The sequence below is a fragment of the Pipistrellus kuhlii genome, unplaced genomic scaffold, assembly GCF_014108245.1.
Source record: "Pipistrellus kuhlii isolate mPipKuh1 unplaced genomic scaffold, mPipKuh1.p scaffold_m20_p_12, whole genome shotgun sequence".
Classification (NCBI taxonomy): domain Eukaryota; kingdom Metazoa; phylum Chordata; class Mammalia; order Chiroptera; family Vespertilionidae; genus Pipistrellus; species Pipistrellus kuhlii.
Window position 1 is genome coordinate 9,236,261 of NW_023425427.1, and position 72,089 is coordinate 9,308,349.

The following is a 72,089-nucleotide window of genomic DNA, read 5'->3' on the forward strand; positions in this document are numbered from 1 at the left end:
CCCTCCCCCACCCCCACCCCGGTATTACATATGTTCCCTTTCTTCCCTTTCCTTATTGCCCAGAGGAAGCCCACTTGCTCCCTTCCTTTTGATTGCACAGCATTTTGGCTGCACCTTGTTTATTGCTCTAAATGTGCTGCCTTGTAATGATCTCTTTTCTTATCTCCTCTAGTTTCTTGAGGGCAAGGACAAAAATTGTGTTCTTCTCCGTATCTGTACAGAATCTAGCACAAAGCCAAGTCTGGACAAAGACTGATAGAAAAACAATCTCATATGGAGGGCCAAATCCCATTCACCACCTCTTTACAAAACCCTGCTCATTGGTTTAGTATTATCTGTGGCTGCTTTCCTGCTATAAACCCAAAATCCAGCAGGTACAACAGAGAACATATGACCCTCAAGACCTAAACTACTCACTATCTGGCCCTTTACAGAAAAAGTTTGGCAACCCTTCACTATGGCACCTATTTTCTCGGTAATTTTATTATTGAAAGTATTACAATGTCCCCCTTTTTTCCCATCAACCTCCTCTAGCTCACCCTGTCCACCCACCCCAGACTTTCACCACAATATTGTCTGTGTCCATGGGTTATGGAAATACACATTCAAGTTCTTTGGCTCATTGAAATATGTTTGATAGTAAATGACACCAAATGGGGAAAAAAAAAAAAAAAAGGAAAATATACAAATTTACATATAGTCTGATTCCAGTCAATGTTTTCAAAACTCAATGTTCAGAGACAAACAGGAAAAACACACTACATTATCAGGCTTGGTTGCTTCCAGAGAGCTAAGCTTGAATGGTTTTAGCTCTTTTCTTTGTACTATGGTGTATTTACAATAGTAACGAGCCTATCCTATGTGCCAAGTATCTCTGATTTAAGCAGTTGTGAATTCAGTGCTTCTGTTATGACACAGACACTGTCTCTAACAGGCTCTCCCACATTGCTGCACATTAGACTCACTCATAAATTCTACCTATGATTCATCCGCATCGTATTTGTGAAACTGCTTTAGTTGAAAAGTCACTGCGTGTGTGGAAAATATTGCTAGCTTTTTTGTTTTTTATCATCTTGTAAAAAAAAAATACTAAATCAGGTTGTCCCCAATGTCTAATTGGTGATGTTCATTCTACTTATCGGGTCTATTCAAGAAGACAGATTACACTTTTTCATTTGCTTTCTTTGATGAAGTCCAGTGTCGTCCAGACTTTGACCTTTTGCCAGAGGCTAAAAGAGCAAGCCGTGTATAGAGTTTTGGTGAAGTGAAGAGACATTGAGGAGTGGCACCTTCAAAGGTGGGCTCCAGCTCCAGCTTGGCCATCTCCTGTGGCCTTGGGAAAGTCCCTTCAGCTCTCAGAGCCTCAGTTTCTTCATCTGCCAAATGAAATTCCTATTAATTCACTGTGCTATAGGGAGGATTAAAGAGAGCAATTTTCACATGAGCACCTATGTCAGTCTAGTAACCCAATTGGTACTTGATAGTGTTTTGTGAGGGGAAAAAAAAAGGAATGGTTTTAAAACCAGTGAAAGTGCTTGTTAGGAAAGGAAATGCAAGGTGCTTCCAGTGGGAGAGCCCCAGGAGGAAATGGTCCTTCCTGTCACTGACTCAGCCAAAAGCAGGAAGAATCCTCATTCACATGCTCTGCTAATTACATTCTGTAAACTATTTGAAAGATGAGTCAGAGGACCCAGGCCCGGTTCTGGCCTCTAAGTTGCTGTGCAGTCTTAAATGTTTGCTCATCTATACCCTGAAGGCTTTAGACCAGTATCCCTCTAAGTTTTTAATTTATAATACAGAGATACTATAGATGGAAATTTGTAAAAGCATGTCATGTTGACCAAATAAGCCAAGTTTTTTTTTCTTTTTTTTTTTAAATATTACCTCTGAAGAGAACATGTAACACTTTGCAGCTTACCATGATCCATGGAACGGTGGTGGGAGCTGGGAGACAGAAGTCTTATAATCCACGCAACTGAGAAGGAAAACAGAACCATGGTCACATAGCTAGCAAGGGAATGGACTGAGATATGAACCCAATCTGCCCCATACCCACCTTCTGCAAACTTTCTGCTCTACGAGGTTTACTCTGGTTGTTGACCCTAAAGATCTTGTTTCCAGTGAATTCATAATTAAGTGATCCACATATGTTTCATTGGATTATAGGTCTTTCTCTTTCTGCTCCAAAAATTGCCAGCATGGGAAATTCATTTGCATAGGGTCATCTTTACAATGTCCACAGTCTAGATCTTATTAAGGAGAGTATCCAATGGAGAGATACTCCTGTAGAGTATAGCCATTAACATCAAGAAGTGAGAGAGCAAGCTGGGCAAACACTTTGTATTCCATGGCCTCAGAGAGGGGCTAGAGGAGAGTTTCCCCAACACAACTCCTACTGGGTTCATTCAGGAGGGCAACTGTTCCAGTAGAAAGTAGCCTGCTCTGGAAGTTAAGTGCTAGGCTACCTGGGGCAATCAATTCACTCCTCGGAGTCTCAGTGTCCATATGGGCCCATCTATAAAGTAAAATACCCAACAAACTTCTCCTTGACTTGAACCAACTCAAGGCTTGGATAGCTTCCCCTCTAAGAAATTTTTCCCAGTTCATCCAACAATAATCACAGATCTCCTGTGCTATTCTGCATCTTGGCCTTTGTCTAACGCATTATCTACTTTTCACATGTATTATTATTATTGTTTTTATTATTATCATCTATAATAATAAAAGCATAATATACTAATTAGAACAGACATCCTTCCAGAAGAAGCTGTAGTGGCAGGGGCTGAGGCAGTGGTGTCAGGGATGAAATTTGTAATTAGGTCTCTAGTTATTATATATTTATTTACCTATCTGTACCACTACTAGACTCTGAGCTTCTTGAAGGTAGGGGATATGTGATTACACACACACACACACACACACACACACACACACACACTAGAGGCCCATTGCACGAAGAGATTCGTGTAATAGGCCTTCCTCCCACACCTGGGACCCAGGCCTTTGCTCTGACCAAAGTCTGCCATCTTTGTCTTTGCTGCAGACACCAGACTTTGCAGTCTTGTCTTCACTGTGGCACTCTGCTCCTGTAGATCCCTTCACCGCCCCCACACCCTCCCTCTCATAGTAGCTGTCCTGCCCCACCTGGCCACTCCACACCTGGAGCAGCTGGACGGCCGCCATCTTTGGCCTTCTAATTTGCATACAAATTCTGATTGCTGAGGGCATAGCATAAGTAAGGTCAATTTACATGTTTGTCTATTATTAGAAAAGATAATTTTTTTTTTGTCTGGGATATTCAAGTACCTTAGGTATTCACACTTCATGTTGCCATATCTCCACAATGGCCTCAAAGACCTTACAGGACTTCCCCGAACCCTTATCTCCCTAAATTTCCTCCTTCCTCTCCATATCATTCATTACATTGCAGCCTCCATGGATCCCTTTTTGTTTTGTTTTGTTTTGTTTTTGTTTCTTTGCTAACACACAGGAGGCACACTCCTGGCTTGGCCCTTTAGGGAACAATTCTTTCTTTCTGGAATGATCCTCCCCCAGAATCCTGAAGGCTAACTTTATCACTTCCTTCATGTCTTTGCTCCAATTTGATCATCTCAATGACGCCAACACTTAAACCTCCTATTTAATTCCACAACCTACTTCCCAACACTCCCAAGGCCCTTCCCATGCTCAACATTTCTTCTCTTCTATAACAGTTATCAGTTTTGAGTATACCATTTGTTACTGTGACTTTTGTTTCCTGTCTGTCTCTTCCTCTCCAATGTAACTCCTGGAGAGAAGGGCTCTTGGCTCTGTTCTTTGGTATATCCCATGGCCTAATTTCAGGCACATAGTAAATGCTCACTTACAGTTGTTGAATTGATTGACATCGATCTTCCCTCTGCCCCCCCGCTCCCCCATGTAAGGTTTTTAAGTCTACCAAATAAGTCAGGCTAAGCTCTTCCAATATTTTGCACCTAAGTATTCCAGCTGATTACTTTGATTCTGCCCTCGTCTTGATGTAGGCATGACCCTAATCATGGCATAGCTTTGGACACAGGAAGTGATGAGTCCTTTACTGATACACATCCCATCTAGCTACTATACAGAATTGCTTTAGCCTTTAAAAAAAATTTTTTGTTGTTGTTTATTCTTATGTAATAGTCCCACAGCTGAAATTTCAGAATGGCTGGAGGCATTCTAGGCCCTTCTGTCAGCCAGATGAGCTCCCCTTTATGTGGAGAGTCTGGGGCTAGAGCAGAAACCCCTTTCTGTGGGCTCATCTTTTTTCCCCTTTCATTGACTTTCCACCTCTACCAGTCAATAACTGTGCTAATCACAGCTGAAACAAAGCTAATCATTGCTTCTTGGAACATTGTGCAACCATGGAATGTTGCCATGGGCCTCTGAGAATTAGCCCCTAACTCAGCTCAGAGTGACTTCTTGGAGGTTTTTACTTGCCAGACTTTAAGCTGGATGTTTATCATTTTCTGTTTTATTGTTTCTGGCTCCCCCCACGTCTTTGAAGTTTCTGAAATCTTTAATCACTTGGCTGGTCCCTATACACCACAGGCTCTTCTCCCTCAAAGAGGGCACCTGGCCAAGAGAAAGGAATCGGAGCTCCCCTCTTGGCTAGGCCGATAAATCAATCAGATTGCTCCACAGCCTGCCATTGGAAACGTGAGCTGTGCTAAAAGTAAAGTTAATGCAGTGTGTTCCGAGGAGATTAGACTACCCAGTGGGATTTGAGTGCGTGGAAAGGGAGAGCAGCAGGTCCTCTCCACATGCAATGTAGCCCGCTCTTCTCTAGGCGGGTCATCTCTAAGGGAAGGTCAATGCCATGGACCCACTCCCTTTCCTTCTCATAACCACCCTGATTTGTGAAAAGTTACAAAAGGCCATTTTTCTTTTTTTTAATAAAATATATTTTATTGATTTTTTACAGAGAGGAAGAGAGAGAGATAGAGAGCTAGAAATGTCGATGAGAGAGAAACATCGACCAGCTGCCTCTTGCACACCCCTCACCGGGGTTGTGCCCGCAACCAAGGTACATGCCCTTGACCAGAATCGAACCCGGGACCTTTCAGTCCACAGACCGACGCTCTACCACTGAGCCAAACCTGTTTTGGCCAAAAGGCCATTTTTCATGTAACTGTCAGCTTGTTCTCTTCCATATCACTGGGTAACTTCCATCACTAGGCATCCTTTTCTTGGTCTAGGCCAGTGGTCGGCAAACTCATTAATCAACAGAGCCAAATATTAACAGTACAATGATTAAAATTTCTTTTGAGAGCCAAAATTTTAAAACTTAAACTTCTTCTAACACCACTTCTTCAAAATAGTTTCGCCCAGGCAGTGGTATTTTGTGGAAGAGCCACACTCAAGGGGCCAAAGAGCCGCATGTGGCTCTCGAGCCACAGTTTGCTGACCACAGGTCTAGGCAATCCCAGGTTGCAAGCTCTTAAGGCAAAACCAGTCCACAGGAGTTAGATTCTCATGTCTTCAAACAGAATATATCCTGTTTTCTCTGACCCTGCATGGTGGTAGAGTCCCTGGTACTCCCTCCTTCCCCTATGCTCTTTACCAGCCTCTGTATCTTGTTTTGAGAACTGGTTTCATTCTTTCATTGTCCACTATTCCTATGGAGACAAAGAAATTAATGAAACCATATATCTAAGCACTTCCTATGTACCTGGTGGCTTCCATCCATCATCTTATTTTTATCCTCACAGATACCACCTCCTCACCCCATGAAATTTATTTCCTCATTTCACATACAAGAAAATGAAGGTATAGAGCATCTCAGTGACTCCTCTCAGAACATGCAACTGGGAAGGGAGCAGAACTTGACATTGAGCTCAGGCTCAGCTGTGTTTAAGTCTAATAATTTCTGCCGTACCCCAGTTCCTGGTCCCTAGAATATACTTTGGGTCTTCAACATCCAGGTGAACACCACAGTGTATTAAATATTTCTGAGAAAACCTCCCCACCCCACCCACAACTGGTGGTCCTACTGTGGAAACACTGATTTTTGGCACATAAAATCTATAAAAAGAGATGTGACATCTTCCTTCCTTCAGAGATGTCTGTAATATACTAGCATCTACATCCATTCTGAGCAAGACTGGAAGAATTCTTTTTATGATTTCCACAGAATGATTTTGTAACACAAGTTGTTTTTTTTTTTAATCATGTAATATGTTGTTCCATCAAATGATAATCCCTATGGCTTGCAACTCAAGCTGTCATGGTGGTGAGATATTCATTAGTCACCTGCAAGAAATCAGCGGAATGCGCTGGGACACTGAGTCTGTAAAAGTAAATAGAGTCTTGTTAAGCTGTCAGGTCACATAACATACAGCCTCACACTGTGACACTGTCATCGGTGAAAAAAGGCTTAGGCTGTGTGTTTCACAAACCGAGAAACTGGTTTTTGGAAGCCTGACTTTTCATTGAACACTCTTTAAAGCCAAGCTAATGTGTTTCCTACTGTTATAACAACAACATGTGAGTCACATATGTGGTTTTGAGATTCCTACTCTGGATCTGTACAGCTGTTGATGTAATCAGAAATCACCTCTGGGTCTTGGAGAATAGAGGATTTAGGAGGAAAACTGCCCAGCTGATGCAATTGATGATTTTCATCAGTGCTATCACCGGCATTCCGGCATGCCCTGCATTCGAATCTCCTTGGGAAATTATTCATCAATACTGTTTTCATTTGGAAAATATTTTTACAAGCAAGGCAGAATATTTTTGGGATTCAGTCCACAACCTTATCTTGATTCGCCACGTGGAGATAGATTGTTATAGGGAGAAAAGAACCTGAGGTTGAGAGGGAGGCAGATTCATATTTGAACTCCAGCTCTGCCTCTTTGCAGTTGTATGTTTTCAGATAGGTTACTTAACCTCTCTGAACCTTGAGTCTTTAATCTGGAAAACTGGGCAATTATTTCCACCTCACAGCATCATGAAGTTAGACATAGAAAAACATCTGGTAAAATAACAGGGCACCATGCAGGCAAGAAGGTGTTAGGACCTGAGGGAGCCTGGCTTGACTAATCTTCAGGAACCTGCTCTGGGCCCTCCAGCCCCTGCTCCCCTCCCAGTGCCCTAACCATTGGATTCATCCAGACTTTCCCCAGGGTTTCACAGGAAGCAAGAGGAAAGGGAGATAAAGGTAGAGAAGGGAGATGGCAGTGCTGAGCCAACTCTTCTTGCATGAACAGTCTTTCCTACAGGAATGCCATTTATTAGTCTTGGAGAATGCAAACAGGAGTATGTGATGGAGAATTCTGACCTTCAGAATTTCTGTGAGCAGCTCTTTGCATTAAAAGGGGGGGAAAAAAGGGGATAGCAGCTGCATGAGGAAGATCATGGAAATGCTGCAGTTTCATGTGGATAGAGGTCAGGACAGTGCTGGGAGCTGTTGACGATTCATTGAGCAGGAAAGAGGGGGATCCTGATAGAGACCCCACCCCCAGAAGAAGGGGGCAGGAAGGAATTGCTCTGAGGATCACATCATAGAACTTGTACCCTCAGTCTTCTTCAGCTCAAGGCTTTCCCTTATGAGCCATGTATTTTGAGCTTCACCCCAACACTATGAGTCAGGAAACCCCTTTTGAGAGATCAGAAACTTGAAGCCCAGAAACCCTGTAGGACCTGTCTCCTCAGAGTGATAGGTATCCCTTGGTTCACTTTGTTTTCTATTTTTTTAATTCATCTTTGTTGTTGAAAACATTACAAATGTCCCTTTTTCCCACTGATCCCACTTTTTTTCTTAATTGTGTTATGAACTTGGATTTATCCTGAAGATCTGGGGACATGCGGAAGATGTTATACGGTTTATAAAGTCCTTTCATGTTTTAGTGGTTTTCTTTCAAAAGAAATGAGAGGGGAAATGCAAATAATAATAATAATAATAATCTGCATAAAAACTCTGTAGGGAAACTCACTGATATGGGGTAGCTATGTTCTTAAAAGTTTATTTAAAAAAAAATTCTGTAAGCAAAAATAAGCATCTTTATCTTATCAAAAACTGATATGCAAATGAGCAATTGTTTCCTCTTTCTAATAACAATAATAAGTGCTGATTAGCTTCCAGACCGCATTGTTAGGTGCTTTACTTTCATTATCCCCGTGAGATGGAACAGACCTGACTATGCTAGTTTTTTCCCAGATGAAGAAAGGGTTTAGAGTGAAGGAATTAGCCCAAGGACACTCAGCTGGTATGTGGTAGAACTAGGATCTGAACGCATTCAGGTGTCAGACATGCACTCTTACTCTTAACTGCCACCTCCCAGAAACTGGCAGATTGCATGCATTTTTTTTCACTGAATTATGAAAAAAAACAACCAAAGCAAAACAAACAAATAAAAAAACAGCTGCATGAGGTAGGAATTACTACTCTAAATTCTCAGATAAGGAAATTAAAGTTCAGAATCCCTTATGTGACTTCTCCGTGGCCACACAATTAGTCCGAAGACAAATCAAGATTCAGACCCAGAATTTTTGACTCGGTGCCTAGGGCTGTTTCTCCCTTCGTATCTGGCACCGTAATTCTTCATGAGAAGAAACTGGGTTAGTGCAGGATTTATTCCTCCACAAGAAGAACTTGTTAAATTGTGCAAAGACTTACAGCAAGCGGACTGCCACAGTCACTGCCAAAATACTCATTCACTCAGTTGTCAACCAATATTTATAGAGTATCTAATGCGCAGCAGGCATGGCCACGTGCCTTGGCAGATGGAATGAGCACAGAATAAAAGATGGGTCTCTACCCTCACGGTGCTTTTTGGGTCCCAAATGCCTCCTTTCCCAGACACACTTTCCCAATATCGATGGGGAAAGAAATCCAGCTCTGAATCTTGGTTGTTTCCTACTGAATTTCCCCTGAAACCCCCACTGCCTTTCAGATAATCTGGCTGTTTTCAGGGGGAGAGGGGGAGGTTTACAGAGCTGTCACCCAAATGAGGATGACTATAGTAAATCTCTGACAAATTCCTTAGACCTCACCATTACTGGGCTGGATTAGCAGTGTGTCCTAAACAACTCTGGCTGCAGCCAACACCAAACAGCAACCTCAGAGCACAGACACGTGCCTTGATGACATTCTGAGTGCAAACACCTGCACAGCAAGTCTCTCTGGACCTTCCTTGGAAGGGCTTGATCTCCACCGGGAGAGCACTTGTGGGCCCTGTGGATGAACTGCTCCACGGATCTCCAGCGTTGCTGCTGCAGGAACAGCTGCCAAAAGGAGATTCCTTGGAGTGGTGATGAGAGTGTATCTTGTTTGTCTTCCCCGAACGCAGGGAAGGACTGGAAAGAAGCAATCAGATGGGATGACTGGCTGTTAGCAGTTTCCAGCTGACTTTGCCAGGCCCAGAGAACTATGACCTAACCTCTGCTTCGGGGAGACTACAAACAAATGTAAACAATCAGTTTCCAAGGCCAGCGTCCAACTCCTGATGTCTTGGTCCCCTCTGCATTGTAATGTATGTCTCAGTATCCGGGCAACTGCTGAGGAGGCTCCCAGGCGAGAGGACCAGTACTGATTGCAATCTCAGTAGAAGGCAAGGTCCACACGTGCACATCTTTTCACAGTTAACAAGATGCTGTTGTTTCCAGCACCTCACTCAATACCCACAATTATGTGGAACAGCAAGTTTTGCTATTCTCATGCCACAAAAAAATAACAAAAAAACTAAGATTTAGTGGAAGAACTAGGGCTAAACACTAGGTTTACCAGCTATTGGAATAAATTTCCATCTGTTTTTTCATAAGATGAGATGAGTATTATAATAAAGAATACTTTGAAAGTTTTTTTTAATAAGTGCAAATATTTATATACCTATCTCTGCATGTATAGACACATATGCATACATGTATATGGCATTTAGCCTTTCACCTGGCATAAAGTAGTCCCTCCATAAGAAATACTTTGTTGTTTTGTTTGTTTGCTTGAAGTAAGGCAGCATAGTATAATGGTTGAGGCATGGTTTCTGAATTCAGGTCAATTTAGGGTGATATCATAACCTTGGACAAGTTACCTCACCTCTTTTGTTTATCTGAAAAGGGGGATAATGATTTGGAAAAACAACATGAAGGTTTGAATGAGAGTTATATAGATAGAAGATAGGAATTTGCTCCCCAACACTGAAATGCAAAAGGCAAACCACTATTTTGATTAGGTAGAGCTGGAGTCTCCTTTCTAAGCTCTATGCAAAGATTCAAAAGTCTCCCATGATGCCTGAGTGGAAGAAAGAATCTATAGCTGTTCACTGAGATGCTGAAATGAAAATGTTTCCATTCACAACAGATAACTCTTTGCCCTCAGGCTAAGCATGAGCATTGGACTATTTTGCAAAGGTCCCCAAACTGATTCTCGGTGGCCAATTCTGTGGTGTCCATGTACCACTCCATCAGAAATCCTGACAGCATCTCAGGATGCTGCTAAGTTTCTGTCACTCGTGGGATCTGCCCCAGCATGCTCTCCAACCTGAGGCTTTAGGATGATAACCTATGCCTACCTTGTAGAGCCAGTTCTGCCTCCATCGCCACACTAGATACCAACTTCCCTCAGTAAGTTCCTCAAACAAAAGTCTGAGGACGGGAATAGATATGAGTGTGTCTTTTAGATGCTTTATCTTTGCAGATCACAACACAAAAGCCTTTAATAAGTTTGTCAAGGGGATGGGACATGTGTTTTGGACACATTTTTTTTTACCCTCTTATAAGGAAAACAAATTAATATCAAAAAAATTTTTTGCCAACAACAATAATTTATGATAATAAATAATAATAATAATAATAATAATAAGAATAAGAATAAGAAGAAGAAGAAGAAGAAGAAGAAGGAAAAGAAAAAGAGCCCCAGTAGACAAGTCACAATACACCAAGGTTGTGGGTTCAATCCCTGGTAAGGGCTCATAACAAGAATCAACCAGTGAATGCATAAACAAATCAATGTTTCTTTATCTCTCTAAAAAATATTTTAAAAGAAGGAGAAGAAATAACATGTAGTTATTTTAAGTATTGTATAGCATATTGAAAACACTTAATAATTGGTAATATAATTACTGTGCTATTGCAATTTTATGCTATTGGTATTGCCTCCTGATGCTTCAATACTTCCTTATTAGGCTTTGCTAAAATAGGGACAGAATCTTGAAGTGAGAAACTGTGATATAGAACAAGAACTTTGTCAGATAATTAATGATCAGGTTCTACAAAAGGAATAGCAATGAGATCTTGAAATCTCATCTGGGATTTTATTTGCTAACCTCCCCTACTCCTTAATGTAGTTTGGCTTGACTTAAGAAAGGGAATTTGGCAAATATTAAGGTGGAGAAATGTCATTTGTGCTAGTACATAAATATGACATGAAGAGATCCAAACCAGCCATATCTTAAAATAATAATGAACTCTGATCAAGCAGGGTTCATTCCAGAAGTGCAAGGATGGTTCAATGCTGAAAATGTTGATAACTGCTTTACATCAATACATCAGATGGTAATGAAGAAAAAACATGATCATCTTGATGAAATATATCATACTGTCCTGATTAGACTAGAAATTGTATAGAAGGACTTGAAGGATAGTTCTCACATGGTAAAGAATAATGAGAAGTCAATTTTGAAAAGTAATCACTAAGTGCATTATTTAACATTGTTCTAGAAATTTAAGTCGGTGAAATAAAGTATAAAGAGATAAATGTATTAAAAAGGAGGTTTAAAAGTTAATTATTATTTAGTTTCTTAACCCTAAAAGAGACAAAAATGAAAAACTTACTTGTTTAGAAAGGTTACTGGCCACAACTAAATATATAATAATCAATAACTTTTTTACATAACTACAGTAGGTAAATGAAATATTAGTAGGAAATTGGTAAATTTAATTTAAAAATTCATCTATAATAAATTTAATAACACCATATCCAAAAAATTCCTCAAAATTTGTATAGACACAAATGTAAGAGCAATAACTATATAATTTTTAGAAGAAAATATAGGAATAAATTTTCATTATGGTGGGTTAGGCAAAGTCTTCATATATGTGATACTGAAAGCACAAACAACAGAAGGAAATAAACTGGAGTTGATAAACATTTAAAACTTCTGTGCTTCAAAGAACACTTTTAAGAAGGTGAAAAGATAGCCCACACATAAAGAGAAAATATTACCAATTCATTTGTAAATATTGACTAGGGATTTAATATATGAAGAAATACTACAATTCAATAATCAAATGACAACCCAGTTAAAAAATGGGCAAAGGATCTGAATAGACACTTCTCTAAAGAAGCTGTACAAATAGCTAATATGCACATGAAAAGATGCTCAAAGTCATTACATGCATTTCAAAATCACTTCAAGAAATAGCACCTGGATCCTGGTGGTGTATGAGAACTGGTTAATTACCATCTCAAAATCATGTCAACAAATGCTACTGGGCTCAATAGATGCCTACAATTGATTTATCAAGAAGCAGCATACAAATTTAGAAATATAAATACAAGTTAAAGTAGTTGAAATGTCTGATATGGAGTTAAACTGGTAAATAGGGACAGAGAGAGAAAGAATTACTATGCTTTAACATAAAACCTTTAGTAGTATTTGATTTTTATTAAAGTATATTCATGCATAACATAGTTGAAATAATGAAAGTGGAGATAAAAATCTGCCCTCTGTAGGACTGAAATGTGGGTGAGAGATAATATGTGGAAAGAGCCTGGCTCAGACTGCCTGGTCAGTGGATGCAGAGCCACACCCCATGCCTTAGTGATACCTCCCAGCCTGCAGACCCTGACAGGCCTCTGTATGAGTCCTCATGCTCTCTGCAGCCAAAATCTATTGCTTTGTGCACTTTTTTTCCTTTAGGGAAGATTTAAAAAAATTACCATGGCTTTTTCTCATAAATCCATAACCTTTGTCTCTGCCTCTTTCCTGACAACCTGCCTTATTTAATCATGTCTTTAGCGAATCTAAACCCATGGCTTCTCTAACTTAAATAATACTTGCAGAAGCTCAGAGGCGTTGATAAAAGAAGAATCCTTTGCTTCCAGTTGGTGCCAGCCAGCTGGCACTGCTGGATCCTACCCTCTGAAGGTGCCCATGCTCTCCCCAAGAAGCGGCTTAATGATGGGCTCCCATGCCCAGTGCCCAGGACGTCCCTTTCCGGACCATCTGTTTATCACTTCCTGTCTCTGATGGACATGGACTGGCAGTAGATGGCAACAAGTGGCTTCCTCTCAGATGCCATTCCCTATGAATGTTTCTCTTGGTTTGAGAAAGAACCTGGCTGAGCACAGAATGGTTTTTGGCAGACAACAGGGGGATGAGTCAAGGCGAAAAGCAGAACTGAGCCATGGTGAACTTTAGTCACCAGAATGGCATTTGCCATTCAACAAACATTTATTGGGCTGTGCTGTGGGCTGCTGTTTTCTCACGTGTCACCTCACCCAGGGCTCAGTTATCCCGTGAATAGGCATTTCTCCTCACTTAGCATATGGAAAGCAGACACAGAGATGTTAGGTGACCCTCTGTTAGGCCCCCACTTAGGACCTGCTGAAGGCAGGATTTGGACTGTTTCCAAATTAGTGGTTTTTTTCCATGTCACAGCTACCTCTTCTCCATCCCAGGCAATGGATAAGGATGTTTACTAACCCAGGCAGGCTCCGGTCAACCGTGCAGATGGGAAGGACGAAGACACTAGCCCAGGGCTCTCCTCTGCAGGCCTTCCCGGTAAATCTCAGCATAGGAGCAGCCCAAGCTAAAGCCACACATGTGGACAGGTGTCCCTTTCAGGCTGAAAATAACAAAAACTTGGGTGGCCTCAGATGCAGAGATTTTGTGGAAAGATAGTCAGGAAAGCAGGGAAGTTCCAGACACTGGCCGTGGCTCTGCCAAGACTGGGGGAGAACAGCACAGTGATGCCTTGTGGCCGAGAAACAACAGCAGCCTGAGCTGTTGACCCTCCTTAGAGGCCACCACGGAGTTCCCTCTTCTGATGCTCTTTATCCCCTTTTTGTCTCCTTAGCCCCCTCTACTCACAGGTTTCTCCACTGTTTCTACTCTTTCTCACTGAATTTGCTCTAGGTGTTATAACTTTTCTAGAGAGATCCTGATGGTGTCCTTTATCAGCATGTAATATGGAATGCTGCTATAGGGCAGATGCTCAAGGCTGCTGCCCATGACCTGAGGTCTGGATTCTAGCCAGAGAGTGAATCTTTGGTCTAATCAGCTGTCCCTGGGGTGAGGGAGTCCCAGCGCACAGAGCATGACAAGTTATCCCCAAAGCACTACAGCCCGGTAGGCATTCAAAATCTTGGCATTCATGCTCATAGTACCTCACCAAGAATTGGTTTCATCTCCTCTCCCTGTCAGTTACCCAGTAAAGAGATCCAGAAGAATCCCAAAGTATCAGTGAGATCCCGCCATGCCTTGCAGTCCAGCCCAGTTAGATGACCACACTATAATTCATATAAATGAGTTCCCTGTTTGTTGTGGGATGGACCTAATGCTCAGAAAAAGAAGGGACCATCTGGCTTTTTTCAATTACTGCCCTTCTTTAGGGTTCATCAGGATCCCACTTTCCTGATGTGTTTTTCTTTTCTTTTTCACCATATTTTTCATCCATCTCATAAAGAAACAAACCTGATTTCTCATGAACTCATTTCAAGTCCTGGCTTCAACCCTTTACCCGAGTAACTCACTCCACGTGTTCACCCCTCCTGCTGGATCGAGTTCTCCTGGAGGCTCTGACATTTGTTCTTTAACTAACATTGCTTATCCTGACCTCCAGGCCAGCTGCTGAACTGAGAATTGGGGGCAATCGGTCACCAGCCTGGTCGATATCATTCCCACCAGCACCACTGCCAGTAACACTTACCAGGGACAGACATGAGGGCAGCCGCCCCCCAGCCATGGGCTGTCTCATGACAATGGAGTCTTGGAGAATCTGGGAGAATGTGGGAAGTTAAGATCAATGTGAGGACTTTGGAGTTTACAGGTGACCCACCCAGTGGGAAGGGCGGACTTCCCCATAGCTGGAATCTGAATATAATCTGATTGCTTTTCCTAGGCCTGCCTCCACAGAAACAACAGGGTTCCTTTCATAATGATCAGTGAGGTTACTCGGCAGGGTTCTCATCCACTCCTGTCACCCAAGCAGCTGCATATGCAGAACCAACACAGGCCCTTGACCACACACACTAGCTCTTCAGGGTTTGTTGTATAAACCCATCATTTGTACCTTTACCAAAATAACTCTGCAAATTTATTAAAAGTGGGTATCATTATCTGCATTGCTTTGCCCATTTATGTACTCATTTATAGTTGCATTCCTCTGATCAGTATTTACTGAGGACCTAACCTTGAGCCTGTTCTGGGATGATCAACAGAGGAACGTGGTGCCAATGAAACTTGTATAACTCTCAAGAAGGGCAATCTCGTGGTGGGTACAGTTTCCCACACAGGCTGCGACTGCCAGGTACCGAGTGTGCTGCTGGGACTCCCTCACCCCAGGGACAACTGATTAGACCAGGGCAGGCAGGATGGTTTCAGAGAGAAGGCAGGATCAGAGGGGTGGGTACACATGGGCTACCTGGCTGTCAGAGACAGGCATCCGGCTGCATGTTGAGGGCCGTGAGACATAAGCTCGAGGCAATTGGAGAAGTTTCCTGAGCTGCAGGGAGGCTCTGTGCCAGTCTTGTCCTTTCCTAAAGGGGCAAAGCCTCCCAGGAATGTCTCCAGAACACACTGGCTGGGGAATTATGGGAGCCCCCGCAGGTCTTGGTGGAAGACAACAGATGCGCAGAAGAAAATAGCATTGGCTGAGTACGTGCTACATGCTGCACACATGGACATGATTTTAATCTTGTGTTTGCAATGAGGAAGGACCCAGGAAGCCTGGTTTCAGGCCTGAGTCTCACCTGTGGTCACGAGGCCTTGGGCAAATTGCTTTACTGCTCTGTGGGCTACTCTCATCTTGGATGAAGGATGGGATTCAGGGTTTAAGAGAAGGAATAATGGCACTGTATATTGTAAAGGCAGCACACAGGCAAGGCTTTTAGTTTGCTTGGATAGAGGATGCTGACAGAGCACCCCCCAGGCCCATTCTAAGGTGAGTAAGTGGGTGGTACACAAAGCTGAGGTTTGTGGAAATAACAGAGGAGGGAGCAGAGGAATGAGAAACAGGCCTGGGTTACAGTTGGGTTCTGATCCCTAATCAGAATGTCACTTAGCTATGTCTCTTTATTGTGGCCACTTTCCATCTGAAAAGAAAAGAGAGTCTTTCCAACATCATATGTCTAAGAGTCTATAAGACAGGGAAGCCTGGCTAGTGGGTGAGTGTCAACCTATGAACCAGGAGTCACAGTTCAATTCCTGGTCAGGGCACATGCCCGGGTTGTGTGCCCGATCCCAGGTGTGGGGCATCCAGGAGATAGCCAATCAATGATTCTCTCTCATCATTGATGTTTCATCTCTCTCTCCTTCTCCCCTCTCCCTTCCTCTCTGAAATCAATAATATATATATATATATATATATATATATATATATATATATATATAAAGAAGAAGCAGAGGAAATTTACAGGGTGGAAGGAGGTTCATAGCTCCTTCTCTTTCCGTGTGAGTGGCTCATGACAATTCCTCCACATCCTATCGAATACAAGTTCAGAAGCTTGTGATGCTAGAGAGTGCTTGTAGGATTTGCACAATCGTGTAACTATTCATGTGTCTTTTCTCACTTCAGACTAAAGAGCAGAGGAGGGGGGGTGGGGGGGCAGAAGGGGCAGGGGGAGGGGGCAAGGGAGACAGAGTCTCGTACATCTCTGAGACCTTCTTTAGCAGAGCTCAGCATGAATGTTAGCACATCCCACCCCAGGACTAGACTCTGAGCCTCCTTGCTGCTTCCAAAGTCCCTATGTTCCCTTTTAGGTAAAAATAATTGTTAACTTTTCTTGAGGACTTGTTCTACCTAATGTAATCCTCAAGTAAGCCTGTGAGTTTTTGTTGGCACCATAGGTTGATCATTTTGCTTTATATAATAGCCCCCACCTTTTGCAAGAGTCCTTGGGGTCTCAAGAGGAGGGTCCTTGCTAGCTCTGCCTCTGTTTCCACAGCTGCCCGCCCAAGGTTGGGCACAGAGAAGTGCTGTAACAGTGCAGGCAGGGCCTCTGGGACAGGCCTGTTAGGTGTGGTGGCTGGTGTTTTCCCCAGCTGGGCCTGGGCCTGTGACCCTGGGGCTGGTTTCAGAGCTGACCTTCATGTCTCAGACCTGCCTTTGGATCTGGCTTCTCCTAGGAGCCTAGATTTATAAACAAAAAGCAAATGGAGCAAATAAAAACATTATCTCACTGGTGCTTGAGTCAGCTGCTCCAGATGTCTTGGGGGAGATGGGGATGGGGTACTGCAGAGCCTGCAGAGCTCAGCACCACCTGAAGGGGGGCACAGCAGAGTGCACATAGAACAAAGATGACTCCTTGGGTTTGAGTCTTGGCAGTCAATGGCTGCCATCACTACCATCCCTGCCTGCAGTCTTCCCTTACCCACTGGCCATGATGAATGCCTACCACCATCTGGGCATTCAGCTGGCACCTCTGAGTCCCCAGAGGAGGCCCAGGAGAGCTGCTCAGTATGCTAAACAGAGCTATTGAATGAAGTACTTTACCTCCATTATCTCATTTATTCTCCACAGATTGCCAGCAAAGTCAGGTTTATCAGCCCCACTTGACAGATGCGAGGCTGAGGCCCAACAAGTTAAATGATGTGCCCACAGCCAGGAGCAAACAAGTGAATCTGGACTCTTCCCAAGGTCATTTATCCTGAGCTTCTGAGCTTGTTCCAATTGCCCTGCCAAGAAGATGTGATGCCTCAGGGCTGATATAAAACTTCACAGTTCTAACCCACTCTGCTGAGGACATTTAAGGATGCTAGGGGAAACTTTAAGAGGGATAAAGTCAACTCGTATTTCCAGAACCCATGTTCCTGTTTGTATTACAGCAGAAAGAGCACTCACTAGGGAGTCACGGATCCCAGTGTGAAGCCTGGACTCACTTGCCATTCATGTTCTCTGTGCACTCTGGGCTGCTGTTCCTCTGATTATGACTTGAGTGTTTTTGGTATTCTTTTTTTTAAGATGAGCCCTGACCTCAGGCAACCCATATGGCTGTAACTTCCTGTCCCATATTAGGTTTCCCACATTTTAGAAAAATCTTTGACACTTTCACCTCATCTGAGCCATCCATGGACATGAAAAGATAGTCAACAACATGGGTTCATGCAGCCCCCACAGAGCAAAAGGCAGAGAACATGGAGGTTTAACACAACAGCCTCCTGGCTCCGTCCATCCACATGGAGTTTTCTCTCCTTCCAACCATGCTGCTAAGACACAGAAACTCCAAGGAGAACTGTGCCCTATTCTCCTATTTTTCTCATGTGTTTCAGGATTTGGCTCTCTCCAACATTTCATTCTCCAGACGTGATTCAGAGTAGAAGTTCCAATACATCTTGACATTTTCCACCCAGTCTGAAGGTTCTGCATGTGGGCCTATCCTGAGGCTGTCTTGCTATTTATTCAGTAACTAATTAGTACTGGTAGAGAAACAAGTGTAGCCTCAAGGTTGTTGCCAAGACCAACAGCATCCAATTCTACTGGAGGTAACAAGGGTGGGACTGAGTCCAAAGTCTGGCAGAGGCCAACACAGCCAGGCTACATTGGGGCAAAAAGGGGAGAGAAGGTGCTTGGATATACATTGGAGGGGCCAAAGATTAGAAGGGAGGTACCTTACAGAGGAAACTTATATTGGATTTAGGAGAGAATGTAGACTTAAAATCATGAGTGATAATTTCTCCTTCTCTTCCTTCTGTTTGCTGGCATATGTTCTGGATTTACCCCAAATTGTACCATATCTGAGATTTTTGTGTATGTGCATGTTTGGTGCAGTGGAGAGAGGGATGGTTTCATTGTAGATGAGGCCAGGTAAATGGAAGACCGCCATTGCCACAAAAATTCAAGTCAGTAATTTAATTTGTACTCACTGAGTGAACCCCTTCTCTGGCACATTGAAGTGCCCACAGCGTTGATGTGGAGACAAATGACTCACGGTCCCTGGTATTAAAAATCTGACCAGCCAAAGGAGAGGCACATGGGGAAACAGACAGGAGGCTCTGAGTAAGAAGGAGGGTGACAGTTATGTAAGCTCTTCCCCAAAGAGGGAAAGGGGCCTGGCTCTGTCTGGCTAGGGGTGTTGAGAAAGGCTTTCTGGTGGAGGAGGCCTTTGAGATGGGGCTGTAAGGCTGAGTGGGGACTGATGGAGAAGGAAAAGCTTGGAAGGACTTTCCAGACTCGGCATTGCATGACACTGAGAGTGAGCCCTCCTTGAGTTGGGTACCTACCTCTTTTGTCTTGCTCTAGTCCTCATGTTGTACAAAAACAGGAAAGCACAAAGTAACTCACCTAGATCAAGGTGCTGCAAGCAGCTGCAGGTGTAGGACGCATGATTAGAATATTCTAGACTGAATGAGAAGGCAGTGCCCAGCTCAAGAAGAGCCTCATTGTCTCTCTAAGGACTGTGGATTTCATACTCTAAACCTGAATTGTCCAGTGAGGGAGTTACCCACCACATGAAGCTATTGAAATTGAATAAAATTAAGAATTCAGTTTCTCAGTGGCACAGGTAATATTTCAAGCACTCAATAGCTATATATGTTTAGCGACTACTGATTGGGAATTGTATATATAGACCATTTCCATCACAGAAAGTTCTATTGGACAGTATTGCTTTAGACACTGGGAACCACTCATAGTTTATAACCTGAGTAGTAAGAGGATCAGACCTGTGACACATAAGGGTCTGGCTTTAGAAGAAAGAGAATGCAGACAAGCCATTTGAGCTTCTTTTACTGTTAGACCAGCTGAACTTGCTGAGGATTGCCAATAGAAGGGGCCAGAGATGAGGGTAATCCTTATGTCTTCAGGTGAGCTTTGGTGAGGATATAGAAGAGACAGGGAAAGTGCAGGCGGTTGGCCCTACCTTTCTATGGAGAAGGAAAGAAATGCATGTAAGTGCTATCTTTGACCCAGGAACCAAGTCCTCTCCAGGGCTGCTACCTTCTAGAGCTAATGGACCATTAAGGCCTAGTGTCCTCTCCGTGTCTATTCTCCCTGACACTACAGAATCCTGAGGCTCAGCCATATCTGCAGGGACTCAGATCCAGACTGTCTGGGTTGAAATCTCACTATGGCACTTGCTAACTGTATGTATGATCTTGTGAAAGTTTTAAAATTTCTCTCTGCCTTTGTTTTCCCACATGGGGATGATAATGGTACCTACATTGTAGACTCAATGAGGGTCAAAGGAGATAATATTTGTTATGTACTTAAAACATAATATGGCTATTATAGTAAGCCACAAAAATAAGTATAAGTTGGTGTCATGACCAAGAAGCAATGTGGTCTTTGGGTATAGAGCATGGACTCCAAATTGTTTCTTGTGTACTTGAAACTCAGCTCAGTCACTTTCTAGCTGGTGGCTTTGGGAAATATATTTCCAATTCTCTGTGCTTTCATTTCCTGATCTCAGAAGCTAGCACCTGCCTCATGTGGCTATTGTGAGAGTCCAATGAAGTTGTACACTGGGTGGCCAGATTATTATGATCTCTGAGCACATAATAATCTGGCCATTCAGTACATATGCATGAATTCATGCATGGGTGGAGTCTGGCCAGCCTGGCCAGGGGAAGGGGACATGGGCTATTGGCCATCCTCATGCTGGTTGAACTCCTGGTCGAGGGGACAATATGCATAGTAGCCTTCTATTCTATAGGATATATGCTGAGTGGCCAGATTATTATGCATTCAAGGATCATAATAATCTGGCCACTCAGTGTACATGTAATAGACTTAGAATAGCACCTGGCACATTGAAGGGCCCAAAAGTGTGTGCTCTCTTAGTTACTGTTAATGTTACATCAGTGCTGCTGTGACTATACTCAGAAAAGCCAGCACATTTTTTAATTCTCTGATAGTTGAACATTCTATCCTCCCCTTCAATGTTGACCTCTTAAAAAGGTGGAGGTAGTAGGAACTTGACTAGGTGATCTTCTCCATGAACCCCCTCAATGCAAACATTCCTTTGTCCTCTTCCTATTTCCAGGATCCTATCCCACCTCATATTCCAAGTTGCTCAGAGAAACAAACTAGAAATAATTCTTGATTGCGGATTTCAAAATCATTTTTGTTCTCAACAAAATCTATTTTCTAAGACTTGACTCACTCTAACTAAGGGGAAGATGTCAGAAGATGGACACAATGCAGTTCTTCTCTTTGCATTATTGCTGGGGGGGAAAATTCTTTCCTAGGGAAATGGATGCCTCCACCTAAGTGGGGGAAGAAGATTCTGTGCAAATAAATGGGAAAAAGAAAGTACCCTGATCTATTTCAGAAGCACACTGGCCCATGATCTGTGTAACCAATTAGTTCAGGGCCCAGCATTTCAGGTTCAAAAGCTGGACCCAGGATGAGTCAACACAGGCTTGTGAGGGGCATCCCTTTACAAAGGGCTTATTGATGACCTCTCTGAATTTCCCTGGGCCTTTCCCAAAGGACAGCCTCAGATGGACATCAACTGCATATCAGAACCCCCTGGCAGATAGCCCACATGGCCAGGGAACTGCTGAGTGAGGGAAGTGACAAACGTGTTTTTTTAAAGCCCTTTCATTCCTATCACTAATCCCCCAACATTCTTCTGCGTATGGTCATGCATATAAATCAGATATGATTATGCCATTTACCACTATGCTTCCGTCAGTCACCCTGATGTTGATTCAGGATGCCTGCTTGCTCTTTACACCAAGGAGGGCTCAGTGAGGACCGTGGGGCTAACTTGAGGTTACTAACCTCAGAGTATTTGTGACAGGAGTGGGCGTGGCCAGGCATGAGGCCAGACCCTCCAGCACTTTGTATGGACCCCTTCACTACTCCAGGCCACAGTTCAGTGAGATGGCATTATAGTCCTTGATTTATAGGAAAGGATATTAAAGCTGATGGCTATGTAGCTTGGCAGAGATGGAGCTCAAGTTTGAGTCTCTATCTCCATCCCCCCAAAGTCTATCATTCTTTGTTGAATGTCCCATGGTGTCTTCTCCACAGTGTGGAGGAGATAGGGAGTGATATGAAGCCAGAAAAGTCTTATTCCATAAGTATTTCTAAATACCTATGGTGTGCCAGCAATGTGCAAGGAACTGAGGAAGGGTGAGAGAGACAGGCATGGCTCCTATCCTCAAGAGGTAGGAATAAGGACAAAATACAACGTCCCAAATGATGGACTATGTAGAAATTGATCGTTGACATGAAAGGATCCAATGTGGAATTAATAGTGAATAGGTGTCCATGCATTTGTGGGGAAGGTATGGGTTGCTAATTGGATTAGATGGCTGTCATATTTCCTAGGGCTGCTTAACAGATTACCAGACAGTTGGCTCAGAAACAATAGGCATGTATTCTCTCACTGTTTCAGAGGCCAGGTGTCTGAGACACAGGTGTCAGCAGGGCTGGGCTCCCTCTGAAGGCTCCAGAGCAGCCTTGCCCAGCCTCTGGTGGCTGTCAGCGTTCCTTAGCTCAGCTGGGCCTATATAACTCCAATTTCTTGCTCCATCTTCACATCACCTTCCTCTCACTGTGCGTCTCTACATTCTCCCCTCTTCTTCTAAGGCCCACCCTAATCTAGGACAGTCTCAGCTCAAGGTCCTGAACTTAATTACATCTATAAAGAGTATTTTCCCAAATACAGTTACCTTCACAGTTTCCAGATGTTAGGACATGAGCATGCCTTTGGAGTGGGGGGGGGTGTAGGGTGGGGGAAGAGGGGGAACACCATTTTAGTGGCCAAGCAGGACTTTCTGAGATGGGGACAGTGATGTAGAAAAATGCAACTTGGGAAGAATAGATAAGAGGGCAACAGACCCTGAGATGCTGAAATAGGGAAGAGCTGTGTGTGTCTGAAGAGCAAGACAGACACAAGTGGGATGGAGACTTGGTTGGCAATGGGAAGAGGAGCCTGAGAAGACCTGGGAGGGCCAGTAGGAGGGTCCCAAGTCACAGGTGGTCAAACAGGAAGGGGTCTCAGAATGACTGGCTCCTGCCTCCATCTCATTCTCGGTCAGAGCTCCCCTCCCACCTGCTGTGGCTCTGTAAGGCTTCCTCTAGGTGCACTGCCACACGACCTGGGCCTTGCTAAGGTGCAGTCTGTACTGCAGGAAGAGGCCCTTTGTTTGTGCCACTGAAATGTGTCATCGACCGGAGTGGCAGCAGTTTCATAGTGCCATAGAGCCTGGGTCTCAATGCCAACTTCCAGTTTCGATGCGACATGCCCCATCAGGCCCCGCTCGGAGCTGCTGGCTGGTGTCTTTGCACAGCCCTGCCCAGCTAGTTTCAGGCCACTCACACAGCTGTGGTGCTGGGCGTGACTCTGGCCTGAAGTCCACAGAGCTGAGGTTGAGTTCCACCTCAGGCTCTTACTAGTCACATGGCCTGGAGTTAGCCCCTCTAAGCTTCAGCTTCCTTGCCTGTAAAATGAAAATGACAAACCCAGTCTCACAGCAAGGTTGTGAGACTCAGAGAAGAGGGTGTGTTTGAAAACGTTGTGTGCGTTACCCAAGGAGATGTTACCCGTTGCACTAAATGCCTGGGGGTCTCTGACGATCTCCCTGGAGGCAGGGGTGCTCAGGGTTTTGCCACATCCCATCAGGAGCTCGTATGCTCTGCACTGAAGGCTGTGTGCTCCTGTTTGTTGTTCCCCAAGGGGTTAACACTCATCATATCTCATCAAGATATCATCATGGAGCAAGGACCCCAAATGGAAGGAAACACACCTCCAATTTGTCTCCCTTAAAAAGCAGCCCGCCTTTGAAACTTGACCCCGCGGAAAACCTACTGAACTGAACATGGAGGACAAGGAGAAGAAGAAAAAAAATGCCATGTGAGTAATTAATCAGCATTTTGTCCAACCTAATTTGGTGTTAAAGGACATTCATCAGGACCAACATTACCTGTCCAGGCCAATTCCAGGAGCCCCAGGAGTGGCCGCGTGGACTTGACCTCCCGGCTGTCTGCAGTCCACTCATTTGCAAACTGGTTTCAATGAAGGTAACAGTTTGTGGTAATGAGAACCATATGGGCTGGTGGCTGCTGTCAGTAAAAATAGCCGACATGGCCTGTGTGGCCAGACGCAACGTCAAGCTAAGAGCAGGAAGACGAACGCTGTGTGAAGGAAGGAAAGAGTTGTTTCAGAAGCTAGAGACAGGAGCCCTCCTGACAGGAGGAGGTGTCAGGGGCTGGGACATGAAGCCTGGGGACTCCTCAAGGCCAGAGACATTTGCATGAAATACTGGCCCTCTCCAGCCTGGTTTTCCACACTCTCACACACAGTTGAGAGGGGCCAGGGAACAGAGCTGAGGCTCAGCACATATACAGACGGTGTGTACTGGGCAAGAATCCTCTCCTACCCAAACATCCCCATAGATGCCGGAGCCTGAAGGAAGTATGCATGGAGATAAGGCCAGAAATCTAAAACAACATTTTTTAAAGCATAAATGTTAGGATTCTTTTCAAAGGTGTCCTGTTTTGTAGCATAATAGAGAGAGCATGGTTTTGAAAATTGTGAGACTGATTTAATCATAAACACACCCATTGTATAAACATAAGCAAATTGTTTAATCATTCAGAGTTTGATTTATTAGTCCATAAAAAACCAATGGTTGTTTTCATGCGCCGATGCTCCTTGTAGTAGAATGCCCTGTTCATTCATTCATTCAACAAACATGTATTAATTACCTAGTAGGGGCCAGGCGTGGTTACAGAGGAATAAATCAGTGAATTAAAAAACATACTCCTGCCGAAACCGGTTTGGCTCAGTGGATAGAGTGTTGACCTGCGGACTAAAGGGTCCCAGGTTCAATTCCAGTCAAGGGCATGTACCTTGGTTTCAGGCACATCCCCAGTAGGGGGTGTGCAGGAGGCAGCTGATCGATGTTTCTCTCTCACTGATGATTCTAACTCTCTATCCCTCTCTCTTCCTCTCTGTAAAAAAATCAATAAAATATATTTAAACACACACACACACACCTGATTTCACAGAATTTACTCTCTAGTGGTAAATAAAATGAAGAATGTGGAAGGTGAAAATGCTCTGGGTACAGATAAGTAGGGAAGGGGATCGGGAAGCCAGGGAGGGTGCAGTTTAAAAAGGGTGATCAGAGAGCGCCTTGCTGAGAAGGTGATATTTGAACAAAGATTGAAAGAGGTGAGGAAGTGAGACATGAGCTGTTTGGAAGGCCTGTATTGAAAGCAAAGGAAACCACTGGAGCCAAAGTCCTGAGTGGGAGAGAGCCTGAAGTTCTCCAGGGTAGCAAAGAGACTAATGTGGCCAGAGACTAATGTGGCCAGCTAGCAGTTAGAGGCATGGGGCATGGCCATGCAGGCCTGGGGGGATAGCATCTGAACTTCTCATTTCCATAGGGTTTGAGATAGATGGATCAAGAATTTGAGCCTCACCAACTGCTATTCACATAGATGGGGGTAATTATAGGTTAAACAGGTTGGAGAGGGGATTGGGAGTTCAGCATTGCACATATTGAGTTTGAGATGCTTATTAGCCATTCCAATGGAGTTGTAGCATATCCAGGTAGATGAGAATCATAAATGTGTATAAGATTATAAAACATTAGATCACGCGGGAATGAGTGAAGATAGAGAAGGGAAGGTAAAGAGTTTTTTTCATGGGGCATCAACATTGACAGAGCTTAACTAGCCTTCTACACAACATCCTCTTCCAAAAGCATGAGCTACAAGAGCAAATATTCTGAGTATCTATGCAGACATGAAACCATCAAAGATAAATGGTGCTATTATTACTTTATATACAAGGAAAATAAGAACCAGAGAAGTGAATTAATTTGCTCAATGTCAAATAGCTAATGAAAAACAGAACAGGAATTCAAACCCAGGTGTCCTGACCCCAATTCTAATGCTCTTTCCTCTGCAGCCATCTGCCCAGTGACTTCTAAGGTAGACAGGCATCTTTCATCCTCAACCTATTTGTCATGCTTCTCCAAGTTTGAAATCAAAACCAGGTCATTCTAGCAGTTAAGTACTCTTATTTGCCAGCCTTTAGAAAGTAAAAAGGTATTATGAAAAACTATCTTTGGCCAAAACCTAAAAAGAAAAAGAAAAAGGGGGGTTGGGGGGGAATGAAAGGGAAAGAGAGAATAACAAAACAAAACAAAAAATCTTGCCTTCCATTTTCCCCATAGGTCCTCACTGTCTCCTGGACTCTAAATAATCTCTTCTGTCTTTGGAGGAGGTAGATAGAAGGCAGATACAATCTTCCCTGTCTTCTAAGTCAAGCACATGGGAGGGACAGAAAAAGTAATGATCTATTGGGCGGGGGGGAAGGTGTCACTGAGCAATTTGTGAATGTAACTTGGAAGAGGTCTTAGTGATTCTCCACCTTTCCATTTTCCTACAGCCTACCTAACACTGCTTTATACCAAGGGTGTAGAAACTAAACTAATAAATATTTGAAAATAAATTAATATTTGCTAATTTGTAAAGCACTTTGTATCCACTATCGATGCAAAACACTTTTTGAGATAGCTACTATCTATGTTAATATCCATTTTAAAGATAAATAAGCATGGCTTGGAGAGATTAAATGATTTGATTAAGGTTACTCTAAAACAAAAAGATGCAATTTTTAAAAAGTGTGATTAAACTTGCTAGAACATGAGTATACATTTATTTATTTATTTATTTTAATATATTTTATTGATTTTGTACAGAGAGGAAGGGAGAGAGAGAGAGAGAGTTAGAAACATCGATGAGAGAGAGTCATCGATCAGCTGCCTTTTGCACACCTCCCTACCGGGGATATGCCCGCAACCAAGGTACATGCCCTTGACCAGAATCGAACCCGGACCCTTCAGTCCCCAAGCCGGCGCTCTATCCATTGAGCCAAGCCAGTTTCGGCTACATTTATTTTTTAAATGTACTTTGCTTGGTCTCTACCGGACCGACAACATTTAAGCCCAGCTCAGATCTGACATCACTGTTTTCTGGAGGGTGGTCCGCCATCTCACCTGCATCTTCCTTCTCCATTTCCTGTTTGGTTACCAGCACTTCTTCTTGAGAACCACCTAATGTTGTTCCTCTCAAAGGAATGGCCTATGTCTTCTCCACCTGGTATCGCCAATGCATTTCTGGTTTCCTGTCATAGTACAGGGTGTGACAAATGCTGGCTAGGCTGCACTGAGCTGAAATTGATGAACTGAAGAGGGGGAGGAATTAGGTTGTAACTGCAGGTTGGAGTAAGACCACAGAGAGCCTTGAATGCCGAGCTAAACTCTGTGTAAAGCCATCTATAATTAGCAGGTGGCCAGGGCCATTGCTTGGTCTAGCCCCTGGGTTCTGCGTCTCCATGCTCAGTTTTGTTATAAAAAGAAGGAGTTTACTGAGTAAATAAAATGGGGGTGAATATATCTTCCTCACACACCTCAGAAAAACTCATGCTTACATTTCTTACTGTTTTGAAAACTTTATTTTTTTTTTTCTTCCCACTCACACCTCAGATCTTGTCATGGTTTCAGCCAAGGAAAACCAATTCAGACAGCGCCATCTCAGGCTTGTCCCGGGTCCAGAGCAGGAAGACAGCAGGAGATGACATTTGATGTTTTGAGGTTTCCTGCTCAAGTTTAAGACAGCAATTCTGGAGAGTTGTTTGAGTCAAATGACCTAGGGAGAAGTGTTCCGTTCCATTCGTCTCGTCCCATATGTATTAGCGGTGCTAGGACCAGGGGGAGAGGGAAAGCTATTGCCTCCTGCTCTCGTGCAGCTTCTGTCTGTCTACCGGGAAGAGAAGAGAGAGAAATGCATAGATAAGCACACTTTAAGGCAGAATGTGATGCTAAGAAGTGATGACACATGCCATGTGGACTCACAGTTACTATGCCGTTGGGGGAGGCAGAGCAGAGAAGTTTCCCATGGCAGTGAGTGTGAGATTGGCCTCCAAGAACAAGTGAAATGTTTACAGATAAAGATTCTGTGGTAGGAGGCAGAAGGTCCCAAGCAAGTAGATTCAGAGAGCAATGGCTGTTTATTTATAACTGACATGAACTATGAAGGGACCTCTGGTGACATTTTCTGAACCCCATATTGAAGTTTGGTTGATTCTAAATGCACAGGGTTTAGGAGTCAGGCAATGATTAATTAATTGATCAATTGGTTGATTATAAGGAATTGGCTCACATAATGATGATGGAGGCTGACAGGTCCCGGGATTTGCAGGTGAGTTGGCAAACTGGAGACCCAGGGAGAGCCACTGGTGTAGTCCCAGTCTAAATACCAAGGCCTGAAACCAGGAGAGCTAAAGGTGTAGTTTCACTCTGAAGGCCAGCAGGCCTGAGACCCAGGGGAGCTGATGTTTCAGCTCAAGTCCAAAATCAAGGAAAAAAGACAAATATCTAAGTTTGAAGACAGGCAGGCAGGAAGAATTCTCTCTTACTTGGGGAATAGTCAGCTTTTTTGTTCTGTACAGCCAGGCCATCAACTGATTGGTAAACTCATCTATAGTAGGGATGGCAACTTTCTTTACTTAGATATTGATTTAAATGTCAATCTCATTCAAAGGTACCCAGTATGCTGTTTGACCAAATATCTGGGCACCCCATGGCCCAAGCAAGTTAACACATAAAATTACCCAACATGGTTATCTATTTTATTTAATGGTTTTAAATTTCTATCCATATTTTTTTTGTGTGCATATAATACATAAATTCTTCCTAAATTTGTTTTCAACCTTTTTTTTATTTCATATACCAAGGAAAAAATTTTAAAGAGGGAAATAACAATAAGGTTGTTGGCCTGTTATTCTTTCAAGTAATATAATGTAAAATAATAAAAGTAAGCACATCTTCCATCAGTTATCATATTATTTCATAAAAAGATGTGAATTTTAACACTCCTACTCTCAAAAGGCAATGTTTACATAATCTCAGAAGGAAAGACATCTTTTCTAAGGAAAGACAGTTGGCAATCCAGCACTGTCATTTTTAAAGGATATACTTATAATTTTCAAATAAAATACTATGTAAAATTGTATTTATTATTTGTGTTGTATATATTTTTGTGATAACAATTATCAATTGAGATAGTATAGATGTGCAATATTACAATACAAAGCCATCAAACATAACATTTTGAAGAGCTTAATTGATGAGAATGGAAAGTATACACTCTCTCTACTCAGCGTGGACTATCCTGGCCACACTCAGAAGTGGGCAAACCACCCAACTTCACCGTGTCCGGTGCTTCTCCCCTTTCTTTCCCAGAGCTGCAAGGAGAGCTCATTATAGTAGCTGGGAGTCTGGATGGTGAGGACGTCAGGGGAGGATCTGCCCGAGCTTTTCCCTTCATGGCACCCACAGCAAGCAGCCCAACAGGAGCCATGAGGACTTTATCTGAGTGGGAGGTCATGGGCTTGACTTCAGGCCAGCACCTTCCAAGTATGTATATTTGAGAACCACCAATTTGGCTTAACCTCTCACTTCCATTATGAGGATACAGAGACCCAGAGGCTCAGAAATCAATCCTACCTGAAACAAAGTGTATTTAGGACACCCCTGCCCAGAAATCATGGAAATCAGCCCATGTCTCTCTGGCTGTGAATAAAGCTTTTTGGCTTTTTTTTTTTTTTTTTAACCTTTTGATATTTGACCCTAATTCAGATGACTGACTCTCTTATCTGTTTAATACCCCAGTGATTTGGGGTCTAGGTCCTTCCTTTATCTTGAAATTTGTCACATCCTTACAGATACACACACACAAACACACACACACACACACACACACACACACACACACACACACGGCATAATTACAGAAAGAAACCCCATCCTTTCCTGAAACCCACCTGAACTGATGCCCTCACCTTTAACCAAGTCTGAGGGACCTGGACCCAGCTGCCTGTGTATAGACAGATGTCTCTGGGTTCACCTGGATACTACCAGTAAGGATCACTTTTTAAAACTAAGGCCAAATTTTGTGCCCAACATTCTACATACCTCATCTCACCCATTACTCTCAGGAGCCTGAAAGACAGAAATGGGGGTGCCCGTTTTCTAAGGACACCAAAGCCTGGCGAACCTCAGTGACTTCCCAGTGTCACACAGCTGATGCATGGTCGAACCTGACTCAAGTCCTCTGCGAGGCCCAGTGTGTCCTCAGCCAGTGTCCCGTGTGGGTCAGGACCTGGTGTGTGGTGCCCAGATGAAGAAATGAATAAGTTACTTCCTTCTTCATTGGACGATGCCCACCAGGCTACCATCAAAGTGATTCAGAGGATGCCCCGTTACATGTGAGCCACAACTACAATTAGAATCTCTGCACAGCAAAGGGTATGCTGGTTTGTTACCCTTTAAATACTTGGTGTGAGTTAGGCTTGAGGCCCGGTAAAGTCTCCACATCTCTCCCTTCTGGCCCGGGGCCAGGCCGGGCTCTCATCTCCTGTTCTCACACAATTTGAAGGGAAATGCTGGCCCTCGCATGGACCCCTGCTGCACGTCATCTAACTGGATTTGGCTCATCGTTCCAGCCAACTGAGATCATTTAGAAGTTTGATTTTGTCATCAATCATGTTTTTTCTATCCTTCCCAGCTGTGTGTCAGCCTCAGATGTGATAAGCGGACTTTATACGTCTCTGTCAAAGTCACTGGTACCAAATATTAAACAGGGCTCAGGGCAGTTCTCTGGGGTATACCTCTGTCGTGACCCCAGGGCATTTTCATGGGCCTTTATCCCAGCATCTGTCCCATGACATTATCCATTTTTTGGAATTCATTCTCCTTTTAATCCTCATTGGGCACAATACTAGCCATGGAAGAAAAACTCAGTGTTTGCCGACTAGTGCAACAGAGGCTTTGGTTTGGTATCAGAAGACTCAGGTTCAGGTCACAGAGAATGTCCTTCCTATGCCTGCATATAGGCTGTTTAACCTCCCAGGGCCTCAGTTGGTCTATAAAATAGGGGGAAGGGTCCCTGCAGACAACCTCATTCAATTGCTTGATGAAGTAATAGATACAAACCCTCACTTTTATGTGCACTTTTCTTAAGTCTAAAATTCATTTTCACTCCTTTTCCCATCAACACCACCTTCACCTTGCTCCCCTCCTTTTGCCTCTCTGGGATTCCTTTTCTGGCCCCCTGGTTCAGCCACTGTCACCTCCTCAGAGCTCTCCCTTAGCCTTCTGCAGGTCTGCACAGGGCCACTTATCTCATGTGTCTGCTTACTGGTCCACCTCCCCCCCCCCCCCCCAGACTTTGGGCTCACTACACCTTAACTATCTGTCCTTGGCACCAGCACAGAGACCTGGGACACGAGGCACTCCGCAACAGGGACAAATAGGAGTGACCGCAAGCTACAGAGTCAATTTTGTTCTTGTCTTAGTGATGGCTGCAGGGAACGCTGTGGCCCCTGGAAAGTGAGCACTACCCATTGGGCTGGATGGTCACGGTTTATCCTTGGGGAACAACAAAGGTGCGTCTAATAACAAAGCTAGCCCTCAAGCTTTGTGAGAGCAGGTATCCTGTCTGTTTTGCTTACCATTGTCACCGGCAGACTCTCCAGCAGCAGACTCTGAGATGGAGATTTGCACGAGAAGTTTCCTGGGGAGTCTTTGGGGCCCAGCCCTATGGGAGACAGGGATGAGAAGCAGGAATGAGCAGGTGGAGAAGTCAAGCTGCAATGCAGTGTCCACAAAGGAGTCATTCCAAGTTGAGACATGGGGGTCAAGCCTCTGTGGACACTTTCCTATTGAGCTGTCTCTGATGTAGACTGACTCCAGGAGCAGGGTCAAACTTGGTCTAGGCAGTTCTCTTCAGCTGAGGACATTCCCAAAGAGGGATACAGCTGTAAGCCGCCAACATTTGCAGCTGCTGGAAACACCAGATCCTCACTGCTGGAACAGTGTCTATTAGCGTCGCTGTGCCCAGGAGCATCTGTCTGGCTCGCTGGAGCCCTCCCATGAACACTTGTTGCATGAATGGAGGAATCTGGGCCAGTCTCAAATGGAATCCTGTAGGCCCTCTGTGGGTCTTCCAACACATTCGGTCTGTGTTACCTTTACAATGTGCAACCTGTCAACCACTGCTGTGCAGGTGCTTGGCTCAGGAATGAGCAGGTAGACATATAAAGAGCCAATCCTACCCTCAGGGGAGGACTTTAGGTAGAGTAAGCTCTGTGGTAGCACAAAAAAAGGCAGACAGCTTCTTAAAGAAGGTGACTTTGAAACTGAGGCCAGAGGACAAGAAACAGGAAGATTCTAAGAAAACTTCAAGTGTGAGCAAGTGATGCTGGCTGGAAAGACCATGCGTGGACCCTATGGTGGAGATACACTGCAACAGACTCTCAGGACCTTGCATGCCAGACTCTAACACCTGGACCTAATCCGAAAAGCAATGAGGGAACAAGAAAGCATTTTCAGCAGAGGGTTAAAAGCCCAGCCTTTTTTTTCTCAAAAGAACACAGGTTCAGTTTCTCATGTCATTTTCCATCCAAGAGTTCCATGGGAACCAGCCATATAAGCACATACCATACCTGGGCCTCCACCCAGAGCACAGTATGAACTGTCCCCATGGCTGGGAACTCTGACAGCTTTAGGGAGCCCCTGCCCGTCTGGAGGAAGGGCATGCTCTTGCCTTGACATGCAAACCAGGAGCTCCCGAGGGTATCACCCTAATAAAAGGAAACCTACCCTGTTTCCCCGAAAATAAGACAGTGTCTTATATTAATTTTTTCTCCCAAAGTTGCACTAGGTCTTATTTTCAGGGGATGTCTTATCTTTTCATGCACTAGGTCTTATTTTCGGAGGATGTCTTATTTTTGGGGAAACACAGTAGTCAACCCAGAAAAGTCAGGGTGACTTTTTCCTCACCAAAGGGACAGTGTCATACAGTCTGAAGAACATTGCTGGAAGGGTCTGTGGGGCTGGCTTACAGTCCACTCTTGCCGCTTACTGGGCCCATGGTACAAGCAAATCACTAACCCTCAATTTCCTTATCCATCAAATGAGAAAAAGAACTCAACCACTGTAGTGATAAGGATATACAAATAACCCAATAATAAGAGATCATTTATACATATCAGATTGACAGATTTATTAAAAGATAGTGATCAGTGCTGATGAAGGTGGATGATATAGGTTGGCAATTTCACTGTGGGTAGGTGTGGTGAATTGGAATAAACAATTCCAGGGAGCAATTTGGCAATGATCATCAAATCTCTGAAATTAGTGCATGTTCTTTGACCCACTTCTAGGAATTTATTCTAAGGAAATAATTAGAAGTGAAAGAGGTATTAAGCAAAACATTGACAAGAGCAAAAATTCTATGTATGGACCTCGCCAGTATGTCTCATTGCTTAGTATGCCTGCCCATTCACTGAAGGGTCAAGGGTTCAATTCCTTAGCAAGGTCACATACCAGGGTTGCAGGTCAATCCCAGGCCCTGATCAGGACATGTGATTGCTCTCTCTCTCTCTCTCTCTCTCTCTCTCTCTCTCTCTCTCTCTCTCTCTCTCTCTCTCTCTCTCTCCTCTCTCTCTCCTCATCCTCTTCCCCTCCCTTCCACTCTCTCTAAAAATAAATGGAAAAAAATATCCTTAGGTGAGGATTAACAACAACAAAATTCTTATATATGGAAATAACCTCAATATGCATTAATACCTACAGGCCAATAATTGTTTTAATAAATATTAGAATATTTTGCAACAATGAAAAGTTAGGCTTATGAATTTAAGGTCCTGTATCCCAGAAAGATCTATTGTCGGCAACTAATGATTTCTCTGCATGATAACACCACAGCAATCTTTGAACTATGCCTCTAAGATATCCCGCTAATCCTTCCTGTCTCTTCAGTCCCACTGTCCTATCCTGGTTCACACTGTCATTGCCTCCTGTCTATACCACCATACCAGCCTCCTTCATCTACCATGCTTCAGCCAAGGTGATAGGTCCACTGCACAGCTCTGACCATATCAACCCCATGCCATTGCCACAAGCTTCTTGAAGTGGTATGAGACTATGTGTAATATAACCTTCTTCTAATTATCCAGGGATATCTCCTACTTCTCCACCATGTCCAAAAACACAACCATGGCCACAGCCAAGCTGTGTTATGTTAATTCTCCAACATTCCTTTTTTTAATGCCTCCATCTTTCCAGAATGTTCTTTTCCCTTCTCCCCATCCTGCAAATGCCTTTTCAGGCATTCTCTGTGAAGTTGCCTTCTCTCCACTCTCCATCCCATGCCCAAGATGTCTGTTGTGACACCTGAGGTTCTTCTAATGTAGGTCATTCTGTACATGTTTGTTCAGTCCATTGGACCACAAAGTCCTCAAGGGGTTATATTATTCACCTTTGAAACATTGCCACCTACCATGTGCCCAGAACAGTACAGAGATCTGTTAACATTTTCTTGAATGAATTTTGTCAGAATTGTACCCCCACGGCATAAAGCAAATCATATCTACATTTGCCCTGGCTGCTCTGTAATGCTGACTTCATTAAGTCCCCAGCCACCCAAGTGATCTCTCATGATTGTCATCTGGGGGGCAGGGGAGCTTTAGGGGGAAAGCGGAGCCCTTCAATTACCAATTCTGACAATCCTCATTTTAGCTCAGGTCCCCTCATGCAGACAGTTGACATGTGATTGGAGAAGAAATAGAAGTATGTTTCTATTAAAACCATGTTCCTTAGGTTGTCACTCTGAATTTATATCCCTCTGGCCCTTGCCAAGTTGGCTCTTGGCTATACTCTGTCCTAAAATGAGAGCATTCTTCTTATAGCCCCAGGAGATGCCTACAATGCCTGAAGATTGAAAACAGACCTTCCAGCATGGATTTGGGAATTTGCAGAGTCCAAATCACCATCATCCTATAAAATCTGCCTTAGATTCACTTCACACCTCTGATTTGAATTTTGTTGGGTAGAATAGTTTAATGCTTGATGGTATTCCTGCTACCTGAGATGATGGGCAAGAAATCTAGTTGTAGTAAAGAGAGTCAATCAACTCAGGGTACAGGAAAATGCCATTCATGACCAGTGGTTGTTGATCATTGGCAGAACCAGCCATGGGGTTGTTGATCATGGGCAGAACCAGCCATGGGGTACATGCCCTAGTATGTACATTGGTATGTTAAATAAATAAAGGCAAGAAGTCATTGGATACCTACTATTTATAAGGTCCTTTCCTGGATTTGGTTTGGGCCTGGTACCCCAGAAGGGCTGCCCTTCAACCGCTCATTTTTACTGAAGAGAAAGGTTTGCCTCTCAATAGCCATGGCTTACAGAATGGGATACATGTTACGAGCCATAGAACATGCTTCTATGTGCTGGTGGGTAATATGGAATGGTGGAAAGAGCAAGTTAACAGAAGCAGGCTCCGATGCGAGTTTACTCAATCTCTTTCAGCCAAGTGCTGCACTTCTCAGAGCTTCTATTTCCTCAACTGTAAGATGGGCTTCAAGATCAGTTCTCACAGGAGTCAGATGGGAAGTTGATGAAATGGAGCACGTGGCTCTTGAGCTACAATAGCCTTCACTTCTCTCCCTTTCACTGTTAATCAGAGCTAAGACTCCATGATCCCGCCAATAACCTGGGGCAAACACTCACAGAGCCCAAGAGAGAGTGTCAGGAAGGAAGACCAGAGATGACAAAGGTGATAGCCTTTGTCCCATTCTTTCAATTTTCAGAAGAATGTTTTCCTGTTCAGTAACCTTGTGCTTACATATCTTTGGATTAGCAGTGCTCTGTCTGACAGGTTAAATGCTTTCAGTTCATTTGGATTACAATTTCTGTCAGCCTAAGAAATTGAGCTGGGCTCATGCAGACCAGGAACCTGTGAAGATTGCTGGCATGGTGGCTTTGCTGTTGAGGTACCCAGCTCCTTGCCAGACCGCAGAGTTCACAAGGAAAGGAGCACAAACAGCAAGCCAGAGAGGACGTGGCCTTCCCCACGTAGGAGCTGCTGCCCTGGCCTGAGGTCATGAGCGATGCAATCAGCCTGGGGAATCTCAGCTTGGCTTACTATGTCTGATTGCTGGAATGCTCAGACTTCTAAAAGGAGCGCTTGAGCCATGGGGGTATGTCTCTGGGCCTTGTTTCATTTTGATACAAAGAGAAGAACATTTCCAAATCTTTCTATAAATAGGGAAGATGCCCACTTTTCCACTTGTGGTTCTTTTTACCCCAAATTACAACTAAACAGAAATAGTTTTCCTCATTACAGTCAGGCTTGGGGAGTTTAAATGCAGCATAATAGGTAAAAGCACTGGACCATTTAAAAAAAAAGACTAGAGGTCAATCTTGCTTTCACTACATCTGGGTTAGGGGGCTTTGAAACAACCATTTAAATCTCTCATGACTCAGTGTCTTCCTCTTTGAAATGGGCACAGTAATATCTACTGGGTTGGTTTTTATATTAAATTTGTTGGCATATCAACAAATGTTAGTTTGTCTCACAACTCCTACCCCATGAGATATTGGGTAAACCCTTTAATGAGTTAGAATTTCTCTTCGGAAAATTTAAGCTCATCTACCTCAACTTTTTTTTTTACCTCTGAGAGATGATGGAGTAAATGTGCACTAAAGCAAAATAAAGTATGTCAGGATGGCTCTTTTAAGCACCTAGAGATGGCTCAGGAGGGGACAGTAGGCCCTTTTTGGAGGCCCACTCCTTCAAACACCTCTCAGAATAAGGGCCATTCTAGAATAGACTAGACTGATTGATCAATTAGCATCAAAGAGCTGGAGAAAAGGTTCAGACTCCAGTTGCTATGGAAGTCAAATCACGTTGGCTCTAGGGCCAGTGCCCAACCCTTTGAATGCCATTAAGCCTCAAAGAAATAAAGGCTGGCAAAGCTTGACGCCAGCTACATGATTAACTGGACAAAACCTAAACACTCTAAGCCATGAGATCAAAGAGAGTGCTCTTTCCAACAAGTGAACCCTCTTAGAGAATTGGAACATGATTCATCCTAGCAAGCCACTTAGAGTCAGGCGAGCAGACCGTCCCCTCTCTGAGGAATTAGACGGAGGCCTGTCCCAAAGAGAAAGGAGAATGATGGAGTCATCCCCATGGTCTTCATGTCTAAAAGCAAGAGTTTCATGACCTGAGGTGGACATCTGAGAAAGTGGCCCCTGAATCTGCACAATAGATCCTGAGGGCAGGAGTGCATCTGATTCAATTGACATCCCACTTCTAGTTCAGGACTTCATATAACTTGGATCTCAGGAACAAAATGTTCAATGATTGTGTCAAAAAATATTCACTATTAACTCAAACCAAGAGTTAACTTAGTCCTAATTTGCCAATTAAAGCTCCTTTTCCAGCACCTCTTCCTATGGTCAGAAGGATAGGTGAATGAATGTGAATAAATGTACTTGTAAATCATCAAAGAAGCTCAAATCAACAGGGAGATAGCTGTGATACAGGGTGCTATTATTTCTCTCTTCTTGGTGGGGAGGTGTTAGGGATTGACTGTATCCCCCAAAATTCATAAGTTGAAGCCCAAAGCCCAGTGTGATAGCTTTTGGAGAGGTGGCCATTTGGGAGGTTATAGGGTTAGATGAGATCATGAGGGTGGAGTCCTTGTTTGATGGGATTAGTGTCCCTATTAGAAAACACACCAGAAAACTGATTCTGTCTCTCCCTGAGAGCACACAATGAGAAAATGACTGCCTATAAACCAGGAAGAGAGCTCTTACCAAAAATCAACCATGCTACTACCTTGACCTTGGACTTCCAGCCTCCAGAACTGTGAGAAAATTAATTTCAGTTGCTTAAGCCACCCAGGCTATGGTAGTTTGGCAGCCTGAACTGACTGAGGGAAAGAGAATCCTTCTCGAATAGTTGGCACCATGATCTACCCACTTATCCCACCAAAAACTTGGGACATTTTCTTACTCCCATCTTTTTAACCTAATCAATCACAATGTCTTAGCAAAAATTCTCTAACCTGCTGTATTCTGTACCAGAACTCACCAGGTCCTCTCCATGCCCCAGACAGCTTACTCATGATGGATTTAGGATTCCAAACCCGGATTCTCTGACTCTGAAATGCATGCTCTCCATTCTCTACACCCAGCTTTCCGACACACATTCAGAACTTTGCCAGGCATCTTCCTGGCACAAAGTTGTTGGAAACTTCCTCTTTCCTGTGGCTGGGTCTCTCAGAAAGGGCGCAGCTGATCTTCTAGAGCTGCACTTTCAAAGCAGCCTGGAATCCTAATCCTGGGTCCCGAGCACAAATGAGGAGAGAAGTGTGTGGTTGGATGAAACTGACACCCTGAGCAGACTGTGGTCTTAAGATAGTGTGGCTGCAGATCGGGAGCTTGAGAAGGCACCACTGACTCAGAAAGATTCCCAAGGCCAGACAGAACTCAGAGTGGAGAATTCCCTCTAGAGGCAACTGAACTGACTGTGTTTGGGGCCGGCAGTGGCGGGTGACAGTGGTTGTTGAGCTCAGGCTTTAGAACCCCAGAGGTCAGGAGCTTTCTCCAAGGGGAGCCAGCTAAGAGGACAAGAATGCACATGCTGCCTCCCCTCCGACTGCTGGATGCTCATGGGGACTCAGCCAGATGGGAGTGAGGCTGCAGGCACCAAAGGGGTTCCCCCTCGGAAGCCAGAATAACAGAGCCTTGCAAAGTTAAAAATAAGAGCCCAGATGCGGAAGGCGCAACACAACCTCCAAGTGAGTGATTCATAGCATGGAGGTGGGGTTGGCTCTGTCCTTTTATTTTCAACTTCCTTCAAGCAGTTTCTAAGGAGATACCTCTTTTCTGAATTGAGAGCAGGAGAAAAGTATTTAAATTATTTTTCTCCTGTTGTCTGGGTGGTGCCTCCTCCAACCCCAACTGAAAGAAGTATATTATATAAATGGCAACGCCTTTTGCTAGCAGAATGGGCTGCTGGCTTTTAAATCATGGCACTGTGTTCACTGGGAAGCACACCCATGTCATGGACACAGCACCAACTTCAGAGTTAATGTTGTTTGAATTCACCCCTGACTCCATGTGTCATGTTGTGTAACATTGGGCAAGTGCCTTTACCTCTCTGAGCCTTAGTGTTTTCACCTGTAAAATGGAGGTGGTAAAAACAGAAGTTAAAACATTAGAAGGGCTTTAAACTTAGCCATCACCATGCTTTATACAACATGATACCAGCTCTGTGAGGCAATTGTCCATAATTTTGACAACTTACGTGCCAATTTTATATCAGGGTTCTTATTTGATTTTCATATTGGTCCCATGAGGTAGACCCAGTAGAGATGATGGTCTGCATTTTAAAATGAAGAAATGATTCTCAGAGACTTTGAGGCTTTTCAGAAGTGGAAAAGGTGGGTTTGAACCCAGGTGGGAGCCATATTGCTATGTGCCAGGCTTGTGCCTTCCTAGGGTCTCTAATATGTGGAGTCGTGGTTCTTATCCAGGGACATGTGACAGTGAAGTAATCTAAGAACATGAACAAGACTTTTTATGGCAGAAGATACAGACCACAGTGGCCCCACTTCCTTCTGTCTGACAGCACCCTGACCTGCTCTGTGGTCATCAAACACACAACTGACCATCATTCTGGGTGGATCCCTCACTAAGAAGGAAGAAAAAGATAAAATGTCTTTCCCCAAGTCCCACTAGTTCCCTTTCCAGAGGTCCTATAGAGCAGTAAGGCAGTAAGGCTGTACTGTTTGCTCTCAGATTGGCATGACCAAGAAATGGTAAGGAGAGTTTCTGCAAGAAATAAGTCTGATAGAAACTGTGTTAAGGGAATACCAAATAGATGTCAGGAAATTACACATGTGACCCAATCTGTTCACTATCGTGGGAAGGAATAGGGATTCTAGGCATCAGATAAAGCTGGGTGTACTCAGGTGGTGTCCTGGATTGACATTGCATCTTCTAGGAAAATTAAGCATGACCCTGGTGTCATGGAGGGTGGAGTGTGTCTCACAGTGAGCCAACAGGTGTAGAAACAAGACCAAGAGCATAGCATGCCAAAATCCATAGGTGGTAAGAAGTAACTTCTCTAAATGTCATTAACAACCTAGCTCGGAGTGCTATGTAAAGTGTGTCTGCAAAGGAGTTCCTTTTCTTCATTCATGGGTAGTGATCAAGTCAATAATGGAAAGAAACATTATCACTTGAAATAGTTTCAATAACAATAGACAGACAACAAGAAGAAATGTGATTTAAATATATTCCTTGGTGATCTAGAAAAGAAGCAATCTAGATAGCATCTGGAATAAAGGAGAAGACAAAATAAATAAATAAAATATTAGTATCAAGAAACTAAATGAAAAACTGGTGCATTAGTCAGAATTTCCAAAGAAATAGAACCAATAGAGTGTAGATAGATAGATAGATAGATAGATAGATAGATAGATAGATGATAGATAGTTGCAGTTCAAGTTCAAAGGCCATCTGCTGGCAGAATTCATTCTTGCTCAGAGGAGGTCAGACTTTGTTTTACTAAGGCCTTCAACTGATTGGATGAGGCCCACCATATTATGGAGGGTAACCTGCTTTACTTAACAGTCACCCTTTTAAGTGTTAACATTATTCATAAAAAAAACACTTTCACAGAAACAGCCAGAATAATGTTTGACCAAATATCTGTACACCACGGCCCAGTCAAGTTGGCAAGTAAAATGAACCTCTAACTTTTTCTTTAGAGGCTTATGGGTGCTGGCAATGATCTAGATCTCAATCAGAGTGCCCATGATACAGGTGTATGTGTGAGCAAAACATATCTGAGCTGGACACCTGAGATTTGTGAGTTTTAATGCATGTAAGTTACTCCTCAATTAAAAAAACTGTTATACTGGAAGTAAAAGGACAGAAAGGGGGAAAACATTGGGAAGTGCTTATTTATAGTATGGGGCTGATAAGTGGTCCCAAGAGCAAAATCAGAACATGCCTGGTGGACCTTCGTGGCAAAGGAGAAAATAGTCAGAAAACATGGGAGGCTATTCCATAGGATGAGGACCTGCTTCTCTCAGTAAAGATTTGCAGATCAAAGCCCCATTCCAGGATGGGATGGATGTAGGAAAGGAAGTGAAGAAATATTGCTTAAAACATAAGGAAACCCAAACTATACTATTTCCCAAAAATCCTGGGAAGGGGGAGAAAGCAAGCCCCTATCTTTTCTTAGGAGATTTGTAACTTGAAAAATGAAGTGGATTCTGACCTGCTGTATTAGCAAGCTTTGGAGAAGATAAACTGTATTTTAAAGTATGATTTCCAGAAATCTGGAGCCATCCTGTGTGGGTAAGTCGAGTCAGTCTTCTGTGGGATCCTTAAGGATCCTTAAGGAAGTGGTGTCTGGAATGGTAGGTGGGCCAAAAGTTACCTAACATTTTGGTAGAAATTTCTGTGTGAACAGGTCATTTCCAGAGTACACATGGATTTCTTTTTACATCCAGGAATAAAAGAACCAAACAGTATTCTCTCTTCTGTCCCCTAGGCATGTTTCTAGGACCAAGAAAAATGCTGCTAAGGCATGGATTTCTAGATGGTTTCTAAGAATTGCTTGGGTTTTGGTGAAAAGAGAATTCTCCAAAGTGGAATCATCTTGGATTTTTCAGTTCCGTGCTCTCATTGTAGCAGAAACTGGGGTTTCTAAGTCCCTGTGCACCCTGCCCACTGAGTTTGACTCATTGGAAGCAGAAGGAGCTGGCCAAGGCCAGCATGGCCCCTGGCCCAGCAACTGCCTTTGATTGGGCTCTGCAGCCAGAAGGAGTGTGGAGGGGCCTGTTGATGGCCCTGAGGACTCCAAAGGGGAATGATTCTGACTAAGAATGACACACAGTTTCTTGAGAAGTGGCTCTGGGACAGTGGGGCCTGCCAAGTTTGTGGGGCTAAGGGAGACTTCGCTGGGCTTCTTATGAGCAATGCTGACAAGGCTGGGTTCATCCTGGTCACAAATTCCTCTATGCCAAACCTTGCCAGTGAGGTAAGGAATGTGCCAACCTCCAATCATTCTCCAACCACCCCAGCAGCCTAGGACAATGACCACATCTCCAAAATTCAAGATATGTGAGTGTAGGAGGAACATAGCGACCTAGCAATCCTTCTCTTCTAGATTAGCCTAGCAATCCTCTTCTAGAATGTTCTATCCCTTCCCCTTATAGTCATTCCCCTCCTACAATTTCTCTCCCTTCCCACCTCCTCTTTCCTGTGTGTTCAGTTATAACCCTTACTTCCCCTTCTCTAAATTAGCTAGGTCTTAATATGTGAGCTGAGATCTTCCTTTTAATTTCAAGGAAAAACTAAGAAAAATCCTTGAAATTATAAAACACTGGAACAGGGGAAATGAACACCCAAATCATCGTATGGTGATATGTGCAATCTAACATCATTTTGGTTCAACAGTATCTTCTGCCTATCTGCCAGGCACCATGCAGGATGCTTTAGAAGATAAAGGTAGAAGGGAAGGAAGTGAAATGGGTGAAGCACTGATGGGAGCCAACATTTATTGAGCATTCTCTCTGTGTCAAGTTATGTGGAGAGCTTTTTATATGTATCCACCTATTTAATTCTCAAAGCCTTACGAAGAGGAGAGGCCTGTTGACCCAATATTACAGCAGAGGACCACTGAGGCTTGGAAATTTCACTAACTTGATGGGATCGACCAACTATTGTGTGGAGGAGGCTGTTTAACCCTGGAGCACTAACTTGTACTGCCAAACTCTTCATGCATGCAATCTCACTCTATCATCACAACTGACTTGCAAAGTAGGCTTATTATTCCTGTTTCGTAGATGATGAAACCAATTCAGAAATTTCTAGTAACTTATCTAATGTCGCACAGCCAATCAATAACAGAAGAAAAAAATGAACCCAAGCTTGTCTATCCTCAGAATGTATATTCTTTCCACAAAATCATGTGGTCACATGGTCCAAAACTGAGGAGTTCTTAATTTACTAAGAGTGTTGAGACATACAAGCAGCTATGGTAAGTGTCTTTAGAAAGAAAAGGTACAGAGGAAGAAAATTCACTTCTGATTCAGGGGCAAAGAAAGGTCCCTTGGGGAAGGTAGCATTGAGATAGTCGAGTTAGTGAAAATCATGGCCTGCCAACTGCTCCACATGTCAGGGTAATGGAATTACCTTAATCCCCTTCTGCTTGGGATCTAATGGGGATCCTAATTCTAATTTTTCTTGGTCCAGCCCTTTCTCCCAATAGAAATCTTTGCTGGAAGGCTATCCAGATAGAAAAAGTACAAGGAATGAATATTGAATGGGAATTATTTTCTAAGAATATTAAACAATGGTTTCCATTTGATAAAAATAGCAAAAATAAATAAATAAATAAATAAATAAATAAATAAATAAAAGATTAGTAATAATAATGCGAGAATATTAATTACCACTTTGAGCTGTGATGGCATCTTTCACAGACCGCCTACTGCTGAAGAGTCACCTCATCGTTAATAACGAGACTGCCTCCTCTGTCCTGATTACTATCTTAATGGAGAAATGCCTTTCATAGAAGCCAAAGTGGGCTTTTGCAAATGGGTCACCAAGTCTTGTTGAGAAGATGGGGAAAGGATTTCTAGGACCTTTTCCCCAGATCTTGTTTACTTGTCCCCCAGAAACAGCATCCATGTGTTGAATGCCTGCTTTGGACCAGGCACTGTGCTGGGGCCAGGAGGTGTGATGGCCTCAGTGGAAACCAGGCAGAGGTGCTGCTATACCAGACACAGCCTCCAAATTTCTGCTCACAGCGAGGTCCTCCTGCCTCTTGCACAATGTGCAAGGGTTACATAACTCACATTTGAGCAACCTAGAATCTTGCTTCAAATCAAAGGTTTCACAACTGCATAGTTGATTTCCAGCCTCCTGCATTGCACTCAGGTCTAATTGTCAGAGGCTGCAGAAGAAACCAGGTCAAGTCCAAGAATTTGAGAAAACAGTAATCACTTCTAAAGAACTCCCTCTTTAAAACCAGAGTGGAGAGACGGTGGGAATCAGGAACATCTCCACCAAGGGATTCTTGGACTAGGTCTCAAAGGATGAATAGGGGATATGCATGTGCAAACGTACAGGGCTATGAAACTAGATGATGGATTCATGAAACTACAGTAGTTTGGCATAACTAAGCCTTTGGGAGTTCCAACACTAGGGAACTCCCCTGAACCCACTTTTAAAACTCTGGAACTTGTGAGATGCTCCTTAGGAGTATATTTGCATGAGCCTCCATGGCCTCTTAGAAGACACAGTGAAGCCAACCCTTCAATTGACTCGGGCCTCCAGGGCTGTGGAGATTAAAGCACTAGTCTGTGGTGATCATGACGGTTCCCCAAGTTCTGTCCTGGTTCCTCAGGTCAGCCTGGACCTCATCTTGGACTGGAAGAGACAAAATAAATCGGCATTAGAATTCAGGCTGGGTACTGCTGATGGGTATTTCTGAAACTGGTGTAAGAGTCTGTTAGGCCCTTTCCCCTCAGTCTCGAAAATGGAGAGGGATCAAGTCATGACATAGAAAAAGCTTCCACATAACTTGAGAGACCAAGTGGGAGCCACAGTGGATGAGAAGCACTGATGACCGTGCCCTTGAGAATTTGGGGAAGGCCTTCTCTTTGTGCCATTGTCTTTGTTGCTGTTATTCAGAAGAAAGTCACGATCCTTGGGTCTGCTCCTAATTAGGCTGGAGACTTACTGACAAACCCTGAATTGGATATCATCTGATTGGATATCATCTGAAGCCTACTAAATGTGTTAACATCTCTGCTGCAATACCTCAGTCTAGAACACCGGCCCCAAAGGCACATGGGGCTGTCGTTATAGCTGGTATTTATTCATTAATAATAATGGAAATAATCAATAACTAACACATGGATATCCCTTTGCCCTGCCATAAGTCCTTTTCTTTATCACCTATGAATTTTCTTTATCACATATATAGCATCAACCTTGGATAGGAATTACTAAAAATAGCTCCATTTTACAAATGAAGACATTTAGCCTCAACAAGATTACAGAAATTGCTCAATGTCATGTAGATAGTAAGGGGTGAGGAAAAGATTTCAGGGCCAGCTCTCTATGGCTCCAAAGAGCATTGGCTTTTCAACATGCTTTTGCTATTAAAGTCTTCTGCGGCTCCATAAACTAATACTCTTCCATCCTAGGCCTAGTGCTGTTACATGTCCTGTCACTGCACTGTCCTCTTACTCAAGTTCAACTGCTCATCTTGGTGTGGGAGAAAAGCACATTGTGTACTCAGCGGTCAGGGGCCAAGCCACATGCAGGCTGGATATCCCTGGATACTCACAGCAACCTCCCTGAAATGTGCCCGTCTCTGAGTGGGGCAGTTGTGTTTCTCCTGTTCACCACTGTATCCCCATCACAGTGGCCTACTTGAAAGACACTCAATGTGTATTAATTGAATTGGGATGAGACCTGTATCCCCATTTCTTTAAAAAGGAACCTGAGACTCAGAGGAGCTCGGCGGCACACTTTAGATGACAGAGCTCATGAAAGACCGAGTAGGAGCTCAGGCGGTATACCTGTGGCCACAGATCCCGCTCTGTCTTTTACCAGGAGCCAAAATTGCCTGACATCCTTTCTAGCTACCAAATTTTTCTTTCTCTGAACTAAAGGAAGTTGATGAAATTGCCCAGCTTGGAAGTCAAAGGTATGTGTGTGTGTGTGTGTGTGTGTGTGTGTGTGTGTATACATGTGTACTTGTTTACATGTTTGGGTTGGGGTGGGGAGTCTTTATAAGGAATCTAGGAGTCCTGCCTAAACATCATTTACCTTATATTCAGAAGACTACATTTCTGAGGATCAGATCCATTGCTAGGAACCTTCCTAGGAGCCTGGTCATTTCTGCCCATTTCTAGATAATTCTGCACATCCTTCCATGCTCACTAGAATATTTCCCTTAGAGATAACTATGACCACCTCCCATACATTGCCAAGATATGGCCTTTTCCTGCAAACTGGATAGTTTTTAAATGCCAAGCAAAGTTAACATCTCAGTGTGTTTAAGATCTAGCTTGCTGGGATTGTCAAGTGAAAAGTATGGATTTGCCATGGTGATGGGTCTTTCATCCTCAGGGTGAGAGTTGTGTCTGTGTGGAGAGGGGGTTGCCTGCTCCAGCTCAGAGGCAGCAGACATCTATGATTAACTACACAAAAGTGCCAGTTTGGTGATAAAAGCTGTACTTAGCATCGACTCCTCTGCTATAGCAGGAGTCTGGGGGTGCAGCTTTGGAGGATTTTTTTTTTAATGGAAGCTTTTGTTAGCATCAAATATCTAATTAACTTAGGTTTTAAAACTACTGAGGTGCTGTGTCTTCAAGAAAGATGATTATCAAAACAGCTTCGTCTAACGTAATTACCCTCAACGTACTCTGGAACATAGCATGAAAATGCTCCTTTTTTAAGAAAGCCAGTATTGAACAACACAGAAACATTTTATTGTGGGATCCCTGCCTGTGCAGTCGAGGCCAGATCAATGTGCCAACCAGCATAATTATCATATCCAAAGTTTGTCTCGAGAAATGTTTTCCAGGATAAGGAAAACACAGTGTCTGTGCCCACAGGGATGACTTGGCTCCCCCGAGGATGAAAGGCTCCAGCTGCTCTGCAGTTATAATCAAACTGGCTCTCCCCCAGCCTCCTCGGGCTCATCCATCACACAGTAATAACAGTCTGCTGGCTGCTCGTCTCCAAAATGGTGTTTAGGACATCAAATGCTTCAACTACCACCTACGTGTATGATGACTCCCGAGTATGCCTTCAATGCAGGTCTTCTTCTTCCTCTCCCCTCGACTCCAAACCAACCTGCCAATGGGACACTGGGACTTCCTCCCAGACTCTCCACAGCAATATCTCCAAAACCAGACCTACCATCTCCCCTCTTTACTTTCCACTCTAAATGAATGCCTTTGCTCAGATCCCCTGCCTTACTCCACTATCCTGACAGTCACTCACAACCCTATTTCAAGGGTTAACATTATAATTTTTAATAGCCTCTATGTAATAAAACAGTTTCAGATTTAGAGAGAAATAAAGAAAATAATTCAGAGAGTTTCCGTCTACTCCATAGTCGGTACTCCTATTGTTAACCTCTCATGTTAGAATGGTACCTTGGTTACAATTTATAAACCAGTAATGGTACATTATTATTAACTGAAGTCCATACTTTATTCAGATGTCCTTAGGTTTTACCTACTGACCATAGTGTTTCCAAGGATACCATAGAGGAAAGCACATTACATTTAGTCATTGTGTCTCCTTGGGCTCCTCCTGGCTGACAGTCACTCGGTTTTCCTTTTTTTAGATGACCTTGATGGTTTAGAGGAGCACGGTCAGGTACACTCTAGGATATCCTTTTATAGAAATATACTGATGTTTTGTCATGACTAATCTGGAGTTATAGGTTTTTAGAAAGAAGACTATAGAAGTTGAAGGCTGACAGAATTTCTAAGGCATTGTTAGGACATCAGGGAGTACTGGTCACTGTGTTCATTTGACAGGTGAAAGGCTAGCACTGGTTTTGATATTGCACTTAGTAAATGGTATCATAACTTTCCACTTTCCTCTTGCCTCTGAGTGTGTAATCCCTGAGGATAGAGACTGCGCCTGATGTATGTATCTCCAGAATCTCGCACTAGTCCTGAAACCAGGTCAGGTCTTGATACGTATTTGAAACTTTGGCTCATTTCCTCATCTATAAAGTAGGATAATATAACTTTTTTCTAAGAATTTTTATGATTCATTAAAATATTAAAATAATTGGCACAGGGCCTTGCATGTGAGCTGCTACCATTTTTTGTCACCATTCTTAGGATCTACCTGTTTTGCAAGATATACTGGAAACCCAATTCACTTTGGTCCACTCCATGTCTCAATTACATGGATGTAAGAAGGGTTGAGCTTAGCTTTACACTTTAGAGAATTCTTTTCTGTAAATTCGGGTTGCATCTAGTGTGCTTTGACAGGACTCCTTCACAACGGTCCAGCTCCAAAGGAAACACAAGGCATGGCTTCTCCTCTCAAGGCCTTATAAACTGACTATCAGATAATAATCCAGGGCTGCACTTGAGCGGAGCCAAGCAGAGGCAATGTGGGTGTGGGAAGCTGTAAGGGGACTGTGCCTGTGTGGGCTGCATTGCTGCCAAGGCATGAGGTGTAGGCATTGAATGATGGATCAGATTTGGAAGGTCAGAGAGAAAAATTGAAAAGTCATAAGCAAAAATCTAGAACGAATGAGTATGCAAAATTCAGTGCCTGAGAGAAGTCCAACTTGCCTGGCGCTGGGATTTATGCAGATAAGAGTAGGAGGTGGCATTGGACAGGACATCAGACAGAGCAAGATAGCAGGATGGGGGTGGCTTGAAAGCTGGTCTAAAAGGTAATGGAGAGCCACTCATATTTCTTAGCAAGGGAGCAATGGGTAAAGATGGAATTTTCAGGAGGTAGCTATGATTACAGTGGGCATGCCTAAGTGGAGAGGGAAAGACTAGTGGTGGAAAGATTAGCCTGCTAGTTTATTTGTTCATTTATCTACCCATTGGTCATATGTACACTCAGCAAATGTTTATGAAGCAACTAAAAGACCCAGGACATATGGAGACATATAAGCCTTGGTCCCTACCTTCAGGGAGTGCAAAAACTTAGAGGATAGATTAAAGAAGTTTCTGCCATAATCTAGGCTAGATCATAGTGAAACCAGGGAAGAAATAATGAAAAAATTATGTGAGAGATACATAGATAGACAGAAGGACAATAGATACATATATTAGGTATCTATTATAAAATAAGTGAAAGAAGTCATGGTTCAAGAAGTAGGAGAAGAATCCCATGAGAGAGATGTCTGAGAATGGGATAGTCAATGACATCAAACATTGCTATGAGATAGAAACCTGCTCAGGAACAGTGACACCTAATAACAAAAATAGCACTTTTAAACAATTACTATGTCCCAGACCCTGACGCCATTCTAAGGTAGCTAATGTTTTCTTATTTTTCCTTGAGCATTGTTAGAAATATGCATGTTGGGGTAACATAGCTGGAGCTGGAATGTTAGAAATGGGGTTTATAGGTTGGCCGAGTGGTGGTTTCTTTCCTTGGGGTAAATCATTGGCCTGGATTAAATCATTGGCCAGTCCTAGCCAGTAAAATCCTGTTGGATAAGATGCCTTCCTTTTGTCCCTATATGAGAATGCATTTCTTACTCATGTGGGTTGGGTGGAGCACAGAATGTTCTTCAGTCAGACCTCTCTGGCACATGGAACCTCTGAGCAGCTGCCTGACCTTTGGGAGGTTGGTCATTCTACTCCTAAAGCACCAATGTTCTGAAGTCTATTATAGGAGAGGCCGTGTTCTGAACAGGGTCTCATACAGGGGAGTTTGGAGGAGTGGGCGGAGCTGGACTGGACTTCCAAGAAAAGTTGCCAATGAACTTGTTCTTTTTCCCATGGCATCAAAGAACTGCTTTAAGTCTTTCCAAAGATTGAACACATTTCAGAAAAACAGGAGATTTCTGCTGGGTGACTTTCAGTTTGGGGAACCAAGCCCCTCTCAGAATGCAAGGGGGACGGGACGTCGTATTAGGAAAGGTTGTTCCCATTGGTGTACCTTCAATTCCAGCCAGGACTTACTCACTTGCTCTGTAAACTGACTGCAGTGACTTTTACGTGTATATATATATATATATGTATGTATATATATGAGTTGACCACCCATCAAATGTCTTCATAAAGAGCTTTCAGACATACAGTGGAGTATATTATACAGTTATAGGATCCAACTAAGAAAAACAAATAAGCACTGGTTTTATTTAAAACTTAAATTTTTAAAGGGGCAGCAGGAATTTTGGTGCTAAAATAAATCTTAGCAAACAATTTCTTTATACCATTAAGTCTATGTCCTGCTCATAGGATCTGCTCTAATATAAAACAGGTCTCCACTTCCCTCTCCACATCTGGAAGGCATGGAGCATGGCACAGGTATTTATTAGGGCGGAAGATTCTAGTCTTGGTCGCTTATGTAGGGGATCCAGGATTCAAACCTGGTTCTGTCCACTCCTGAGTTCTTCCTGTCCATTTGGTGGATGTCTAATAAGCTGACCTTCACCCCATGATCAGTAAAAGGTCACAGGCTAAATCAGGTTCAGAAAGCATACCCCCAGTCTGGAAGAAAGAAATGGAACAGTGACTGTGGGAATAAAGGGTTAGGTGATAAGAATCAGCACTGGTGGGAGCTTGGTTAGGATGAAGGAAAAGACTAGTCACTTTCAGTTGTTTTCCTTATGCTTTCAAAGGCCTTTGTGCTCCTCACCCTGATTTTATTTGTATAGCCTCTTATACATGGTATTTTAAAATCCCATGTTTCCCCACTGTATGATTGTTTAAATTTTGCTTTTTCTATATGTATCAAGTCATGAGTTTTAAAGAAAAGCTGGTCACATCTACAGGGGTGCTAAGAGCAAGCTTGGTGGGATGTTCTGCCCCAACCCTTGGAACATTTGACTCTCATATGAAAATAAAAGATTTCAGTCCTGGCGGGAGGGAGGCATGGCGGGAAATGAGTGGATGGGCTGCTGTGGAAGAGACAACACAGTGAGGAGAAGGCAAGCCTTATGTGGTCAAAAGAAGCTAGACACCCCTTACAGGTATGCCTTCAGGGCTTGAAGGGACCCCTGGACTGTTCCACCTGGCTCCAGGGATAATGCCTCAAGAGTAAGATGGATGCCTTGCTCAGCCTGGGTCTGGCTTAATTTACTTCTAATTATACATCTCCACAGCATCCTTGAGTGAATGGTAGAGCTGAAATGGAGTCCCATCAGCAGTAGGTCCTTGCAGATGAGAATCTCAAAGCTCTCTAGCCTGCTGGGTAGTACTTTGGGATTTCCATGACTCCTAATATCACCTACACACATGCATGCACAAATTTTCCCGAACCTCACTCCTCTCCCTTCAATACCCAGCCTACCTCTGCAGACTCATCCTGGGCCTCTGTCTGCCTTGCTTTCCAGGCTCCAGGCCTGCAGGTGTCTCTGTCTTTCAAATACTCCATGCTCTTTTCTGCTCAGAAGCCTTCCTATAGATTACTCCTTCCCAGGGGAGCACTTTCACATCCTAATTGACCCACTTAACTCACTCTTCAGATCTCAGTTCATTATCGTTGCCCCTGGAGTCTTCTTCCTCCCTCTTCCCCACTACATCAGTTCCTCCTGGGAGATACTCACAGAGCTCCCTGCACCTGCCAGTGTGCAGTTATACAGCCCATGGTGATTTCCTATCTCACCCACTAGAGTGTGACCTACATCAAGGCGGAGACTATGCCTTGTTCCTAGAACCCGACCGTAGAACCTGGGATGTAGTGAAAATAATAGCAAGGGTGCTGCTACCACTGCTGCTGCTGCTTATACTCATGGCTAATGCCACTAAGTGCCCAGCGTGTGCCAGTCTTCCTTCTAAGTGCTCTATGTGCACCCCTTTTCTTACACCTTGAAAACCTGATGAATCAGGAAGCACTCCATGGTTAATGAATGTGCCTCACTTCTCTGACCCTCATTTTCCTTGTTGACAAAATGGAGAAAGTAATATGTGAGCAAACCACAACCAAATTCAATTTTTCTCTGATTATTTACAAAGAAACATTTTTAGGACTTCCTGTGGATTTTAAAAATATGTGTGTGTCTGCCTATACCCTTAATCTTATTCTAAAACAGCATCTCTCAGCTTTTAAAAAAAATATTGCCACTCCCACACACACAAAAAGAGAAAACATACATAATATGTAAAGTATTCCTAATGAGAGAAAGCAATAAGATTCCTTTGGGTAAGATTGAACTCTGGAGGGCCGCAAACCATTATAGCCATTTTGTTTTTTGGCTTTCACATCCGGAAGACAATTTTTGTCTCTTTAGTAGTAACCTCACTGCTCCTCCCTTTGAGAAAATGTTCTAAAAGAAAGGAGGGCACCAAGAGAAAGAGGAAAGGAAGGAGGGAGGAATGGAGGAAGAGTGAACTGAGGAAGTTACAGAGATCCCATAATGGAAGATGGGGGGTTGAGAAGCAGATGAAGCCAAGTTGAAATAAAGCTAATATCCAGCCTTCCAGCTGGTTATTTGAAAATATATATAATTTCTTTAAAACTAGAAGGTCATTCTGAGAGCAAATCACTTTCAGCCATTCCTCCTTTAAACTCCCAGATGTTGTCCTGAGATGTTGTCATGAGAACCACTGGGATGCAGGTAGCCTTGTGTGAAGTGCTCAGGGAGGAGGAGAGGGGAGGTTGAGGGCAGGACAACAGGTGAGGAAACAGCTTGGTCACAGCTGGTGCCCAGCAGGTCTACCACAGAGAGCAGCTCTTACACAAAGAGGGGCAGTGAAATTCTTTGTACTTAGAGTTTCTGTCTTCTGCAAAATGCATTGTGATCAGTTTAACAGAGTAAAATTTGAGAGGCAGAAATAGCTCCATTAAAAATGCACACACACACACACACACACACACACACACACACACACACAAAAAAAAAAAACCCTAAAAAATTGAAAACCCAAATCCTGTTTTCTGCTGGTTTTTAGTACAATGGGAGAAAACTATACTTACTGTTCTTCCTGAAGGCGAGGGCTGGTCTATAAAAGTCCATCGATACTCTTCATTTTCTCCTGATCCTTTCCATGCATCAACTAGAGCGAGCGAGCGAGCGAGCGAGAGAGAGAGAGAGAGAGAGAGCGAGCGAGCAAGAGAGAGAGAGAGAGAGAATGTTAAGTCCCATGCTTTTGTTTCTAAATCCCCAAAGATCTCATCCCTTTAACCAACCACCAGGATAACAAAACTATGCCAATCTCCCAAATGTAACACATTTGCACATGACCTCAGAGTGTTTTTAAAACCTGTTGTGAGGCACAGGCAGGACGAAAATACACTGTCATCACTTCTATGCTGGAGAAAGATGCATCTTTTACCAACAAGACAACAGCCTTTCCAAGCAGGCCAGATCCACAACAATGCCCAGGAGGCTCTGCCCCCAGAGCCTTTGCACCAACTGGTTGAAGCCAGAGGGTAGGGCAGCTGAGCCGACGGCCAGAGAGGCTTTGCTGATCTCCCTGGTCACTGGAAAACATTCTTGACTTCCCCCAAGGAACTGCTCTTCCTCCCCTTGCACAAATAGCATCAGATTCATCTTGCTCACCTGCAGGCCCTGCAGGCCCTTTGCATCTCCTGCCTGGGCCACTACGAGAACTTCCTAAATAGTCTTTCCACTACTCTGTCCCTTTCTCCTGTCCATCCTTTGCATGATCCCTTTGTGTGCCATTTCTAAAGCAAGCTTAGAATGTGTCATTCACTAGCCTGAAATTTTTCACTTGTCTCCTGTTGCCAAGGGTGTCAAACTCATTCTTCTTAAACTGCAGTAGCAGAAACATCTCATCCTGGCCCCTGTATTTCTAGTTTTACCTCCATTCCTTCCCCACCACTCACCTGTGCCAGCCACAGTGCATTCCACAGGATCTCTGAGACAATTAGGCCCTTTCACAACTTAGTGTCTTTGCATAAGCTGTTCTACCTCCAAGCACGCCTGGGGAAACCCCCTCTCATTCTTCAAGATTCAAACTCAAATGACATTTGCTCAGTAAATCCTTCCCTGAATCCCCTTGCCACCAAGGACAGAGGGGATAGTTCCCTATGTCACTCTCCACATGTCTCCATGAGGGAGGCAGTACAGCAAGCAGCTAAGGAGGTGCACTTCATAGATGAACAGGGTTCAAACCCCAGCTCTGCACATTCTCGATTTCAGACCTTGAACAAATCAGCTAATCTATGTCTCAGCATCCTCAACTGCAAAACGAGAGGAATAATAGTAGACACTGCAGAGGATTTACTATGAGGTGTCAAGCACCTGAAACCCTCAGAAGCGTGTCCCATTCATAATAAGTGCTCAGTAAGTGTTAGCTATTATTATGTCCACTAAAATTTTAATACTGTCATCATCTGTTAGGTGTCTCTCTCCTTGTCTAGGGTGGGGACTGTGTCTCGCTCGTGCTTACATTCCTGGTGCCTAACAGTTCCGCATAATAGGCCCTCAATAAACATTTATTGAATAAGTTGATTATGTTCTAGGCAGTAAAATATCCCCATGACTCCAGAGATTATATCTCAAGGAACTTTATTTCTTCCTTTTGCTCTATGGAAAGACATTACATAAATCCATAAAACACTCTTTCTGGAACGGAGATGGTTGAAATCGGTTTCATGAGTCCCTCCTTGACCTGGGAGTCTGGCATCCTGATCAGAGTTCTGGCTCTAGCAGGGCTGAGCATCCCTGGGCAAATCACCTTCCTTTGTGTGCTGGGCACTGTTCTGGAGGCTGGGGCCAAAGCATTGCATACAACAGGCAAGGTTGCTATTCTCAGGGACCTAGACTGAAGGGGGATAGTACATTAAATAAGAAATAGGAGAAAAAATAGTAACATTGGGCCATGATACGTGCTATGATTGAAATGAAACAAGAAAACATGTTAGAAAGTACCTGGAAAGGCTACATTTGAAAAGCAGGTACAGGAAGTCTGTGAAAACTAACAGTAACATTCGAGGCTTGGATTTGAAGCATAAAGGGAAAAGATTCCAGGCAGAGGGGCAGCTACTATAAGGGTTCAATGTGAAACTGAGCTTGGAGTGCTCAGGGATCAGAAGAAAGCCCGTGTCTGGGACTGGGGGAGTTAGAGTAAGAGTCCTACCCCTTGAGGTCACTGAGGAAGACAGGGGCCAAGAGAAGGAATGTGGATTTAATACTAAGTGCACTAAGTGGTCATTGGGATGTTTTGAGCAAGATGATAATGGAGTTCCTGTAGATAGAATGGATTTCAAGGTAAATAGAGACAGAAGTATAAGCCATGAGACAAGTTACGAGTTGACTCCATAAATGTAGGTGAGAAATGAACAGCTAAGTCCAGGTGGTGTCTGAGGAGAATGACTTAATGAACCAGAGTCCTGATTCTGATCAGTGAAATGTAGGGGTGAAGGAGAAGAAGCAAGATGTTCCTAAGTTTCTGTCCATAGCGTTTGAGACAATCCTATTGGCAACACATTCCACATCTAGAAATACTACTTGAGTCCATATACCACATGGCATGGGTGGGCAGTTATTGGATGGGGATAGGTGATTCAAGACTTCGGTCTTCAAAATGTTAAGTTTGAGATGCCTTGTGGCTATCCAGTGGAGAAGACAGAAAGTTGGATATACAAGTCTCACATTCAGTGGGAGAAGTCAGGTTTGTAAATATGCAAGTAAGAATCATTGGCATGAAGATAGCATTTAAAGCTATGGGAGCAGGTGTGATCACTCATGGAGAGCATATAGTTGAAGATATAATCTCAGAGCAGAGCCCTGGGAAGAGTAGCATTTAGAGGTGGGATAGTGGGGACAAGCAAAAGAGACCAAGAAGCAGCAGCCAGCATCGAAGATGAATGCAAGAAGAGTCTGTTGTCATGGAAGCCAAGAGAAGAAAGTGTTTCAAAACTAAGGGAGTGGTAATCTGGGTCAAATGCTGCTAAAAGGTCAACTGGGAAGAGGGTTGAATTAGGCAACATGAAAATCTTTGGTGACTTTCAAGGGTTCAGTTTCACTTTTCATCTCTTCAGTCTCATTTGTCTGTTTAAAAAAAATTGTTTTCAAACATTTTAAAACAGAAGGACTCTTTTCTTAAATTTAACCATTAAAAGAATCTCAAGATATAAACAAGAAAATTGGAATTGCTGTAGTCAAAGCAGGGACTCCAAGAACATATCTAGTCCCATCTCCTTGCCCTTGCAGTTGAACCAAAGGCAGCTTTGGAAAATGCTCGGGCTCCTTGGAGAGATGACCCAAAATTACTGGTCTGAAAGGGTGTTTGGCCATGAGAATCAGAGCGGGAGGGAAGGTGTGGGTAGCTCTCTGTCTGGGGAGTAGCCAGCACGCACTGGCTAGGAATGTCCTTTACGTGTCCCGAAGAACACGGCATCCCAGGATTAGAGGTAGAAATGCATGAGAGCTCCTGTAATCACAGTCCATTCTGGTTTCAGTACCCATTTCCTGCCAGAGTAGGCCACTGGCGCACCCATTCAACTGGTTTGCCCAGATCCTGCCTCTGCCACACCTCCAAAAAGCATCCGAAGCCCTTCCTTTGTTGCAAAATGATCCAGTGCTGTTTCCATGCAACGTGGAGAGCTGAGCATATGTTCACACACGCAACCTGTGTGTACTGGAAGATTTAAAGGGAGACATCCTTGGAGGGCACAGGCTGCCAGAATACATTCCTGCTTCCCTTAGAGGAGCCGCCAAGCATAACATCGCCTGCACAGTCCCTGCTCTCCCAGAAGTGAGCCGTAGCTCTGTTGCTCTGTTGGAAATAATCACAAAAGGAATGTTTACGGATGGCTCCTGGGAGAAGAGGGATCAAAGATAATGTGAAGGATCCCAATAATCTGTCAGAATGAGACAAAAATCTTACCTCACAGGGTGCCCACTCCGTGTCAGGTACTCTGCTCGGCCTGGGCAGCGGTGAGACAGATGCAAAGAGATAACTTCCTCAGGACATCCCTTTGGCTTATCTGATTGAGTCATCTTCCTTCAGTTAGTTCTGTGACAGCTTCCAATCAGGCCGTTCATGAGGATGTCAGGGTTTCCCTTGGCCTGCTTTCCTGCTGGCTACTGAACTAGGAGGTTGAGGGCGCTTCCATCACCATGGGGTAGCAGCCACCCCTGATACTTATCTGCACTGACACTTGACCATTTACAAAACTTTATCTGATACATTAAGAAGTGAAACATTCCTTTCGTTTTGTGGAGCCTTTATGTTTTCCTGCCCCGTTTTCTTTGTTGTTGTTGTTAAACTGTATTTGCAGGGTTGTTTCGTTTGTTGTTCTTTGTTTCTCAGATGAAGATAGCCTACCTCAAAAACAAAGGCCTGACATAAGAAGGTATCACCGTGGGGCAGGTGCCAGGATGGCTATTCCAGGACTCTCTGTAAAATCACTGATGTGCATGAACTGCTGGCTGGTGTCCGGTGTACAGCGAGGCCAGAGCAGTCAGGGGAGCTCTGGGTCAGGGGAGCTGTGAGTAGGGGAGCTGTGAGTAGGAGAGCTGTGAGTAGGGGATGAGGTAGAGGTATCCAAATCATTTGATCTGGACAGCAAAAGTCAAGGTATCTCTTATTGGGAAAGATCCTGGGAGTATTAACTGTCTCACATCCTCACCTACCCTGAGGAGCCCAAACTTCAGGCTAGATAATACCCCAGGCAGGCACGTCAGCATGGCCACATCCGCAGAGCAAGTAAAGCTGGGTGATTGAGTCTGGGGAAGAGGGAGATCCCACTGCCCTTCTGAGGGGCAGGAGACCGACCAGAGGTGACTTATAAGTGAGATGAGCTTACTCACTGGACCTTGGCTTTGAGCTCACAGACAGCTCTCATCTGCGAGATACTTTCTTTCCAATTTATACTTTACAGTTACAGAAATAGTATTATCTCACTACCACCACCCTGGGGCGGGGGTGTCTATATATAATATTCTCACTTACACAGGTGACACGAAGACATTACGTTCTGTGGGCCAGGTTACAGAGCACTTCACAGAACCTGGATAATTACCAGTTTGTAAATCCCCGGGTCCGAACTGCCTCACCGTCTGAGTTGTACACGAAGCAGGAGCAGGTCTCTTTCCCTAAAAAACAAAAGCTGTCCCTGACATCCTCTGCCATGCGTTTAGAGCTTGGGTTCATGTCTGAAGTCTTATCTTTGCCCCTCCCCCCTTCTTTCATCTTTTAAAGTTTTGTTGTGAAGATATTACTCTTGGAAAGTACCTTGTTTGGCAAGTTCCCATGGCCACTGGAGACTCAGCCTGAAGGGAAGCACTAGGAAAATATTTGTGATGACTGGAATAAGCAGACAAGTATACCACTCTGGCTGGATTCCACCCAGAAAACCCTTCCCAAGTGCTGTGGGAGCCTGGGGAGGGGGAAGGGCGAGGCAGAGAGGCCCCCTGGGACGGGAGGTGACATGCCGTGTGTCCATTTGAGGTTACCTCTGGACATTTGTAGCCTGAGATTAATGGACCTCAGATCCTAATGCAACTCTGATAGAGATCACACCTAGATTTCATCTTAATCCTTGGAGTTGAGCAAACATCAAAAAGCTCAGCAGGTTGGTTCAGATCATTATGATAATGATTAATAACAGACTTGTTTACAGAGCCTCTGTCTCCACAGTTTGCCATGGCCTCTACGCAGGAGTCTCTGTTGTATGAAGATAACACAACAACAACAGGAGAACTGAATGGGTTTCCCCAAGTACATCCACCTCTCCATGAGCTCTGACCTCAACTCTCCTCCTCTGTAATGGGACTTTCTTTTACTCCGCTGATTCAAAAGCCATTTTGTCCATGTAAATAGGTAGAGGGAGACTATTTGGTAGAATCTGGCTTGTATCCGTTTCTAGCACAGCATACACATTGCATCAACACTATTTGCATTTGCCTCTCCCTCTATATCTGGAAAATGCAGGAGGTAAAACCACATATGATTCACCTTTTTATTTGTAGCACTTAGCACATTGTCCCCATACATGAAAGATGCTCAAGAAGTGTTTGCTGTTTTTTTAAACTTAAGATGTCATCACTTTGAGAAGCTTTCTGGCACAACTCTTTTTATTTCACGGAGAAGAAAACTGGATCCAGAGAATGGACATGACTATCTAGGTCACTAAGCTGGTGACTGGAGCAGACCTGAGTCTAGAAATGTTATTACTTGATTAACTGGCCATAGCTCTTTCTACACAAACAACAGGCCAATCAAATAGAGCAGCCTCCCGGGAAATCTGCTATCAGAAAAGTATGAACATATGACCCAGAGTAACCTTGTTGCCAAATCTCCAAGCCTCTCTGATATCCTCCCAAGGAAGAACTCAACAGCGCTGGTTCATTCTGGGATGGATTCTATTAGTCAGGCTTTTAAACTTGAGCCAGAAGGAGCAAGGATGAATTCTTCTCATATCCTGACTCACTTAGAATTGAAATGGAGAGAAATCAAATGGAAATTCACTGTTTCTTTATCATTGCCTGAGAATGGAAGGGATTCTAAATAAGGACGGGGATTAGCATTATGAAGGAATGAGCAAAATACTACTAAGTAATTATGGCCATTGTTCATTCAGTATCAAAGGAGAGTCTCAAGTGAAGAAAAAAAAAAAAAGATTCCTGGGAAATTACTCATTCATTCAAAGAACTTAAATAAGTTCTTATCCTTCAACCTGATCCCCAATTATCCCCTAATGCCAAAAGGGCAAAATACTACCCAGCTTAACCTTGGGAGGAAATCTCAAGCCTTGAGCACTGGCCAGATGGTCCATCTCTGTCTCAGACCATTAGGGCTGTGGTAGGGGCTGATATCCGGTCATTGACCCCAAGCTCAGAATGATTATTTCCATAGATGGAAGGATTTGTTCCCCGTATATCTCCAGCTTCTCTTTTGCAATCTTGCAAGGGAAGGGTATGATGAAGCAAATTGGATCAAGAAGAGATCGGTCTCATGAATTTGGCCTCATTAGCCCAGAACCTCTTTGGCCCAGGCTCCACAGCAGGCCTCTTTTCTAAATGCTGCCACGTATCAGTTAGTGTGATGAGTGGTATGGCTCAGGACCAGTGGTAGACATGTTGGCTGGTTCAAACATGTCTCCTGTGAGCTTTTATGGAAGGAAGGCAATGACACATACCTCTTGTTCAGCAGTTCTTATGGGCCTCATCTCAGCCAGGCCCATGGTTGATTTAGTTGATGACAATAAATAAGAGATTAATTTGAGGAAATACTGAATGATTTACTTAAATAATGTATTTGATTTTTTTAAACCATCATTCTTATCAGAAGAGGGAGTGGCATGCAAGAGGCCAGTTATGGGGATGAGACTGTCTTGGGTTCCTGTTCTTGATCCACTCACTATTTGGGTGATCTTGGCTAATTACTTAATCTCTCTGAATCTCTGTGTCCTCATTTCTTAAATAAAAATAGCAATTTCTCCACTGAATATTTAGCTTAAAATATATATATATGAAGAGCATGACACATCAAGAGTATGTAATAAATAGTTCTTTACTCTTTCTCCTGAAATCTTTGGGTTTTGTTCTTTAAAAAATAATAATAATAATCAAAGTCCTGAACTAAATGGATTCAAATGTGCGCTGTCATTCTTTTTAGTGCTTCAGCCAAACTGAAGGATGATTCAGTGTTTAATGCAAACAGGTGATTATACGCAGCATGGCACATCCGTAGGCCAGGCAATCTATCAGCTAGAATGATGGATCACCGCACTCAGTTTATGGGAAAACTTCCCTTGCTGCTAATGAGCCCCAGATCAGACTCAGTTGTGAGATGAGGGCGTGTCCTGAGGGCACAGGGTCATTTTCTGTATGTGTGAAAGGGCACTCTCCATTTGCTTGTGCCACACCCAGCAGGAGCACCTGCGTGCTTTGTGAGGCGAGGTGGTTGTGTCTGTGGGTGGTGTATGTCGGCATCTGAGTCTGTGGGCTCTGCTTGATTGCCACCATATTTTTTGTGTAGATTCCTCAAAATACAGCACAGGAAGCCTGGCCCTATTTCTGGAGAAAGGAGCTTTGGATGGTCCTAATAAGACCAACAAGACATCCTGTCACCTGCTAATCTTACTACATTCTCCTGGGTCTTTTAGAATGGGGAAAGCAATTTCCCCACCACAAGAGTTATTTTGATAATCTGGCTTCATTTAGCCCCATTTTTAATCCTTAGATGAGGAAAGAAAAAAACAGAGAGGTTAAGAATTTTTCCCAATGTCACAGAGGTATTAGAAGAAGGGATCAGGAAGGGTTATTTCGTTTCTTTGTCGGATATAAATAATTTATGTGGGAGTGGGGGGAGACCTCCTTCCGGGAAACCTGATTTTTTATATATATATATATATATATATATATATATATATATATATATATATATATATATATATAAAATAATAGTGAATTCTTTGTAGCTTCCTGAAGTGTGTGGACTTCCTTTACGCTCTCATCCCTTGTATGTGTTGGTGCCTGGGCCTGGGCCTGGGACACCATATGGTCTCTCACACCCACTTATCCTTCTGGGATCTCAGGTGCTATCTCTTCTCATAGACGTATCTGGCTTCTTCAAGTTAGGCTGAGACCATCCTTTTTCTATTCTGCCCAAACATTTTTGTCAATGATAGCACTTTCACAATATAGGTTAATCACTTGTACCAACAGTGCATTTCTTAAAAACCTACAGCATGTTTTATTTCTTTATCTCAGCATCCACAGTGCCCAGCACAGGACCTGACATACTGTGAATCTCATATTGAATGAATGAATGAATGAATGAATAGGTGGTTTCATGCCCAAGGCCAGATCTAAGTGTGATTGCAGCCCAGAAAGACTGAGCTTTGTGAGGAGGGTGGGGTCTGGCTCAGCAGCCTCTAAACAGGGGTTCAGAGGGGAAGCAGCTCCCTTGGGCAGGCGCACTGCCTTGTCTGATGGGTGGCCAATAGAGCAAATGATTTGTCCACGTTCCTGGAGTGAAGTTTTCAGCCTGCGCTCGCCTCCACTCAGAAAGCCGAGTGCGTGAGGCTGCACGTCTCCTTCCGCACAGTTAAATTAAGCTTAATATCTTATGACTCAAGAGTTTGCACACCAAGGCTTGGCACTTAATATTGTAATTATCCCTTTTGATTAGAACTGCCTTTCATAAGCAAATCGACGCAGTGATTTGACAAGCTGGAGGAATTGTGCTTGGAGCTCACCCTACGAGTTCCACAGGGAGCTATAATCATAGTAATTACTATTGAAGCGAGATTCCAGTTCTCGATGTACCAGGAGGTGAGTGAGTAAGAGTCACACGCTGCCTGCTTTCCCATCTCAGGATAGGCTGTGGGGCTGAAAACAAGGAAGAAGGTGGAAGTAAACAGTGTGATCACAGTCGGCCCACAGGCTGTGGTGTTTCTCCTTCCACAGGGCTCAGCCTCTGGAGGCCCAGGACATTGAAAAGAATTCTTTAGCTGTTATGTGGTGTGTGTGTGTGTGTGTTTGTGTGTGTGTGTTTTACCTACTCTTCTGGCCTGGACTTACTCTTATGAATACGTAGAGAAGGCAGACATGAATCCACAGACTCTATCCCTTGAGGGGCCCCCCATACTAATGTGAGGGTGAATGTAGAAACTAAAACTCATTAGAAGCAGGATCTGCAATGACTCAACAACAAGCTTGATGTTTGGGTCCATCTACAGATAGAACATTTGCTGAAGGGTGAGTTCAGATCACCTCTGGAGGTGCTCAGAGCGTTCTGGGCTGGTTTGTAAAGGACAAACGGCTGGCCAGGGACAAGAGCCTTATTCCAAACCACAGGGAGCCTTGCTTGCAGTCACAAAAGCCTTCAGCTTACAAATGAGCAACGCTGCCCTTCTGTTCCACAGCCCTTGTGCTGGCTTCCCCGGAAGGCTGGAGCAAGTCCCAAATGCTACAGAGGCCTGCTCCCCAGCGAAACTCACGAGGGGGCTCTGAGGAAGAACTATTTCTTTTCTTTGTCTCATAGAAATTGTTTATGTTGGGGGCCCCCTGCTTTCTGGAAACCCAATCTCCTATGCATAAACCCCACAATTACGGCTCCCCACTGTCCGTACTTTATGGATTCCCTCCCACCCCCATTTTCTGCGTTCCTCTCCATCATCCACAGCCTGAAAATTCATTTAACAATTAACAGCACAAGAAGGAAAAATGCCACAAGACCCAGATTGCTAGCAGATGCTCTGGGGGTGCTGCGAGGGAAAAGGCGGTTTGAGGCCAGGGTTCCCTTCTCTGCCTTTTAAATGTCTACACAGAATCAGGTGAGGCAGAGCGCACTGCCATTCACATACTAACTTGATTCTTATAACAAATATATTTTGAGTAGCAGAGTGTGCCAGCCCTCTGCTGGATTCTGGAACCTCGTAGTATTAATAATGAACATTTATTGAGTGTTTACTATATGCAAGGCCCTATTCTAAATATTTTCAATTTAATAGAATGTAACTCACTTTTCAAAACAGCCCCATTTTGAATTCTCAGGTGAGGAAAGAAAAAGCAGAGAAGTTAAGAATATTTCCCATTGTCACACAGGTATTAGAAAGAGGGGTGAGAGCCAAAACCGGTTTGGCTCAGTGGATAAAGCGCTGGCCTGAGGACTGAAAGGTCCCAGGTTTGATTCCAGTCAAGGGTATGTGCCTTGGTTGTGGGCACATCCCCAGTAGGGGGTGTGCATGAGGCAGCTGATCGATGTTTCTCTCTCATCAATGTTTCTAACTCTCTATCCCTCTCTCTTCCTCTCTGTAAAAAATAAATAAAATATATTTTTAAAAAAGAAAACAAGAGGGGTGAGGATCTAATGCCAGCCAATCTGATTCCAGAGCCTACACCAGAAGTCAACAAATTTTCTCTGTAAAGGCCCAGATGATAAATATTTCAGGCTTCTCAGGCCATCTGGTCTCAGTCGCAATTACTCAACTCCGCTGTTGGAGCATAAAAGCAGCATGGACAATATGAAAACAAACGAACATGGCTGTGCTCCAGTAAAACGGTTTATGGACCCCAACATTGGAATTTTATAGAATTTTTTTGTGTCACAAAAAAATTTTGTTGATTTTTCTCTCTCAACCATTTAAAAACATAAAACCATTTCTACATCACAAGCCATACAAAAACAAGCGTTTGGCCGCAGTCAGTTAATCCCTAGCCTAAGCTAAGCTATCTTTCCATTAGGGAGCAAGGAAGAATTGTTATCCTGGTGGGGAAGACATGGAAACTTAAAGCCCTTTCAAGAATCCTTTCATCTATGTGCCGCCTGCTCTGCCTGATTATTTCCCATCCTCTGTCCTCTTTCTGCTCAATCCTGTGTGCCTCTGACACTCCAGTTTAGCATCAACGGCTTTCAGGAAGCTTCCTCTGACATGACCCATGCTCGGCCTCTCTGCTGTTTTCCCAGCATCTGTCCTGTCATCTTTGTCATCGCATTCTTGGAGTCATATTGTCAGATATCTGCTCTGGATGGGCATATCCTACTCATTCTGGATTCTGACCTGGTCCCTGGCACTAGAAGATACACAACCCATGTTGTAGAATTAACTTGTAGGGGGTCAGGGGGGCTTTAAGCGTCAATGGAGAAGGGAACTTAGGAATTTTGGGCTGAGTAAAAGAGTTCTCCAAGCCAATAACATGAGGAAGGTCATTCTGGAAGAAGGGGAGTAAACTGCATGTGACAAGACAAGAGGCAGGGATGAGGAAAACAAGGCATGTCCAAGGAATCACCAGTTTGGGGCAGAAAGGCCAATGGCAAGAGATAAGGCAGACAATATCCGTGTTGACAAAGGTCTGATTCCTGCAGGCCATGGGAGGACAATTGAAGGTCATTGACCATGGAAGAGACATGCTCAGATTTGTGCTTTAGAACTGAGGTCAGAAAACCAGAGCCCCTGGACCAATCCCAACTCAGGATCACACAGTTACAAAGGGAGTGAGCTCGGGATGGGACTCAAGGGTGTGTGAGCCCCAGTCTCTGTGTCCTTTCCCCCTGCCGAGCTGATTTTCCCAATCTGGGAGCCTAGACTTGGGCAGGAACTCACTCAATGATTTTGAGGGCTCTGCCAGCCTGAGCCCAGACCCAGTTCACATTGATGGAGTTGAGGAGTGAGGGGCGGGTTGTATAGCATCTCCAGTTCTGCTACTGAATGCATGGTTGGTGCATAACCATGGCTCATGGCCTCTGTGCCTACCCAGCCACAGATCTCAGACAGGCTCCTGTTCCTCCTTGAGCCTCTGACCTGGATACAGTGAAGAGTTTGGCTAGATGCTCCTGAAGGGTCCTTATCATGATAGGACCCTAAACACTACAGGATTTCCATGTGCTGTATTAAAATACCTGTGGCTCAACGGTTTGTAAGTGGTGAGAGTACTGGAAATGAAGGAAGCAGGAGAACATACACTACTCTCACCTCCAATACAAAGGTGAGCAACAATCCAGAGCTTTAGGAGAGAAAGGAGGATCCACACAGATTACCTTGGAGGAGAGGGAGCTTGTTAAGGGAATTTAAAGCCTACTGTCTTAATAACCCTTTGTAGTTCCTTGGCGCCTGCCTTTTCTTAGAGCTCAAAGTATTTTGCAAACATTAGCTAATTAATCCTTCCAGAAGCCTTGTGAAGTGGGGAGGTGTGAATGTCTTATCCCCATTTGAGAACCTTAAATCTGAGGGGAAAAGGGGATCAAGCTCTAACTTGTATGGGGGCAAAAGGAAGGCCGCAGGGGCTGGACTAAATTGAATAGTAATTTTCCGTGTTGTTTTAAATCATTATTTTACCAGAGGAGTAGTGGATGGTGGGGAAAGCATGCATGAGCTCTGGAACCAGCCAAATCTACATACCAGGTCTAGCTAGACTTCTACAACTTGGTGAATATGGACAAGTCTCTCAACTTTTGTGAAATTCAGTTTCCCTTTCTTCCTGGGAAGCTTATTGAATCCTAGGGGTTTCTGGATTCTGACCAGAGGTGGTATCTGGAAACTCATGACAGAATGGGTAGATAGGATGTTTGGTGCCACACAAGGAGCAGGTGTCCATATGATGTCCAAGCTCCTAGTGAGGTGCAGAAATGAGGCTAAGGTTTGAAAGAGAGCCCTGGCTAAAGGTAGAGGAGCTAGTTGCCTCCTGTGGAGCTGAGTGGAGGAATGGGATCTCCAAAGGAAGAGAGGGCAAGGATTCAGCCCAGTGGGAAGGAAAGTTCTTACCCCTCATCAAACATCAGTGTTAAGAGAGCCCACCATCAGAGATCAGCTATCATCTTATGTAGTCTCAAGCCTGAAGGGTCCAGAGTTCAATTCTAGTCAAGAGCACATACTTTGGTTGCAGGTTCTCTGACCCATTTGGGGTGTATGAAAGAGGCAACCAATTGATGTGTGTCTCTCACATCAATGTTTCTCCTTGTCTCTCCATCTCCCTTCCACTCTCTCTAAAAATCAATGGAAAAATATCCTCAGGTGAGGATTAACAAACAAAAAATAAAAATAAAATAAAGTTATAATCTTAATATACCCTAAATGTGTCCGTGAGAACTCTTAGTTGCAAACAATAGAATCCATACAGGCTAATTTAAGCAGAAAATGGAGTTATAGCTAGCAAAAGATATTAAAAGGATATCAGAGAATCTGTAGGAAGACTGAAGAAGTAGAGTTGATGCTGTGCTTCCAGGAACAATATTTTATACCATAACACACTGGATTCTTGTTTGGCAACATAAAGAAGAAAAGTTCTAATCAAGGCTACAACATTGATGAACCTTGAAAACAGTATGCCAAGCAAAAGAATCCAGTCCTAAAGGACTGCATATTGTATGTTTCCATTTATATGCAATGTCCAGAATGGGCAACTAGAAAGCTGACTAATAGTTTCCTAGGACTGGGGGGATGGGAAGTTGAGAAGTGACAGCAAAGAGGTATGAGGTTTTGTGGGGAAGTAATAAAAATATTCTAAAAGTCATTATAATGATAGGTACATACCTCAATGACTGTCCAAAAAACAAACATAGAATTGTATATTTTGAGTGAATTATATGGTGTGTAAATATATCTCAATAGAGCTATTAAATACACACACACACACACACACACACACACAACCTTAGAAAGGTAGACACGAGGAGGATCATTACTGTCTCTAATGCCAATGCCAAATAGGAAATTCCAAAAACTTAGCTTTATTGCAACCTCCACTCTCAGCATCCCTGGTGCCATCTCTGCTTCAGGGACTCAGCCAAGCAACCTCTGGCTCTCCCAAAAATGACATCTCTGCCCTCACCTATATGAACATATGGAAGGTCTGGGGACATTCCATTTCTTCAGAAGACTCACTGAAAATTTGAAGTCCTGCATGGATGTATTAGATGAAACCAAGAACACTCTGTATCTGTGTGTTACCTAGCTGCAATGGATGCTAAAATCTTGAGTTCTGGTCACTATTTTGGGAATCAGGAGAACGTTCCTAGAAAAAGACTAGTCAAAAGATGATGGGGAGGGAGGGATGAACAGGTATAGCACAGAAGGTTTGTAGGTCAGTGAAATCATTTTGTGTGGTACCATAAGGATAAATATGTGTCATTAGACATTTGTCCAAACCTATAGAATGTATAACACCAAGAGTGAATTCTAATGTAAAATAGGAACCTTGGGTGATAATGACATGTCAGTGTGAGTTCATCAATTATAACAAATGTACCATGTTGGTGGGGGGTGTTGATCATGGGAAGACTCTGCATGTGTGGGAACATGGGGTATATGGGAAATCTCTGAACCTTCTGTTCCATTTTTCTGTGAGTGAACTTAAAACTTCTGTAAAAAATCAAGTCAATTTTTTTTTTTTAAAAAAAAAGGGATAATCGGCAGCCACAGATATAACAACATCCACAACTAGACTGTATTATAGAATTTCAAAATAAAAATTAATAGAAATTGGTAGTTTTAACAGTCCCCCTAAAAAGACATTAACTCTAGAAGTAAAAAGTGGCCACGTTAGGGACTAGGAATCTCCCAGTTGATGCTGTAATTGCCTGCTCCAAGGACCTTTGCAGCTGAACACTCAATGAAGTATCATACCTGAGCATGCATAGTCATTCTTCCCCACATCCTGAATTGAACTTTATTTCTATTGATCGTGGATTACTCCCTTAAATATTTCTTCTAACAAGGAAGGTAGGCTGCCTGGGCCTCTTCCTTCCCCCAAAATACCACTTCCTACCCCAAGAAAGTGTACTCAATAAGGACCAATAGAAAGTTTTTAGTTGAATATTTGCCATGCCTTAGGGAGAATAAAAAAGAAACAAACAGGAAAAGGGTTGATTAAAATAGCTGCACAGAAAGACTTCAGTAGAGTTTCATTGAAAGAACAGGAGGACACAAGAAGAAATAAAACTGCAATTGGACATGAAAAGTTCAAAAGAACCAAAATATCATGGTCTTTGAATGTTTGAATCTTAAAAATGAATTGCCTGCATTTTGTGGAAAATAATAATATTAGCTAATATTTATTGAGCACTTAGAATGGACCAGATATTCTAAGTGTTTGACATGCATTTTCTTATTTAGTCTTTAGAGACTTCTGTTAATAGCCTGTTTTTTTAGAAGAAGAAATGGCATAGAGAATTTAGGGTTATATATCTTTGCATCATTGAAGTAACTTTTCTTGCAAATAGGAACTAAGAGATGCCCATTAATAGGGAAATAGTTGAGTAGATTATGGTCTCTCTTACCCATGAACTAATAGTCATTACAAAGAATAAGTTCAAATTATCCCAGTTGACTTAGGAAGGGTTTTTTCTAGAGGAGTTGAGAAAAATAGCCAGACACAGATAAGTATACTCTGGCCCCACATTTGTTTATCAACAACATAAGCCTCTTATCTGTATATGTGTATATACACTGAGTGTCCAGATTATTATGATCTCTGAACACATAATAATCTGGCCACTCAGTGTATATCCTATATAATAAAAGGCTAATATGCAAATTGTCACCTGGACCAGAAGTTCAACCAGCAGACAGGCTGGACAACCGCCCATCTCCCCTCCCACTGGCCATGCTGGCTGGACCACACCCATGCATAAATTCATGCACTGGGCCTCTAATTAATATATATATATATATATATATATATATATATAGAGTGGCCAGATTACTATGCACTCAAAAATCATAATAATCTGGCCACTCAGTGAATATTTATGTATATACTGACAGAGTAACATGCACAGTATGATTCAAGTTCAGGGGAAATAAAGATACCTATGTATATGTATTTATATTTGATTATGTGTGAATGAGAAAAGAGAAAGTGATGGAAGAATTCTGTTGACCTTTGTTATATTGGAGGGGACAAGGAAAGAGGAGTAGGAAGGGAAAAGAGAGTTTTGGTGTTATATATCTTTGCATCATTAAGCTTGTTATGAAGATCATGCATTGCTTTCAGAATCTGAAACCATCAAATGAAGATGATGATTTATAATAAGTAAATATTTTGCCCACAGTCACATTCTCTCCATCTCAATGCTACACAGTGGAAATGGAAAGAGTGGTCTCAACTCTAACATCCCCCTCATCCATGCACTACACACGAGGGTTTGGACCCAAAAGAGTTTTCATGGGATATCCTCAGCTCTACCATCATGTAGAGTCAATTATGTCTTAATTACTATTTTTCCAAACACTATCAGACACATGGCTAAGGCCACACAGCAGGCATCAGGAGAAGCCTAAATGGCAGCCCATGGTTTTAGACTCCAATTTCAGTGCTCTCATGTGGACAGTCTAAGAATATGTAATGTGGAAACACATTTTAAAATACCAACGTTTAAAACTGCATAAAAATTAATCTAGTTAATTCAGGGAAAACTTCTAGAACTATGATGTATCATTATTATAATTATCCCTCAGCTTCTTTTTTGCCTATCATTAGAGTAAGATGCCATCAGTTACATTAGTAGTGGGTCCTTGATTATAGCCTCACATATTCATTCAACAAATGTCCACTGAGCACCTAATATGTGCCCAGAACTCACTTAGGTGCTGGGTCAGCTTTATAATCTGAACATACACTTTCTACAGTCTTTGGGCTAAGAGCAATTAGTATAGGACTCCAAAATTTGCCTTCTTAAAAGTAAAGAGAATATTTTATTAAATATTAGTAAATATTAAATATTAGTAAACATTAAAGACTTTAATTTTTTATTATTTTATTAAGGTATTATAGTTTTTAAAAGACTCTAAATCGGAAAATATAAGAAATGAGTATCATTTAGGAAAAAAATATATAGACTCTAAATTGGTCCAGCATGAGTGAGTGTTGGGGATGGCACAGGGAACCAGCCTTTTGAGTGCACACTATTGCCAGACATTGTCTATGTGTCATTGTAACAAGTGCTCACAATACCCCAATACCCTACATAGGAGGAGACTGCTGGTATTCAGTTTACCAGTGAGGGGACTATAGTTCAGGGGATGTGATAGAATTTTCCCAAGGTCCTAGGGAAAGTTGTGGAGCCAGGATTTGAATATAAGCTTGTGTAACTATAGAAGTTGTGGATTTCCTTTACTACATTGTCCTGCTTGCAAAGGAGACTGTTTCCCTTAAGTGAACATCAGGTTCACATGGCCACAGTGAAACCACGAAGGTGGCCAAGTGTGTCCTTCAGCTGGGCCATGTGCTCTAAGAGGAGATCTCTTTTAACACTAGAAGTGTAACCCTGATTTTTCCTGATAGCCCATCACCTCCCATCACTTACGTTGTTTTGTTTCCAACCCTAAGTTAAGTGGCCTTCTTGCTTCTTGATGATTCGCCTTACTCTTTCCTTCAACGCATCCCATCAGGGGAGTCTTCTTAAAACTCAAGTCAGGCCAGTTCTCTCTTCTGCTCAAAACAATCAAATGACTTAAAGGTCTTACATATTCCACCCCCACCTCCTTGAGCTTGTATCCCCCATTTCTCCTCTTGCTGACTTGCCTCTGGATCTTTGAGTGCATGAAGTTGAGTATCCTAATTGATCTTTTTTTATTATTAATCTTTGAAAGAATTGTCTTCATTTGCTTTTATTAATTACTTGTTCATATGTAGTTGTAAGCCTCCCTTCCATAGATACTCTGGACCCACTCCAGTTTCCAGGCTTTTGTGCTCGCTGTTCCCTCAGCCTAGAATGACTTCCCATGGGTATCCAAGTCACTCACCTCTTCGCCAACTGAAAATCTTTGCTCTTTTGTCATCTGCTCAGTGATCCCTCCTCCCCTCACTGACTACTTTATTTAACACTGCACACACCCTTATCCCAGGACTTGGTATCCCCATTGCCATAATTTTCTCCAACATCACTTATCACCTTCTGAAATATAAGATAATTTACTTATTTATGTTGTTCATTGTCTGCCTCCCTCTTCTAGAATATAAGAACCATGAGGTCAGAGACTTTTGTTTGATTTGTTCACTGATGAATTTCCATCACTTAGAGCAGTGTCTGTCTGTCACACAGCAGGCAATCACTAGACACCTGCAGAATTGAGGAATAAACCCGCTAGCCTACCTGGTAAGGATGAGTGTTATTATCCCCATTTTAAAGCTCAGAAATTTAAGATCAGACTTATATGCATAAAGACAATAAATTTGGGCTGAACTGGTATTCAAATGACAGTGATTCCTCGAGGAGGAGGATAGGAAAGAGGAGGAGAGGAGGACTGGGGGATGCCTCTCCCCTACTGGGCCTTCCCAGTTCCACACTCCCACCAGCAACTCCATCCCCATGGTCTCTGGACTCTACAGGCACATAAGAAGAGCGTGGGAGTAAGTGGAGATATCCTTTGCATTGCCAGTGGTCCCTGCTAACAGTCTCTAAGAGCCCAAGCTGAGAACCAGGCTACCATTCTGCTTCTGGGAAGAAATGAAGAAGAGATGCTAACAACACATGAAAATGTTACAGGGGTGAGCCCAGGAGCCAGAGTGCTTTGAGTTCCTCATGTGAGGAATTTATACACACAGAAGGCCAAAATTAACAGGTGTGATAAGATAGCATCAGCTTTGCTAAAACACCACAAGGTGCCTGCTGCTGCAGCCATCACACAACCCATCTCCCTCTGACATCAAACTTTGCTGGGCAGTGAGTACTCTAAGGTAAGGAGTCAGCAGCACAGCCTCCAGAAGGTCATACGTGAGCTTGTCCATTTCTTTCCTTTATTTTTTCCTAACACAGATTGCCTTCCATCCTTTTTCTGGTCCCTATATTAGCCCCAAGGACACAGTATGGAAGCAGACTACCACTTTCAGGCATTGGTATTTTGATAGGGAGGCAGACACTTAGGCAATCACAATGAAAGCCATGTGACCTTGACCAAACAGCTGATGGACCCTGGCTGTACAGGGCTTCCGGAGAAGATGACATTTAACATAGTAAGGCTCTTTCT